General features: G+C 33.7%; 7 protein-coding genes across 15 annotated transcripts; 3 read left to right on the plus strand and 4 right to left on the minus strand.

Annotated features, from left to right (window-relative positions):
* Positions 1-4,128: 4,128 nt before the first annotated feature.
* Positions 4,129-8,701, plus strand: LOC140963092 (uncharacterized). Its single transcript, XM_073422328.1, has 7 exons — positions 4,129-4,361; positions 5,558-5,687; positions 5,811-5,938; positions 6,949-7,087; positions 7,395-7,509; positions 7,989-8,052; positions 8,231-8,701. Exons 1-7 carry the CDS (start codon positions 4,194-4,196, stop codon positions 8,531-8,533), a joined length of 1,047 nt encoding a protein of 348 aa, XP_073278429.1. The 5' UTR covers positions 4,129-4,193; the 3' UTR covers positions 8,534-8,701.
* Positions 8,702-9,710: 1,009 nt separating this feature from the next.
* Positions 9,711-21,792, plus strand: LOC140963104 (alpha-mannosidase I MNS4). Its single transcript, XM_073422338.1, has 17 exons — positions 9,711-9,940; positions 10,816-10,935; positions 11,036-11,128; positions 11,897-11,983; positions 12,395-12,485; positions 12,970-13,025; positions 13,557-13,629; positions 14,995-15,104; positions 15,760-15,810; positions 16,937-17,025; positions 17,162-17,243; positions 17,346-17,459; positions 18,211-18,290; positions 18,640-18,775; positions 19,398-19,468; positions 19,881-20,124; positions 20,882-21,792. The coding sequence occupies exons 1-17, from the start codon at positions 9,824-9,826 to the stop codon at positions 21,176-21,178; spliced, it is 1,911 nt and encodes a 636-aa protein (XP_073278439.1). The 5' UTR covers positions 9,711-9,823; the 3' UTR covers positions 21,179-21,792.
* A 1,133-nt stretch (positions 21,793-22,925) lies between these two features.
* On the minus strand, positions 22,926-24,989 carry LOC140963110 (auxin-responsive protein IAA4). The gene is made up of 4 exons (XM_073422351.1): positions 24,651-24,989; positions 24,236-24,435; positions 23,814-23,913; positions 22,926-23,424 (listed from the first exon to the last, which is right to left on the minus strand). The coding sequence occupies exons 1-4, from the start codon at positions 24,845-24,847 to the stop codon at positions 23,349-23,351; spliced, it is 573 nt and encodes a 190-aa protein (XP_073278452.1). The 5' UTR covers positions 24,848-24,989; the 3' UTR covers positions 22,926-23,348.
* A 10,079-nt stretch (positions 24,990-35,068) lies between these two features.
* LOC140963120 (protein transport protein SEC23 G) lies at positions 35,069-38,861 on the plus strand. The gene is made up of 2 exons (XM_073422362.1): positions 35,069-35,975; positions 36,943-38,861. Exons 1-2 carry the CDS (start codon positions 35,250-35,252, stop codon positions 38,596-38,598), a joined length of 2,382 nt encoding a protein of 793 aa, XP_073278463.1. The 5' UTR covers positions 35,069-35,249; the 3' UTR covers positions 38,599-38,861.
* Positions 38,862-39,450: 589 nt separating this feature from the next.
* LOC140963130 (phosphatidate cytidylyltransferase 1-like) lies at positions 39,451-53,042 on the minus strand. 2 transcript variants are annotated; one of them, XM_073422372.1, is made up of 12 exons: positions 52,918-53,042; positions 52,036-52,231; positions 51,351-51,604; positions 51,059-51,210; positions 50,724-50,865; positions 50,340-50,496; positions 41,626-41,673; positions 41,459-41,545; positions 40,626-40,754; positions 40,445-40,501; positions 40,248-40,331; positions 39,451-39,735 (listed from the first exon to the last, which is right to left on the minus strand). In XM_073422372.1, exons 2-12 carry the CDS (start codon positions 52,117-52,119, stop codon positions 39,643-39,645), a joined length of 1,287 nt encoding a protein of 428 aa, XP_073278473.1. In that variant the 5' UTR covers positions 52,120-52,231; positions 52,918-53,042; the 3' UTR covers positions 39,451-39,642. The 2 variants fall into 2 exon arrangements, with proteins under 2 accessions (XP_073278473.1, XP_073278482.1); XM_073422381.1 differs by having other exon boundaries at positions 52,036-52,180; positions 52,918-53,006.
* A 3,475-nt stretch (positions 53,043-56,517) lies between these two features.
* On the minus strand, positions 56,518-58,899 carry LOC140963139 (small ribosomal subunit protein uS19). The gene is made up of 4 exons (XM_073422394.1): positions 58,764-58,899; positions 58,527-58,672; positions 57,219-57,276; positions 56,518-56,998 (listed from the first exon to the last, which is right to left on the minus strand). The coding sequence occupies exons 1-4, from the start codon at positions 58,764-58,766 to the stop codon at positions 56,750-56,752; spliced, it is 456 nt and encodes a 151-aa protein (XP_073278495.1). The 5' UTR covers positions 58,767-58,899; the 3' UTR covers positions 56,518-56,749.
* Positions 58,900-59,550: 651 nt separating this feature from the next.
* LOC140963148 (uncharacterized) lies at positions 59,551-65,806 on the minus strand. Of its 8 annotated transcripts, none has more exons than XM_073422445.1 (7): positions 65,609-65,806; positions 63,634-63,840; positions 63,436-63,535; positions 61,006-62,944; positions 60,712-60,827; positions 60,503-60,615; positions 59,551-60,007 (listed from the first exon to the last, which is right to left on the minus strand). In XM_073422445.1, exons 3-7 carry the CDS (start codon positions 63,485-63,487, stop codon positions 59,900-59,902), a joined length of 2,328 nt encoding a protein of 775 aa, XP_073278546.1. In that variant the 5' UTR covers positions 63,488-63,535; positions 63,634-63,840; positions 65,609-65,806; the 3' UTR covers positions 59,551-59,899. The 8 variants fall into 8 exon arrangements, with proteins under 8 accessions (XP_073278546.1, XP_073278538.1, XP_073278554.1 ...); XM_073422437.1 differs by adding an exon at positions 64,105-64,226 and having other exon boundaries at positions 63,436-63,840; XM_073422453.1 differs by having other exon boundaries at positions 61,006-62,941; positions 65,609-65,805.
* Between the last annotated feature and the right edge of the window lie 5,685 nt (positions 65,807-71,491).

Here is a 71,491-nt window from a genome sequence, read left to right on the forward strand (position 1 = left end):
TTTAGGATTTTTTAATGTATCATCTATAGTTAAAATTTTAACTTCTTCTTTTAAAGAATTAATTTGAAAAGTTTTTCTATCAATCTTTTCTTGTAATTCATTAAGAATTATATGAACAGGTTTAGTTATAAATTGAAAAGAAATAGGATTATCTTGATAAGTTCTTATTATACCTGTTTCATCAACATGCTTTAAAGGATAAATTTCATAAATAAAAGGTAAACCAAGTATTAATTGGCTAGAAATATCTTTTGCTAATAAAAAACTGGTTTAAATACAGTTTTTATCTTTGCAAATATAAGCTTTAGGTAATTTATAATTTATTTCTAAAGGTTCTCCTCCTGCATGAGAGAGAGAATGAGTAGTTTTTTGGAAATATTTTGTAGGAATTAATCATTCCTGTATAACATTCAAATCTGCACCACTATCTATCATAGCAATGAAATTCTTCTTATAAGAATTATCAATTAACAAAGTAATATTTGTATACCATTTTTGAGATATGATCATACTCAAAACAGATAAATGATTATCATCATTAAATGAAATATTTTGATTATTATCAATAATGTCAGATTCTTCTTTGTTATTTTCAAGAACAGAGATACGATAACTCAAATGAGTATTATTCTGATGTAAAATTTTTATTTGTTCTTTAAGATTATTAATCTCTTTTACCAAGTCTTGTATAGTAACAGGATTCTGTTTACTATATTTTTGTTTTAAAAGATTTTTTACTTCTTGCATTGAATAAGCTTGTTCTTGTTGAACAAGTATACTATTTCCACTACTTGTTGAAGCAGTGTTTTCCACTTGATGTATTATAGTAGATTTTAATATTGAATCCTTAATCATTTTAAGGAATTCTAAAAGATTATTATTAGTTAAAACATTAATATTTAAATATTTAAATTGAGACATAAGTTTATAAAACTCATCATTTTTATTATCAGTATTACTTAAATTATTGATACAAGATTCTCCTTGTATACAATTATCACATTCTTCTTGATCTGAAGAACTGTAATCATTTTCTAAAATTTCTTCTGAATTATAAGATTTTAAACTATTATCAGATTCACTATCTGAATTCTGATTAAAATCCATTATTATTTTATTAATTTTATCTTTAAGATTTTCATCTATATCTAAATTATTAATTTTGTTTTTAGCCCAACATTGATTAGCATAATGTCCTGGCTTTTTACATTTTCTACAAATAATTATTTTATTTTTAGCTTTATAATTTTCATCTTTCCGTAATTCACGGCTTTCTTTTCTTTTCTTCTTCCTATCTTTTTGTCTATCAGACAAATGTCTTTTCTTTCTATAAGGTATTTCGTCTTTATCTATTATTTTCTTTTTACCTTTATTAGGTAGGTTCATACCAAATTGATCACAAAATTTACCTAGTTGTTTTCTCTCAAGTAAATTCTGTCTTTTAATCTGATTATTTAATTTTAATACATTACAGAGAGCTAAACCCTCTTGGATACAAATACTTATTAATTTGCCATAAGTATAACTGTCATAAGAAATATTTATGTCATCCTTTCTTAATACTTTTCTAATTCTTTCTGCAAAGAGAAAGGGTAAACCATCTATAAATTTGGCTTTCCAAAGACTATTATTACAGTCTGGTATCTCATAAATTCGAGATAAAAAAGTATCTTTGTACCATCTAAAATCAGTAATTGTTTTACATTTTAGATTACTTAATAAAGTACGAATTTATTCACTATTATCAGTGTATCTGCCAGTAAAATGTTCAATCATTGTCGTTATTAATGAATAAACAACATTTTCTGCCTGAATATTATCTTCAATTTTTATTGAATTGAAAATATCATTCTTCTGGAATTGATTTAAATAATTATCCTACCAACCTTTAAGTTGGCCAGTGAATCCTGCTATAATCATTCTAGCAATATTCTTTTCAGTATTACCTGAAGTTTTACACACAGTACTATACATAAACATTATGTGAGCTGTATTATAAATTTGTTTATCACTAACTTCATCAATATTCCATTCATATATACTTTTCCCATTATAACTATTAGAGAAAATATATTCTTGTTCTTCAACAAGAACATCCATGGGAGTAGGTCTATCATAATAATATTTAGTTTGAGTAGGTTTATCTGCCCATTTTATTTTATTATTTTCTTCATCAGAAAAAGTATTATGATTAACAATCTTTTCATTAAGAGTATTTAAATTAAGATTTTTAAAATTTTCTTCTAATAATTTTTCTAAATCAGAAACAGAAGATTTAAATTTAAAATCTTTAATTTCTGGAGGGGATTTAATAGAAGAACTAGCAATAGAAACAATATTAGTTTCTGGTTCTTGTATATGAACATCTGGTTTAATTTTATTAATAGCTAAAATAATTTTATCAATACGATCTTTAAGAGAAACTATCTCTTCACCTATTATCGTAAGATATAAATTTGTATAATTCTGTTTTTCAATTATTTGATTAATATGTTTAACAGTTATTTGTAACATATCATTTTCAAATAATTTTGAAAAAGCAGTAAAATTCAAAACTTTATTATTCTTTTCTATAATAAAAGATTGTTGAGGAGGATAAACAGATCTTTGAATCTGTCCAGAAGGAAATTTATAATTTCTTTCAAGAATAGAAATATAATCTATAATAAATGTTTTAAAAAACCAAGGAACAAAATGAATTAATCTATTTTGATTTTCACAGTATTTATAAAATTCTGTGACAATATATTCAAATTCTTCTTCAGAGAAACTTTTAAAATACCAATCTCTGAAAGATTTCCATTTGGGTAAATAAAATTCTGCATTGATCTTTGCTCTAGCAAAAGATCCTTTAGTAAAATCAATTTTTGGTTTACTATCCATTAAATAGTAAAATTCATTTCTGAAACAGTATCAGTTTCTTTAACTTTTTGAAAGTTACATTGATGAACAATATTATTTTGATTAATAATTAAATCTTCTGCTGAAGATTCTACTTCTTCTCTTATTTGAGAAGTTGAAGCTCTAGAAGTTTGTGGAATATCCACCATATAATCTAGAGGTGAAATAAAAGAATGACTAGATCTTGATCTAGTATAAACAGAAGAGGGTAATAATCTTCTTTGTTCATTATTAAACTGTATTTAAACAGATCCTTCACTATTTTGAATAACTTGCTGTAAATCTCTATTTATTATAGGATTTCTAGGAACAGCTTGTTCAATTATCCGGTTTTCTGGAAATTCTATTTCTTCCCATTTTATAGATCTACGGGTTGTAATATTAGATATATTAAAATTAGTTTCTATTAGAATTGTTTCATTTAATTTCTTATCAATTCTTTTACACATAGGATTAAGTGTAAATAATGGTTTATAATAAATACGATAACAGATACATATAACTTCTGTACCAGGAGTATAATTATAACCATGAGTTTTAACATTTAATGTTAAAGAGTCTAAGATATTTATATCAGACAAAGATAAAGATAAATTTGGATAAACATCAAAATATACTGGACCATGAGATAAACTAGATTGAATTATTCTCATAAGGGATTGTTTCCAATTCAAATTTCTATTATCTCTTAAAGCTGCTATAAAGCTTTCTGGTAAACCTTCTAAAGTTAAAGGTCTAAAAGCAATTTGTATTAAACCTATATGAATAAATCTGTAATTTTTCCTATAAGGCAAAATATCTTTATTATTCAATATTCTAATAACCATTTCTTCATTATGAAGAGATACTGATGATTCTGTAGTTTTTACTACCTGTTTAAAACCTATTTTTTCAAATGTTCCTAATTTATAGATCATTTTAGATTCTCTCTTAGGAATAGTCCATTTATTTAATAAATCTAAATTTTCAGGTAAATCATATTCTTCATTTAAACTGTTTTTAACAGTTTTTTTCATACTGAAAATATTCATATGAATAAACAGTATTAAATCATCAACCAAAACTATTTCCATGACTCTGATACCATCTGTGGCTTGGAATACAAATTGAATCTGATACGTGACATTGTTTTACCAAATAATAATAATAATATAATAATAATAATAATAATAATAATAATAATAATAATAATAAATAAATAAGAAGGGCTGGCTTTCAAACGACGTCGCGTGGGTCGTACACATGATGGAAAACTTGGCAAAAGGTTGGGGAGTAATTTCGGTATAAAAAAAATGGCACACGGAGGCTACGGTAAGCGCAGAGCCGCTGCCGTCCGAAACACGGCGGGGAACCGGCGGCCTAAAGCCCTCACGGTGGACAAGAAGTCCAAGCCTAAGGGCAAACCCAAATCCGTCTCTCTCAAAACTCAAATTCGCTCCGTTGAACGCATGCTCCGCAGAGTATCAACTCGTCACCCGCTTTCTTCCCACCACACGAGCACGCACAAATTTTTGTTCTTGAATGTATAAGTTTCGTTTTGATTTAAAATGTTACTGGTTGCTGTTGAATTGGTTGCTGGACAAGCCTGTTAGCATAGCGTAAAGCTAGCCGCGTTTGTATTTATTCTTTCCTCGATGCTCGAAGCGGAGCTATAAATTTAGTGCGGCTCTTGTTTTCGAGGTAGAGTTGAGTTTGTTGTAATAGGAAATGAGAAGGTTTAATCCTTGGGAATTTATTCTTCCTCAATTACATTAGATGCTTACGTCTTTCACTCTTGCAGTTCTGAGCTAAATTAGGTTATTAACTAGTCCTAATTTTTTTTTGATCGAGTTCAATTGGATCGGTGTGCATAAACTGGATTGAGTATTTTTGTTATTTTCAAGTGAGTTGAAATTTGTAGCCTATTTTGGACCCCTTGAAGCATTTTTTGTTTTGAAATTTCACATGATTTTTCGATATCCGTCATCACATTCAACTCCTCTGCATCTGTTCTTCGGACTATAGGTGGCCCTAGTAGCTTCGGGTTTTGATATGCACATTATCTTCCAAAGCACGCTCGATACTTGATGTTATGACGGAACAATATTTCTTGTGCGCAGTGCAGTTGGACATAGTAAATGAATTTATATGCTAGTAAAAGAGTGTTTGAGAAGGATAAACAAGTGCTTCCTGGATTTGCATAGATGTTATAGATGCTGAAACTGAAAAGAAAAAGATTTTCTGTGTATGTGTTTTGCAGGCTAAGCATCAGTAGAGGGTTCTGGAATGAAAATTTGGGGTTGGATCTTTTCCAGAGTCTGTTAATCATACATTATTTTGCTTATTTCTCCACGATGTTCATATGTTTTTATGGATCTTATAAAGTTTATAATCATTATGTCCAAGAGAAAGTGCACTGAAATCCGTCTTTTGTTTTTGCCATCTCAGTTTCCTCTACTAATTCCTCAATCTCGTCAGAGTCTCGAGTTTGAAACCAGTCTTCATTGTATTCTCTTTAGAGCATAATTTTCTCTTTAATTGGATTAATTTTTCCACCCCCACTTTTCAATTTCTTTGAGGTTATTAATGGACCAAATTGAATTTGCTGTATTTTGTCATTGGAATTTTTTTATTTTTTTATCTTGATATGATTAACTGAAGATAAACCATTGTGCAGGATTTGCCTCTTGAAGTTAAAGAGGCCCAAGAGAAGAAGTTGGAGGAGCTCAAGAAACAACAGGAGATTCACAATCGTCTTGCTGTGGAACGAAAGATTTTCTTGCGGGACAGAAAGATCAAATTTTTTGGTATGGAGTAATTATGACTATTCTGCATGTTCCTATCTATGTTCAATGTGCCTGACTGGGTACTATACGTGATACTGTAAAGTGTTTGTTGCAATTGACCTGGTCGTTAATTTGTATGTCTAGAGAGAAGAAAAATTGAACGGAGGATAAGACGGTTGGAAAAGCAGCAGCGTGCTTCAGCTGGTCAGGCACAGGAAGCAGAGATTGCTGGGCAACTTTCTAAATTGAAAGAAGATCTTGAATATGTCAGGGTAAGCTGTGGAATCTCTTGCTTTCTATTATTTATGCTCTTGTTTTTTATGTTATATATGAGTATCTAAGTTGGGCGGTATCTTCTTTCTCAGGCATTTTAATGCTTTGTGTTGATCTAAAGTAGTTCAGGATATTTGGTTTTGGTGGTGAACTCAATGTACTGACCTGATCTTCATGTGGCCTTTTAGAGTCATTATATTATTTTAGGTTTATGATGACAAATGGGTTTATCAGGATTATTTATTTTGAAGAATTTAGTATAATTTATTTCCTTTTGGATTTACACCTCTGACTTATATGAACGCCTGCAGTTTTGTTATTTGCATCAATTGTAAATTTCTCTCATCACTTCTTGTATGGTATTACAGCCTTATCACTCAGAAGAGAGAAAAGAGAAACATGTCGTTTCTTATCTCTGGTGTGGCAGAATCAACCATAAGATACTACGGTGTCAGTCAAAAGTTTAGCCATTTGTTTTAATGGTTTATTTTGCCTAAACAGGAAAGAAGCAGGAGGGAAGAAGAAAATTAGTTGGTTGCTATTCATATCCTCCATCACCAATACAAAAGTAACTATGTGGCTGAGTATTAGAGCATTAGTGTCTAGAGAGATATATTGAAAACATGCAATACCCCACTGTTGACATTCAACGACCCCAGAGGCAGCCAAAAGTTTAGCTAGCTTTCTAGTTTTCAAAATAGTTTAGGTAGTGTTCATAATTTCAACTTGATATGTGGTAAAGGTCGACCTTCAAAACCAAGGCTGAATTTTGTCAAATTTGTAAGCACAATCACAATGTGTTAGATGGGCTTGAAATACGTTCTACTTGGGATCTTAACTTGATCACTCTACTGCAGTAATATATAAGCATGATTCTCATAGTACTTTGTAGGTAATTGGGTTTTTGTAGACAGTTCTTCATTTCCAGATCATGTGCATTTTTAGTTTCTATCACATTGGTATTAACTATTTGTTCTTTTTTTTTTCCTTCTCTGTAATTGAATTCTAGTTCTTCCCAAAAACAGAGAAGTATGTTTCATTATTTATGGGAGGTGATGAGACTGAAATTGTAGAAAAAAGAAATGGTTTACGTCAGCAAATTAAGGCCAATTTGATTGCTGCTGCAGCCAGTGGGAAGGATTTGGAAGGTACATATTTTTCCTAGCTCGCACTAGAAAGTTGCTTATGTTTGTTTTTTTGAATTTTGTCGAAGAACCTTAATTTTTGTACCCTTTACTTTCCTGACAAATGTCTTTACATGTCAATGTTGTGAAGTTCCTTGGTTGAAACTTTATAAGGTTTTCCTTTCATAAATTACTTGTCCTAAACGAGTCGTGAACATAAGAATTTTGTTTGTCAGCACCCATAAACAGTTCAAGATATTCTTGTTTTTGTTTCTTTTTATTTTGTGCTTGATGCTTAGAACTTATATTTTTTGCTTGAACTCGGTAACAGAAACAGGGAGCGAGGATGATGGGCTTTTGGACCCAAGCGATGATGATTTCTTCTTAAATGGGAGCTCTAGTGATGATGCTGATGCAGATGATGAGTGGACAGACAAAAGCACAAGGTATCGGGAGAGATTTCTGTTTTGTTCTTCAAAACCGAATATTCTCGTTTGTTGAATCCTGGCTTTGCCAGCCTCCTTATACCTGTTCAGTGATATATAGAATTTGATGCTGGTCTTAAATCCCAGCATTTGAAGTGTTTTTGTTTTTGAAGTACCATAAACAAAATAGTTAGATGTGTTGTATTCATACCGTTTTGGTGGATCATTACGTGATTAAAGCTTGTTTGATAGAAATATCACAAAACCTTTTTATTGGCATATGTACATGAACTCAACTTAAGAGAACGTTATATTAAACTCTTCCAAGTTTGAAATGGAAAATAAAAACCTGCCCATGATGCCGAGGCTGCAGGTAATAATCAGTAATCCTGGACTACCTATTTAACACACACGTCATATCATATTTTTTGATAATGTAGCACATATTCTCTTTTTTATCTCCAAATGAAATCAGGAAACCGTTCCTGTATTTTCTTCAGGGAGCAAGTCTCGAGTGCCTCAGGTAAAGCAGCATCCGGAATGTCAAGTGATGAAAGAAATCAGGTTAGTATTCGAATTCTAAGCTTGCCAATCGTAGTTATTCCATGATCAAATATTTGTTGATGTGTGCAAAAAGCCGATAAATTTTGTTGAGAATTTGAATCGCAGAATAGTTCTAACCAAAGATGTTTACGATTATAGTGTTTGAAAAGGTCATAACTTCTACTTGTTATTAATGCAGAGGCAGATCTCTGCTCGTGCTCTCATGCCACCACCTAGACCATCAAATAAACCGTTTCCTCGTTCCGTTCATAATAAATCAAGATTTACTGGATCTTCAGGAAAGAAGCCATCACACCAGAGAGCCGAACTATCAACCTCTAGCAACACATCTAGCAGCATCAGCAGGCCTTCCTTCAGAAAACGGGGCGACCTGGATTCAACCACTGGCAACAGTGGTAACCAAAGCTCCAACTCTGATGCTCGAAAACCTCGTCGAAAGAGAAGGCCCAAGAAAAAAAAAGCAACCGGCATCATAGTTTAACCATCTAGTACTCAGAGCCTTTGCAATTTTAACTTGAAAAATGTACCTCGTCATTTTATTTCACACAGTCGAATTTGTCTGCTGACTGAGTAGAATATTCGATTTTACATTTAAAATTTTCGGGCTGTTGTTGAATTTGTTGAATTAATTTGGGTCACATAGGGACAACTATGTGGAGATTGTTGTTGCATTCTATCGGTTGAATAGTGAACTATATATAGGTTCAACACGAAATTCAAAGATCCATGAGAGTGTGTGAGCGTGTGTGTGTGTATATATATATTGTTTTTTGTGAAATATCCATGAGTATATTTTATGATAGTCGATTGGTTTCATGGAAAACATATTAGAATACTGATTGGTTTTTAGTAAAAATATTTGTCCACTTGGTCGCCATGATAAACTAATTAATTGGTTTTCCTTTTTTCAAATTTAAAGTATTTATTTAATGAGTATGTCTTTTGTGAGACGGTCTAACGAATCTTTGTCTGTGAGACGGATCAATCTTACCGAGATTCACAATAAAAAGTAATACTCTTAGTGTAAAAAGTAATACTTTTTCATGGATGATCTAATTAAGAGATCCGTCTCACAAAATACGATCCGTGAGATCGGCTCATACAAGTTTTTGCTTTATTTAATTTAAATATTTCTTGAGTTATATTTCTAAAAAAATTCAAACTTTTATTATGTCTACGCATTTTATTTTTATATTATATAATTAAATATGACAAATTCAATAGGGCAAACACAACAAAATCCAAATTCAAGTCAATTGTCCACTACGAATTCATGTTGACTCTAAAAAATAAAGCTAAATTTTGTAGGTCAGTTAGAAGGATTAACTGACCAAAAACCAAGTTTTTACCTATAAAATTTATTCTTCTTTTCTCTTAATATTCAATAATTATTTTAAATGGTATCATTAATAAATTTAATCCGAAAATATTTTTCTCACTTGGAATTAATTGACCTAAAAAGGTTTTAGCTTTAAGCTTGAGTGTAGAATTGATTAGGAATTGGATTTTTTTTGTGTTTAAAAAATTAGAGTGTTTTAAGAATAATTCTTTTATTTATACTTTTTTAAAAAACGGAAAATTTATTTTTCACTGATATTAAAAACACGCTTATCAGATAATCAATACAAGTGAGAGTCGCTATTGACTTTTTGCACGATTTTAGCTCCGACAGTGATTCGGTTCAGTTTCGAAGTATTCGTCGGGTATATCGATCCCCCCTTCTCTCTCTCACAGCCCCGAACTCAGACAAACAACGCGCACACAGAGATCTATGGAAGTCTCGAAGAAACCCATTTTGTTGGTTTTACTATTGTTTTCTGGGTATTTTGCATTTGAAGTTCTCTCTGAAGGTGTCACCAAGGAGGAGGCGAAGCAGCTCAGAGATGAGGTACACTGCAAGTTTACGTCAATGGTGGAAATTAAGAAATGTTGGATGAATTCCTTTTAATGATGGAGTCACAATCATCCGGTGATCGTATCATGGATCATTTGTTCTTTTCTCTGAGTTTTTTTGGATTTTTTTGTGTTATTGGAGATGTTTCTATGCTTTAAGGCTGTAATGAACTGAATGGCAGATAATTTAGCTGCTGGGGATACCCAAGAATTTAATGGAGAGGCGATTTTATTTTCTTTTTTTAAATGCATCAGTTGTGTTTTCAAGGCCAGCTGGGTTCCTCATTGTTAGGTGGGATGGATCACGATATGTTTATATATCCAGTGCTGCTTTATATCATGCATCGGAATAGAGAAAATCATGGTTCTCTGTTTGGTTCCGAAACTGAGCCCCTTCTTTCTTGGGGATTTGGAGGATGAGAACAGGGATGATAATGTAATTCCTTTAAATTTGCTGGATAACTTTATGGCATTGATATCCTAGTATTTAACTTACAACTTACAAAAACTGTGGGTATCGTCTGATATGTTTATCCTGAGATTAGATGAAGTCAGAATGTGATAGGATATAGTTTCTACTTCACTTTTTGTTCATGAAAACTTAATGATATATTTAAAAAAAAGAAAACTGTGATTGATTTGGATTTCCCCGTCAAGATAAATCTCAGACTCTATTGAGAATCAATAATATATGGTTGTACGGCCGTGATTTTTTCAAGTGAACAAGAATGGATGGAATTATGCAATTTTAATGGTACAATTTTAGTTCTTTCCATTGATTTAAGAGTATTCTAGTATAACTGCTCTTTTCTTTTCGCACAAGTTAAAAGTATGTCCTTTTGATGGTGAACCTTTTTGCGTGTAATTTAGGTGCGTGAAATGTTTTATCATGCATTTGATGGGTACATGAAGCATGCATTTCCTCGTGATGAATTGAAACCTTTATCATGTGGTGGGGAAGATACTCTTGGAGGATATGCTTTAACATTGGTGAGATTCACTGCCATTAATCTGTTTAATGACTGTTATTTTTCTTAGTTACAGTTATCAATCTTTTTTAGTAATTCTGCTGGAATGTTTGCCTGCTCAGATTGATTCACTAGACACACTGGCTTTGCTTGGTGATCAAGAACGCTTCTCAGCATCTGTTGAATGGATTGGTAAAAATCTACGGTTTGATATTGTGAGTATGGACTTCATGTTCGTTTTATGTGGAAATGAACTTCGAAATATCTACCTGGTCTGGTTTCACGTCACTTTATTGTGATAATAAGGTTCAGTGTATTATTGCTAATTATTCTCCTTGCCCTGCTAGAGATAAGACACATGCCTATAATGCACCCATTTCTGGAATACATAAGAATATATATTACTCTGTTGTTCTACTGGTTTGTTATGACGTAAATTGGTTATAACGATGTAATCTTTCTAATCAGCCCGCCAGATTTATTCTTATGTTTTTCGATAGTAAAATGGAAAACAAACTGCACGAACATATTATTCTTTTATTGCTGTGAACTGTTAATTTAATGAGACGTGACTTGACATGGTTCATGCATTTGGCGAAATCAAATGACTGTGAGAAGTAGTAAGTTTATTGTGAAATGGGGCTCTGCTTTTCATTTCTGGCACTTGAATAGTCTGTGACTTCTCAGGTGGAACTAGTTAACTTGAAAACTTAGAACACCTTGGAAGCAAAGAACCACTGTTAAACCTTATTATCAAATGACTATATTCAAGGAAAATGCAACATCTAGAACCAGACCTTAAAGTGGTATAACACTGATAAGATGAACCATTACTTAACTTAGTTTATTCATATATATTACGTATACATTGTCTTCTTGTTGTTCGAAAGTGTCTGGATGGGTGAAGCGTTAAAAAATTGTAGGTGTCATTTTGGTTTAAGTGGTTTATCTCTCCAACTAAATTTTTTTGCTTTGTATTGCAGAATAAGACTGTTTCCATCTTTGAAACTACTATAAGGATACTTGGAGGTTTATTGTCTGCTCATCTCCTTGCAAGTGATTATAATACGGTATAACATAATGCTATCAACACCTTTTGTGCTACTATTTGATGAAAATTTTAAAATTTACCTTTTGCTTTAAATTATTGGTTGTTTATCCTTTTATATCTAATTAGTTTCTGGTGTCATTTAAGCTAGCAAGTGTCTGTTTTCCCATTTTAAGTAGCTAATGCAGTTACCTCAAAGCCTTTAGGAAATCAAGTTATGTAGGTCACATCCAACTTCAAAAGTTTTGTTGTATCTATGCTTTTATTTTTTTGTGAAGCAAGTGTTGATGGGTCTTTGCCAACTGCATTATTTAATCCTAAGCCTGATAAAAATTATTGGAGAACTCTTGTTCATCCCTGGAGATTTTAAAATGACCGTGCTAGTTCAAGCTCAATACTTCAGAATTTATGAATGCTGATTTTGAACTTCTAGGGCATGAGGATACCTTCATATGATGATGAGCTACTTCGCTTAGCAGAGGATTTAGGTCGCAGGATGTTACCTGCTTTTGATACTCCTACAGGTACAATTTGATAGTTTTGCAAATTTTGAGAACCAATTTATTGTTAAAAACTGTATTCACATGAATTTATTGTTCCTCTATAAAACTCTACGCATTTTTTTCTGGTAGCATTCTGAACTTCGGTAAGTTATGAATAAATATACACCTAATTGCTTACTATTTTTTAGGGTATAATTAGAAACTGAAAAAGTTTTGTCGGTCAACTGTTTTGAAAAACCAGTTAAAAAAATAATATTCATCATTTGTCTTATCAATTAAGAACATGCTATCCTTGCTTTTTTCCCATCAGCTTGTTAGAACGATTGCAATTTTGCATATTTTTCATCTTAACGAAACATATCAGTGGTTGAAACAAGTGATTAAATTGGAAAGTTAACACAAACAAACATGTCATTAACTTCATTTATATTTAGTTAATGAATATGCAACCTTTTCTTATAGGTTTTTGTGGTCTTCTGACTATTAATTGTTATTTTTGTGGCAGGGATTCCTTTTGGATCAGTAAACCTATTGCTCGGTGTTGATGAAAACGAAAGCAAGGCAAAGCTTCTTTGTATTCTCTTTTCCCTCTTCAAGTACTATTTACTTCCATTATTAGTAATAAAACTATAAGAAATAATATATAATGATCGATTTGTGGTATTTAAACTTTTGTGGGTATTTTAATACACTTAATTTTGCTCAAAATCAACTTTAACTTGAAAATGAGGAATTTGAAATCCGTGGGAAAATTACCCATACAATTTGAATGTTTCCATGATAAGAATTTGAAACCCAAAAATCCATCAAATGTTGGTCGAATGCAATGTTAAATACCATGGAATTTTTTACGCCGTGTATTCTCAACCAGACAATGGGAAGTTCCAATCGTGATACCATATCTTCCTCTATATTCTGAGATCGTGTGATTATACACAGTGAATAATTGATGATGATCTGACTGCTGGGAGACCAAGTTTGTTGAGTAGAACTGATTCATTTATGATGATTTTATTTTCTCGCTCGTCTCTGCATATCTTTTTTGTATAAAACGAAAATTATTTACTAATTTTGAAGATCATATGTGCGTAGATAACATCAACAGCTGGTGGTGGAACCCTGACATTAGAGTTTGGGGTGCTCAGCCGCCTGACATATGATCCCAGTAAGTATTGAAATGATTTTTGAATATTATTATCAAGTTCTGTTTACTTTTATCAGTATTTCTTACGCATGTGTTGTATTAATTATTATCAAAGAATATCCTGTCATGAAAGTGCAATTTGTCTCATATGAGAGAAGCGAATTCAAATATTCTCCGAGAAGATTACGTAATGAGAACATTTCTAGGGGTTGCTCTTTGACATTGTCTAAAGAGGCAGTGGACTAGAATCTTTTTTGTTATCTAATTATCTTACTTTGTAGTTCATGTTGAGGTTTCTATATTATGCACCATAAAACATTTACAACCTGCGACCTTTGAATAAACAAAAACATGTTTGATGTGGTCACTATAATAAAAAGTTTATCCAACAAGATGATTCAGTTTAATGCCTTTTCACCAGAATTCGATGTGTTTTTTTTTTGATAAGAAACATATCATATTAATTGATTGAAAAATGGTGAGTACAAGCAGCGGATAAGAAATCCGCTAAGCCAAAGTAGTTTTGTCAAAGAAATTAAAAACAATCTACAACACCACCATCAATAGAAAACAAAATTCCAATCCCTGGATAAGTCTGAGACACTGAGATGTTCATATTCCGGCTGTATCTTCGACCAACTCGCAACCCTGAATTTAATTTTATCCCACACTTCGTCGACCGACTTCGACTTCTCTTCAAATATTCGTGTATTCCTTTCCAACCAAATGGACCATAATATGCAATGGACGATGATAAACCAGAACCGCATATGTTTCCTCCCTTTCTGTAAGCTCGGTTCTCCAATATACATATCCTTTGCCTTATCCGGGAAAGCCCATACCAAATCCAAAGCTTTGAAAGCCTTTAGCCAAATCTGTGAAGAGAAAGGGCAATGAAGAAATAAATGATCCTGACTTTCCTCATTCCTATGACACAAACAACACCAATGAGGGCTTAATACACAAGCTGGCCGTCTTCTTTGCACCACGTCACAAGTCTGCAACTTCTCCAACGCCACAATCCACGAAAATACTTGAACCTTCTACGGGACAGGTATTTTCTAGATATTGTAACAATAAATGAATGGAATAGAACTAGGAGAAGGAAAGAAAGAGTTATAAAAAGATTTAACAGAAAACAGCCCTGAAGAATCCCCAACCAAATTCTAAAATCCTCAACACCTCTCTCCAACCGAACATTCTGTAGAACCCCTAAAAGATTGGTGAACTCACTCTCTTCTCTCTCATACAAATTCCTTCTAAACCGGACATCCCAATGATGTGTTTTTATCTCTTTTAGAAAAGCTCAACCTGCTACCATGTAATACTGCAAGGAAATTTTAATATTTTCTTACACTTCCCCGCTGTCCTTCATGGTAAATGCAGTTTTTGAGCAAGTCACAAAAAATGCTGTTCGAGGACTTTGGTCTCGTCGTTCAAGGATTAATTTAGTTGGTGCTCATATAGATGTTTTTTCTGGTGAATGGACTCAGAAGGTTAGTTTTTCAACGTGATAGCTATAAAAAGGAGATGGATGTTTCATTCTGTGGTTCATGTCTTACCATGCTTGGTTATTTATTTCGGACATAATGATTTCATTTTTTGTTCTATTAATTATGCAATTCTTTTCTTCCTTTGCAATTTTTTCTTTATTCATTGTGCTATAAGGGTGTTATCATCTGAGAGATTGTTATGGGCTTGGGCTTTTGGGTAATAGTTTGTTTGGGTTTATGGGCAATAGTGGGCTGGATCCAAATGGATTTAGTTATTTTGTACGTGTCAAGAATAAAATGGGGTAGATTTGAATTTTATGACAGTTTTTGCTAGCCAATGCTAGGGTAGAGGGAAGATGTTCTGTTATGAATATTTTCTGCTCTCAGAGGCCGTTCTTCTCGTGAAGATTGGTCATTTTCTTTATAGATCTTAACAATTAATATTCTCTTTTATTATTGGTTTTGTTGTAGTTTTGTGGATTGAGACGTAATAGAGATGATGCCTTATTCTTTCTTTGATTTATTTATATTGGAGAACCTTCCTTGTTGATATTTAAGTATTTTTGTGTAAGTGAAGTATGTAAGGTATATTAACTTAATTCGGTAACTTTTAAGGGATAGTGGAGTTGGTAAACTGCAATTGTTTGTTGGGTTGCAGGATGCGGGAATCGGGACAAGTATAGACTCTTTCTATGAATATCTATTAAAGGTGAGTCCTGTTAGAATTATGTCGAGAACTTTCTGTATTTCATACGGATCTCTTTTGTTTTCCATTTATTCTTTTTATGTATTATGTCTCCTGGTAATATTGAGGATGACCTTTTAAATGTTACAAAAGTTTTCCTGGAACATTTTTCTTGCATTTCAGATGTTTGATAATATTGATGTTTATTTTTCTACTTGTTCTAACTTCCAATGTATAATGGGCTGTTCAAAGCTTTTGGTGTCGATTTGGTCACCAAATTGCTAAAATCCAACTACTAGCATTCCTTATTATATATGATGTGACCATTGTGGCTGCTTTAGAACGCATATTAATTTCCACTCCCTGTCTTGGCTTATAAAAACGTCATGAGGCCTTACTAAAACTCATTAGATTACGATCGACAACCTGATCTTGTCAAATAGCATATGACCAATATAACATAGGACTTCTCTTGTAACCCTTGAACACCCTCAATCATGTTTACTGTTAAGGCAACTTGAACTTATCTTTCATCAGAGAATCGGACCATAGACTTAGCAGACAACCTGCCTTTATGTGGATTATCCATCCTTTCATTTGAAGATTCATCGAGGAGCATCAGAGAATCGGACCATAGAGTTAGCAGACAACCTGCCTTTATGTGGATTATCCATCCTTTCATTTGAAGATTCATCGAGGAGGCATGTAATTCAAACAAGTCTTCCATACTTTAATTTCACGCTGGAATACCACATCAGCTTTAGAGATTTGACCTAGGTTATGTTAGAATTGATGAATTTTGAAATTATGGAATTCAAATCCATAATTTCAAATTCCTTGACTTGTTTGGATATAATAAATTTAAGTGAATTTCAAATCCTCTCTATGTAAAGTTTTGTATTTTCAGTAGTAATTCTACTAGAATTCAAATACACCCCAGATGAACCTAGATATACATCATTTAAAATCCATTCTTCAAATCATTTCCCAAAACAAATAATTCTTTCAAAGTGCAACTCAAGTTAACGTTCCTTTAATTATGTTCTAGATATTTACTTCATGATATATATATTGTATTTTGGCAAAACTTATTTTGTGGGATATGCAAATTGTTTTACCACCCCTTTAATCATCGTTGAGTTGGCTTCAGGCTTATTTGTTGTTTGGTGATGAAGAGTATCTTTTCATCTTCCAAGAAGCTTATAGGGCTGCAATGCACTATCTTTATAATGATCCATGGTATGTAAATTCATGTACCAACTGCCTCTAGTTACTTATTATTCCAGATGTATTCAAACATTTGCCTTTTTTCTTTTAATTTTTGCTGCTTTTTTCACATTACAAATGTTCTGGTGATGTTTTTTATTGTATGTAGGTATGTAGAGGTCAACATGAATTCCGCAGCCCTTGTCTGGCCCTTATTTAATAGCCTTCAGGCATTTTGGCCTGGACTTCAGGTGTTTTTTTATTGTTAAACTTTATATCTTGTCGTTTTATCATGGAGTCATGCAAGTTCTACTTTTATGAGTAAGTTGAACAGTTCACAATGCTTCTTGAAGGTTCTAGCTGGGGATATTGAGCCTGCAATTAAAACACATGCTGCCTTTTTCAGTGTCTGGAAACGTTATGGTTTCACTCCAGAAGGTTTCAATCTGGCCACTTTCAATGTTCAGGTTGGCTGATTATTGTTATCATTTTGTTCGTCTGTGTTAATCCAAGGATTTGCGCTTCCCCATTTCCATTTTATTTGCTCGAATTTTGTTAATTTGTCATTTTACCAGAGTGAAACACCTACAGACCGTTGAACTTGCAAATCCTTATTTATGTCAGTTGACATTTAGTTTGGACCGTGGAGACAGGAGTTTGTGAACATATAACTTTGTGACACCGGTTGCTAAGATGAATAGCTACCGTGCTAAAATAACATAAAAAATAATGAAATTCTTGCACTGACCCCAGATGAGTTAGAGGATTCTTCCTGTTGCTGGCCACCTCTACCCCTTAACAGCAGTCCACCCCAGCCCTCAAATTGAGAAAGAAAGAAAGAGATTATTAGGCATGGAAAGCTCTATGTTTGACTTAGATCTAAAAACTTGTCTTTGTGTCAACACTCATCTACGTTTCATATTCATTAGACGACAAGTTAATTGAGAACTTTTTCAATAAAATGCATCTTCAATTGCTTGTAAATTTGATTGCTACCCACAGGAATTACCTGCGTAGGTTGTTTGGCTGATGAATTATTAATAAGGGCATCTAATAAATGTGGTGCATTGATGTCTGTCACGTAGCAAGATAAGGTTTAGTGAATTTTGAAATGACCAAAGTGCTCCTGTAGAGCACTTAGCTGTAAATGGTAACAATTGTTTTTCAGTTTTGTTCCTCTATTATGATTTTTCATCATTTGTTATTCTTTCATCTCAGCAAGGTCAGAAAAGCTATCCACTGCGCCCGGAACTTATAGAAAGCACATATTGGCTGTATAAAGCTACCCGAAATCCCAGGTTGTATTCGATTTTATGAAGAATCCACTAATGTCACTCACCCACGCACAAAACATCTTTTGCTGAAACATTTTCTTGTTTTTGAGTGAAACAGAACCTACAAGGATGGTTTCACCATATTTGGGTCTCCTTTTTGCATATTCTTTGTATCCTATAGAATTTTTTTGTGGGCCATCGGCCACATAAGTACAAACCACATATCTTGGAACATAGACACTAAATAAGTGGTTTTTGCATTTGCCTCTGGTGCTCTGAGGTTGTATGTTCCCATTTTTTAGCTCAATTCTCCTCGTGTTTCATTTTAATTTCCCAATGTGTTTAAGATATGACTTTTGTCAAAACTGCTCAGTTTTCTTGACGCGGGACGTGACATACTAGCAAGCTTGCAGTATGGGGCTCGATGCACTTGTGGATATTGTCATATATCGGATGTAGAATTTCACCAGCAGGAAGATCACATGGAAAGCTTCTTTTTGGCTGAGACTGTAAGTTCTTTGAGTCTCCTTTACAAGTCTGACATTCTTTAACATGTTCATCTATCACCTCTAATACCTTCGCCTTGACTCCTTGCTTAGTTGAGACTCTATAGGCTCCTTTTGATATTATATAGAACCATATTTGTTAATTTTCAAATCTGATAGTTGGAAATAATACTGCAAAGGAAAATTGGTATCGGTATGTAGTTTCTGCAACTGGCATGAATATTTTAGGAAAACATCAACGACTACTGGCTTCTTCATTGGAAACTAATATGAGGCATTATAAAGAATTAACTGGTGAGTTGGACGTTCAAGATATAAAAACTCGATGATTTGAAGTATGATACCATTTGGACCTATTCATCTTGTCAACAGACCACTCAGTGGCTGTATACATACTCTTTTTGTATGATCTTGTGGAGTCTTGTCCTCTAACTACTTAGACTTTCAAAGATACATGCATTTGGTTCTGCACCGCTTTCAGTTTTGTTACTTTTTAATTTTATTGAGTTCCTCTTCTAAGTCACATGATTTTATTTCTCTCTCTCTTTCTCTCTCTTCTTTCCTCTCTGGCTGACTTGTGCATTTGATCGTGATATCTCACTCAATTTTGTATGAACTAATTCAGGTAAAATATTTGTGGCTGCTATTTGATCTAGCAGCTGGTCCAAATAACTTGGTTGAAACTGGCCCATACAAGTGAGTTGCTTTTGTTATCTGTTATGTTTCATCAAATAAGTTAATTGAATAGAAATTTGTGTGAAGCATAAAATTAAAGGTTAAGTATGCTAACATAGTAGCAAATGTTAAACCTTCCCGTGCTTTTACTCTTAGACCATAGATAATTGATGAAACAAAAAAAAAGATTTTAGCCTGCTTCAAGCCAATAACTCGGTGATAATCATATGAGTGGACAGAGTTATTGGCTTAAAGCAGGCTAAAATCTTCTTTTGTTTCATCAATTATAGCTCCTTCGTGGAATATGTTTATATTTCTCGGCACTTGTACTGTGTTATTCTTTTTCTTTTTTTATCCCAATTAGTATAACTTTGTATTAATTTCTCTGCCTCCCTATCTCAACCATAATTGCCCGGAATCTCAACATTTACAGATACATCTTTAGCACGGAAGGCCACTTACTTCCTGCAACTCCTCAAATTTCATTGGTGACTGAACATTGTTCATACATTGGAGCATACTGCAGAAGCGGAAACCCGAGGCAGGAAACATACCCTTCACACATTTCCAAGGACTCTAGGGATAGAAATCAAAGCGAATCCTACACAGTCTTGGACTCCCCCGATTTTTTACCACATGCCAATTTACAAAGATCACACTTCTCCGGATTGATGAAGGTTAGGATGAAGTATCATATGCTAAATATCCAGAGTATGTATGGCTCGTGCTCTGGCTTAACCTCACTTTCATGAGAACTCTGTATGATATGTTTAGTTGTATTCAGTTAGACATGCCTAAGAAGGCTGTCCGGTATCCTTGGAGAAGTTATGTGTTTCCTGTTAGGGGCTTAAATGTATTGGGCCAAAGTCAACTTACAGTCATGGAGAGAATTCTAGAAGCAATAACTTGGGGAAGGGGGAAGGGTAATATAAGACCAGGGAGTTGTTTTGAGTTAGCCATTCAGTTATTTTATTTGTTGGTTGTTGTGACTAGCTTAGCTAGGGAATACTAGCTCTTGCTAGGATTTTTGTGTACAAGTTTAACTCTGGGAAAACATATCAGTTCTATTTGCATATAATTTCAGTTTCTGATATTGTGGTTGCAACGTTTTCATACTTGGTTTATTAATTATACATTTCTTCATTTTAGATACAGACCTTTTGAGCATAGAGTTTCCCTGGAATGCTTCACAAATCATAATGATGTAGCATGTTGCCAATTTTGTCTTATGTTGGTCCTTCTGCTGTAATCCAAAAATGTTGTTTCATCAAACGTATAGAGTAATGATGCAAAAATCCTTGTAATCAGGGAAACCAAGTGCTTTGTTTCAAACATTATTTATGTAGATTGGAGAATTCTTTTGCTAACTTGCTAAAAAAATTAAAGTTTTTTTCCTGGACTGGAGATTTTTTTACCAAGTCTTGTCATTTGCAGGGGTATTGTCCAGGACTAACTCATGGGCAGAGATTTGGCATATCGTACTTTACTTCTGATACCAATATTGAGAATGAGCCAGCAAGCTCAACACAGACTTCATTGATTCTGAATTCAACCATTATAGTGGTTTCAGATCCCATTACTGTGTCCCCAGATTCTGAAGTTAACAAGGATCCTGGCATTCTCCAGGACCTGGAGGATGATCCAAACCAAGAACTGAAGGAGGATCCCAGAGTTCCTCAACTGGACGATGATACGGCAGAAGAGAGTAATGAAGAACGTGTAAAAGAGTGAGATTCGCTGAAGGTAAATTTTATAATCCTGAGAGCTGTTCATTTTCTCACAAGGATTGAAAGTGCTTTGGAAGTCAATTTGAAGCTTCAGGCCATCAGCCAGGGTCGAGTTTGGAGACACCTCGGAAGGCTCAAGTTATTTGACCTCCTTAATATTTCTCTTCATGCACTTGGGAGGAAAGGTTTGCATAGCTGAATACGAACTACACGATTCCTGTTAGATATGGATTACTGACTGAATTTTAATCTCTGGTTAAGGTTATACATAACTTGTTCCATAGCAATTTTTAGAGATGTTTTTAGAGGACTCGTTCAGTGCTTCTAGCGTTGACATGCTCATGGAGTATGAATAGGATGTTACAAGGTGAGGCAATCTTACCAATTTATCCCGTCTAACATTTAGCATCAAGTGAAGGACTAGCTCTATTTAATTTTTGAGGAATCATGGAGCTGCAAGCTCAGACAGTTTCGTACAAATATTTGCGGGTATGGAACTGCAAGTTTAAATGGCTTGCAGTGTTCTTCCTTATATGGCAATTGATTCATATGGGACTTGTTACTTTGTTTGAAAACGTTGCATTTCATGCAGTATATGAAAAACTTATTTTTCCGTTACTTTCTAAACTGAGCGTCTATTCAATCTTATTTGTCTCTTGGATTGTTTGTTTTGAAATACGAGTCAGATATGCATTTATGCGAGCCAGGGTTGGAGCTGCCTTGAGTTCTCAGGTCAAGTTTGAGTTTTCTTTACAGTGAAAGCATATTCTGGTCTGGTGGTTAAACGATCGAGGTAAATAGGTTTAGTCATTTCGAGCATTCTTTATAAACGCTTCGGAAATGTAGAATTGAAGGCAGGGAAAAGAAAAGAAACAAAAATGTCGCTCTTGATGGAGTATTTGAAGGAATGATTTCAAGTGACTCGAAATTAAGATGGATTTGAAATCTACTACAATGATCTAAAAAATAATACATTGTTACGTGGATTGACCCAAAGAAAACGATGAATATATTGCATGTATTTGTAAGTTCGATGAATGTATTCAAAATATGTTTCTTCCATAACATTAACAGGAACTAAGAATATACTCAAAAACATACAAAACAACAGAACATTACAAATATATAATATATTTCGATTCTGGCAAAATCATAAATATTTTTGCGGAGTCTGTGTCTGGATGATAAGTATATAAAATTGGCACTGAGGTTCATTGAATCTACATGATAATATATAAAAATGTAACATTGGCTTTCGTTAAACGTTCTAGTAATTCGTTGAAAATTCAACATCCACGAGGCAACCAGACAAAAACTTGTTTGAGATGGTCTCACGGATCGTATTTTGTGAGACGGATCTCTTATTTATGTCATCCATGAAAAAATATTATTTTTTATGCTAAGAGTATTACTTTTTATTGTGAATATCGGTAGGTTGATCCGTCTCACATATAAAGATTCGTGAGACCGTCTCACAAGAGACCTACTCAAAGAACAAATATTAATTCGTCGCCACAAAAGATTCCTACATACACGAGATATTGGACTTATCGACTGAATAATTTATTTTGCCTATTTGAATATCATCATACCTTGATAGATATCATTACAAAATTATCGACGCACTTCCCGAAATCCAACAATGGAGCTCATCATATTCACATGTGCCCAACACAATGCAAATATGCAATGAAAATTTTAGCCATCTTGCTTTCGATCAAGTAGAATGCAAAAAAAATTATGAGAACAAATATTCTTGAACATATGTAATTCCTTGAAAAGCAAATAAGTCTCCAAATGGATTTATTATTACAAGTAAAATGTCCATACACTGGATACTACTAAAAACCACCGTAGTTTCTTTTACAGTTTTCGTGTAGCCCACATATACATAAACCTAGTGAATTCATGGGGGGAAAAACAGAAAAAAACATGAAGGAATTATATCTTCCTCGGATACATTTCGATCACTTCCTATTTTCGCAGTCCAGATCTTCTATTACAAATGATATTTCCATCTAGGATTTCACGTATGCATATGCACGATTGTCAAAAACATCTTCAGAACCGATTCACCAGGCATGACGAGTATATATATAGAACAGGAGATGGGAGTATAATCATCTAACAGATGATCCCAAGATCCTTAATAACCCATGGAAACAGTGTTTAGCTCACGCACCGCAACCCAAACCTCGAGCTTCTGATCCCTTCATGATTCTCAGTCTCTTACAAGATGAGATGAACATCCTGCAAAAAATCCATCCAAACAAGTTATATAGGTATAGTTATTGATAATGGATGTAATGTACATGTTCAACAAACGCATGCTATGCTGGGGTGCGTATCCAAGGTTTTAGACGAGCATGTGGGAGAAGGATTTCATGTGTCAGGGGAGGACGAAAGCTCAGATCATATTTGAAAAGATCATAGAAAAAAAAAGACATAAATTATTTGCAGTAATCCATGTATTGTTTTCACCCGCCTCTCATAAAAAAGCTACGTCACCACTATATAACATAGTTTAACATCCGGATTCCATATAATACATCTCTTCGAAATTGTAAGTTTTGGTCCAAACCATCCCTCTATCCGTCTTTAAGTAAATAAAGAGGTCGAAATTAGAGCAGAGGACTTACTCCCATGGAACATCTCCAACAAGCATCAAGTCACCATCTTTATCTTCATAAGCAGGTGCATATTCAGATCCATTATAACCTTCTCTCTCTGAGTATTCACCTGATGATCACCAAAAGTATAGACAGATCCCTCGTTACAAATTTCCCCAAGAATCAAGAAACTTAAAAAATACTCGAACTTGCAAACAGTATGTATACAACAAATAACTACAGCCGCTCACCTTAAAAGATTTTAACTTTTTCTACAAATACATTAGATTAGCATCTTTAACTAACCAAAATTTCAAAGATCATATCTAATCTAACATAATAAAAAGAATAAGCTTACTTTCATTTATCATCATCAACTAAATTCCCTACTTCCCAGAGCCACTATTCTATGTAAAAAAAACGAAAACTCTTAAACAAATGTAAATCCCTACCTATGGTGAACTTGAACATGCTTTCCAGGGCTTTAAGCAGCTCAGAATATCCATTGTAAACCTTCAAATCAATCTTTCTAAGAAAAGGAGCTCCATCCATGCTAACTTTCACATAAATCCCAGTTTCAGATTCCGTCTTATTTGGCCGGAGATTATTCTTCTGGTAGGATCTCACCGGCGGCCACCCCACAATCTGTGCCCTGTCATCAAATACCAGTTAATTCACAAGCCATTTGCAGATTTTATGTGCTTGAGCGATTTTTTTCCCTTAAAACATATAAGAATTACTGTCAAAATATCAATTATCTTCCCATCATCTAATTCTTAAGCATTAAAAAATTTGTGCTTAATATCTAAAATTTCCAAGCCATTCGATGAACACGAAAAGAAAGAGGAAGTTGAGTGAGTTTCTTACTTGGGTGGCTGCACAGTAACAGGGTCGCCGGACTTTGCCGCGGAATCGCCGTTGAATCCAATCTTCTCGACAGATTCAGGCGAGGCTCGCTTGTTGTTCTTAGCAGTGTAAGATTCATCTGTTCCAGGTAACCCCAATCTCAGCTCAGTTGCCTCCAAATTTAGATCATTTACATCGCCCTTTAAAACACCTTCCATTCCCGCAGATTTTGCTCAAAATTCAAGAAATTTGGATCCCTTTTCGTCTCAAGATCCGTAATACGCTCTGAGTAATGTTTCTTTGGAGATTCCGAAAGAAAACGTGTCGCGCCGAGTTAGGAAAATGAATGGTGTTTTTATAGGTCAAGAAAGCTAAGACATCTCCGATTTCAACTCTTTTCTTTACAGTAATTTTATTATTAGTTTTGCAAATAAAAAATTCCACAAAGATTATTTATTTTTCTGGGAGAATGGGTTATTTAAAATGAGGGGTACTCTTGTGAGACGATCTCACGAATATTTATTAGTGAAATAGATCAATCCTACCGATATTCACAATAAAAAATAATACTTTTAGCATAAAAAGTAATATTTTTTCATGGATGACTAAAATAAGAGATCTGTCTCACAAAATACGATCCGTGAGACTGTCTCACACAAGTTCTTGCCATTTAAATTTTCAAACCAACAACAATTTAAGGCTTTCTAGCATAATTTTTCGAGCGAAACACATTAAAAGATCGACACTTTGTTAAAAGTTAAAAAAATACAACTCGAATTTTTTAAACTGGTCAACATATTTAAGTTGATCTCTGCAAATAAGTAGTAACTTATCAACACATAAGTGCGGTGTTATTTACTTGATTAACGTGAATTTTAAACTATTACGTTAGTTCAGAGATTTACCGCATTCATTAAAAAAATTGATTGTTGATTTTCATGTCATAAATATATATATATATATATATATATATATATACACACACATGTATGTATAATAGCAATAATCTTTAAATAATAATAATAATAATATAAAAAATTGATGTGAAAAAAATATAAATAATGGCATCGTTTGTGGGAATCTTTGTGAAAAAATGTCTGCAGCATGGAGGCATGAAGGGGACATGATAGGGACAAGCCTACACTTTCTTTAGAGAAATCAAAGATGTGCACGATCAAGATTTTTACCATCTAAAAACAATATAGGGCATTTTTTATTTCTTTTTTAAATTAATTTCTTTTTTTTAATAAAAAAAAGGTTTTAAAATTAATTTCAACTATTATTATTTTCTTAGTTTTATTTTTTTCTATAAATTCTTATTCTACTAAAAAATATTATATTATTAAAAAAAATTAAATAATTATTATTTCATATATACTTTGTAAATTATCTCATTTATGTTTAAAGTTTAGTATTGTTGCTTTGATAACTTTCATAAAAGACTTGAAGAAGGTAAATCTGTGACTGATTATTATATCTGATTGTGCTTGTTTTTAACAACATCGCCTTTAATTTTGTTTAATCCTTTTTCAGCAATCTATCTTTATTTATTCCTTAAAATATATAATCAAATAAGTAGATATATCTTGAAACGATCTTACAAATTTATTTCCGTGAGTGAGATCAAATTGATCATTCTTTAAAGTGAAAAATAATATTTTAACTTAAAAATTAATATTTATTCTTGAATCAGGTCGTGTTGGAGATCTGTATCACAAATTGATCTATAAGACAGCCACACGCGAATTTTTGTTCTATTATATTATATTCTATATAATATTTTTGTCAAATTTTTTATTGACCATATAATAATTTTAAAAATCAAATAATCCAATATATTATGATATGACGTGATATTTTTAAATAATTAATTAATCATATAACTGTGGTATTTTTTTAAAGTTTTTTTTTCTCATGTTATATTAACGGTTAATTGGTTAAAAATCTATCTGTCAAGATTTTGACTAGAATTCAGTACTCATGAGTTTTTTTTTTTTTTTTTTTTTTTTTTTTTTTTTTTTTTTTNTTATGTTGTGTTTTAACTCTCTACAAATGGTCATCAACTTATGTTGTGTTTTAACTCTCTACAAATGGTTATTTTACTATTTTAGCCTTAAATACTTGACAATTTTCTTATATACTCATTTCTTAACTCAATATACACATTATTTTCTTATGTGTTTTTTTTTTTACTACTAATCCAACTAAAGTTAATAGTAAAATAATTTTCTTAATGGTATTGAATGTTGAAAAATTTGTGTTTTATCTCGATGACTGTCGGGAAAATATATTTAAAAAATGTAAGTATGTAGTTGATTGGATGGTACCAGCATAGTATGATCACTTAATTGTTTTGACATTTATATGTTAGTATAATTAATGTACTATTTAGATAACATTAATATGATACTTGGTATTAATAATCTGTTATCTTATATAATTGATATGATGTTAATATAATTAATTTTTTTAGGAATGATGATATCATTATTTTGATATTTGGTATTGATGATCTGTTACTTGGTATTGTTAAAATATTTTAATTCATAATTATAACACAATAGAGCCTTTTTAAGATAATGGAATAAGGGTATTTACGAGACCAAATCAAATACATAATGACTCGATTTACGTATCTCTGAGGCTAAATCAAGTATCCATTGACTCAAATTAGGTTTTTTTAAGTATCAATTTAGGTATCATATTTTGAATTCACGATACCATCAACGAAAGTCACTCAACATCAACTGTGTAATATATTTTTTACATCAACAAATAATGGAATAAAGATATTTACGAGGCCAAATCAAGTACATATTGACTAAAATTAGGTATTTCTGAGGATAAATCAAGTACCCGCTGACTCGAATTAAGTACTCTAAGTACCAATTTAGGTATCTTATTTTAACTTCACGATGATACCAATAAAAGCCACTCAACATCAACTTCGTAATATATTTGTTTACATCCTCAAATAATGGAATAAATGTATTTACGAGGCCAAATCAAATATCTATTGACTCGAACTAGGTATTTATGAGGCCAAATCTAGCACCCACTTACTCAAATTAAGTACTTTAGTACTAATTTATGTATCATATTTTGACTTTACTGATACCACCAACAAAGCCACTCAATATTAACTCCGTAATAAATATTTTACATATTCAAATAATAAAATAAGGTATTTACGATGCCAAATAAAGTATCTATTGGAACGAATTAGGTACTTTTTAGGCCAAATTGAGTACCCGCTAACTCAATTTTAAGTATTCAAGAGGCCACATCAAATATCTCATGACAAAAATTGTGTATTTTTTATATTAACAGTATTGTGAATGAGTACTAATAAGTATGATATCAAATTACGTATATTCTTGGTGTTTTATTAATACCAATAAATATTTTGGATAAAAATTAATAAGTTAGTGATTGCAAACACTACTTAAATATTATGGGTGAATACTAATAAGGTATTGATTGCAAACACTACTTAATGCATTTTCCAAAAGAATACCAACAATGATTGAATTCATGGTGATCGCTCGAGATCCAGTATTTTCTTACACATTTGGAGTATTAAAAGAACCAAATCATATATCTGGATCCTCAAAATATGTACTTTGTAAGTTAAAATAAATACTTACTCTTATTTCACGATGATTGATGAATTCTGTTTTTTTTTAAAATTAAATGACATAACTAAGTATCCTAATGTATTTTTCATGAAAAGTTCAACAATTACTGAATTTATGGTGATCGCTCGAAAATCCAATATTTTTTTAGATATTTGGAGTATTCAAATAGTCAAATCGAGTATCTGAAACACTATAATAGGTACATCATAGCTCCAAATAAGTACTTATTCTTATTCCATTATGAGTGATGACCTATATTTTTTTTTAAAAAAAAATCAAATGACATAAAAAAGTCATCTTAATATTTTTTTCATGAAAAGATCAACAATGATTGAATTTATGGTGATCGTTCGAAGATTGATTATTTTCTTAAACATTTGGATATTCAAATAGCCAATCAGATATTGAAATCCCAAAATATGTACTTTTTAGGTCAAAATATGTACTTTTTTCTTATTCCATGATAAGGGATGAAATATATATATATTTTTTTTAAAAAAAAAACATTAATAAGACATCTTAATGCATTTTTAATGAAAAGACCAAAAATGGTTGAATTTATGATAATTCTCAAAGATCCATTATTTTTTACTCGTTTGAAGTATTCAAATATCCAAATCAATTATCTGGAACTCCAAAATAAGTATTTTGCGAGTCAAAATAAGTACTTAATTTTATTCCATTGTAAATAACAAAAAAGGCAAAAATGTAAACTTGAATTTGTGGAGAGTTAAAACTAAAATTATGACATTGTCAGTACTGATTTATAAAAAATTATACCTAGATATTGAATCTAATTTACCTTTATATTAATTTACAAATAAAGAAATGATACATCGCTTTCAAATAAAAGTGTCCTCGAAACTTATGACAAAATACTTTTTCAATTTTATATATATATATATATATATATAAATCATGATAGATACTCAACATGATATATGGCTAATAATATAGAGTAATACGTTTTGCGTTCTTATAAAATATATTGATATCAAAATTTTGTTGTATTTCTAAAAAAAATATGTTATCAAATTTTAAAACGAATCTGTTAAAATAATAATCCATAATATACATATAAGGAAATTTAGTGGAACAATTTGTATCTTTCTTATATAAAATAATAGAGTCTCATAGTAAAAGACATTCCCTCGTAAACATTTATAATCGATATATATTTTTCAAATTTAATCTAAATTTTCAACCTTAAAAGTTAATTGATAGAGACAAAATTTATAGTTATTCACAAATACGCAACTTTGTTTCTTTATATTTTGTCACAGTGCAGAGTCTTATATTAAACGACAGATAGATATGAAAGTCTGCACATACTTGTTTTGGATCATTGTAGTTTGCATACACTTATTTTTCAAAAAATCATCTATGGCATATCAATTTGTAAATAATTTTAGAACTCTAAACGTCTAAGTTAAAAAATTAAATCAAATTCAATCGAAAGTGATATAAAATACAGTTTTGAAAATCATTAATCATACGATGAAGATATCAATTTTAACATAAAGTTATTATCCCCATAATTTATTTTTATATTCTTTTAATTTTTTTTTTACATAAATACAGAAAAATAAAAAAAATTTAATTTGAAAAAAGAAACAAATAAGTATATAATTTTGGCGTGGTACTCTTATTTTCATTTTCATCTAAAAAAAATTTCTTTTTTCACATCTTCCGATATAATCGGGTTATGGATTTGAACAATATATGTCATAAATAATCCGATCGTCATATATACTTTTGTGATCGATAAATTTTGTTAAACTAGTACATGTTTGTCCAAATAGGTCTCTTCTGAGACAGTCTCATTGATCTTTATTCGTCTGATGAATCAATTTTCCTTATACTTGCAATAAAAAAATAATATTTTTGATATAAAATTAATATTTTTTCACGAGTAACTCGAATAGAACATCTGTCTCGTAAAATTGACTTGTGAGACCGTCTCATATAAATTTTTGTGATTTTTAAATTTTGTTTGAATATTCATATGATGAAGATGAAGAATATTTGTGTTATCAAATTGAAATTAGAATTTAATAAACATAAAATTTATTGAATTAATATGGGGTCAGATGTTTCTTGGATTAAATCCGTGTGTATTCCCTCGTAAAGCTATTATATGCAAAAAGGACCCAATGTTTGTCATAATTCCCACCAAGTCCATGTGTCTTGAGATATGCTCAAACAAGTCAAATTTTCATTTAAGATGCGGATGTACATGGGAATGATATTTTTTGTTTTCTATTTATTTATTCATGCCAGCACTTCTACGCCATGCTCTATGTATATAATCTACGTCTCAATAATTGCATTTTTTGCCATCTATGATTTTAGGATCAATGAAAATGTTTATAAAAGAAGTGGATAAATATCGCACAAAATTTTCTTATGTTAAACTTTGGGGATCACAACTGTTGTTAGCTATCAAGATCAAATCTTGAACTTCTGAGTGCAGTAGACAACTTAATGAATAATAGTGCGGCAATATTCCGACCGAACTCAGTGAAACACGAGCTTATCAAAACAGCCATGCCAAAAATAGTATACAAATTCGGTAAATTAAATTCTAAAAAAAAACTGATGATTGTTTATGGAAGTTTGAAAGACAAACCCCTTCTATATCTCTCCTTATTATATTTCCATAATGATTTCAATAAAAGACTTCAATAATTACAAGAATTACAACTACCCATTTCAGCAGGACTTACCAGTTGTCTCACTGAAAATCTTAGTATACAAATTTCACAATTTAGACAAATCTGAACAAAAAGACTATTTATGTAAGTTACAAACGCTCACACTTTAAATGATTTAAGAATAAATACACATGTGAGATAGAAAAAAGACATAATATCCTTCAAATAGATCAGATAAAATTTTATGCGTGTGTTTGAAAATATATTAGTAGAGCTTGACTTTACTTGAAAATCTAAGATAGATGAAAAATATATGTAGTTCGTAGAGATGTATCCGAGTCTTGAATTGGCCTTTTCCAGAGAGATTGTAACGTTCAAATTTAAACGACTATAAATTAGTTGTACTTAGACCATAACAAAAATAGTATACGGGACCACGTGTCTTTTTTGCTTTTACTCGATATGAAATACAATAATAAATGTGTGGAGCACTAATATGGAAAGATCACAATAAAATTTTCTTTCACAAAAACTCTTGTGAGATAGTTTCATGCGTCAATTTTATGATACATATGTTTTGTATGAGCCACTAATTGAAAAATATTATTTTTTATGTTGAAAATATTACTTTTTATTGTAAATATAAGTAGGGTTAACACGTCTCGAGAATAATATTGCGTGAGGCCATCTCACAAGAGACTTACTCATTTTTTTGTGTTCAAAACATTACCTGAATCATATGATTTGTTGATTGTATTTGTTCAAATAAAGAAATATTCAAAGTTCAACCTAGGGATGTCAATGGGTCCGGATTTTACCCAGACCCACAATGGTCCCGTCCCGTCTGGGACAGGTTTGGGCATACTAAATGGGTCATGGGGCGGGTCTCGGGTCCAATTGTTCAGACCCGTCTAGGTAATGACGCGGGTTATGGATCTTATAATATCCGCCTCATACCCGCCACATATATGTTGATATAAATATTCTAGGATTTTAGTTTTATTAATTTTCAATTTTTAGCAGCCCATCTCAAGGATCAACCATACTTGTCCCACCATTCTTAATGTAGAGGAAGATGATCCTGAAGAATGTATCTGAAATATTGCTTACTCGTTGATTTTATATTGATCTGTTTAAGTTATGTATGACTTATTTTTGGGGATGTCGAAACTTTTTTTTTGGAGAGCCAGTAACTCTTTTTTTATGTAATTCATTATGCCGTGAAAATATTTTCTTTGTTATTATTAAGAGTTATCGAAAACATGAATTAGTTTTATATTGTGTTATATTTAGAGGCTTGTTTGTTTCATAATTCAGTCATGTGATAAGAAGATTACTGTTTTCATTAAAAAAAATCGGGTTTCACGGATCTCGTGGGTCTACCCAGCCCCATTTCGTATTCGGGGTGGGACGGGTTCGAAGAATATTTAACCGGAGTGGGACGGGTAATTGGTCAAAGTTTTTTTCATGGGACAGGTCTTGAGTTTAGCCATACCCGCCCCATTGACATCTCTAGTTCAACCAACACCACTATATAACTTGTATGAGGTCTTCTGAATCCGCGTGGAAACATCTTCTAATTATAATATACTTATGTCGAATTCACTTGTTTGCTGAATTTTATTATTAAGTATTTTTCTGTTAGCAGCACATCACCAAAACTTATAATTACAACACATGATAATCGAATAAATAACATCGACTCTGATATCAATAGTAGGATCAACACTTGTTGTTTTACAAAAATTTATAACTAATGATAGCAATGCTACTCTAATATTTTTTAAACAATATAGTAAAACAAACGTCAAGTTCTGATCGTTCTCTCAATTGTATAATTATTTTACGGACTAAAATATTTATATTTCTTGTATTAGATCCATGTTTTCCCCAAAAAAAGGTAATCATACTCAAAGGGTCCAATTTTATTTGACTTATTTCCCATCAAGCCCATGTGTTTTGAGATATACTCAAACAAATTCTTGTGTTCTATGTAAAATCACACCCCACATACCAATCTATATTCCAACCCCCTCAATTTCCAATCAATGTTTTCAACTACAATTTATATCCAACCGGCATTTACTACTATTCATCTATAGAATATTGTCTCAAATTATTATAGTAGGTAACCTATGGTTTTCAATGAATATGAATTGTATGTAAAAAAAAAATTCAATAAATTAGAGGGAGGGAATATAATGCTTAAATATCGTTTAAATACTTTTATAAAAGTAAAAATGTATTTGAGTTCTTGATTAACTCTCTTGGTCTTTGTCATATCCTCCTCCGAGTAGGTTTATATATATTTTTACCCTACAAAAGATAACGCGATTTTAGATCACCCTTCAATTTGAATTATCAAAAGCAATGTCTACTTGCATAATATGGATTCCAAACTTTCATGATCTGGGTGTGAATGACTCGAATTACTTACCCCTCGGTCTATTAGTGAACTTCGATACATCGTATATCTAATGTATATGCGTCAAATGTGTACGCATATTTCATGTGCTGGTTATTTCTCATGTCAAATTTATCGATGTTAGCAAATTTTTTACTATAATCAGAAAAAATTCTCTTGGTCTTTGTCAAATCCTAATCCGAGTAGGTCTATATATATTTTTACCCTACAAAAGATAACGCGATCTTAGATCACCTTTCGATTTGAATTAGCAAAAGCAATGTTTACTTGCATAATATAGATTCCAAACCTTCAGGATCTGGATGTGAATGAGTCGAATTACTTACCTCTCAATCTATTAGTGGACTTCGATACATCGTATATCTAATGTATATGCGTCAAACGTGTACGCATATTTCATGTACTGGTTATTTCTCATGTCGAATTTATTGATGTTAGCAAATTTTTTTTTATAACCTGAAAAAATTCTAAAATGTATATATTCAGAAGTTCGATCGAGTTGGAGAATTTAATTTGAGAAATAAAATTTTACTTGCGAGGTTTTTATGATTCCTATTGCGAATATGACTGAAATAGTAAAAAAAAAAAAAGATAGCAAATACTTTAAATTTTAGAGAATCACAAAATTAACAAGTAAATATTTTGTCCAGTATGACTTTAGAATTCTTACTATTTTCGAATTTGGAGGCAACGATTTTGGTGGAGATTTTTCGATTTACCTAAACAGACAGTGACAATCACACGAGTGGTGATGTCTTAATGGATTTACCTCTGAGTCTTAGGTTATGGGCCATCTACTCATGTGTTGGCACTTTTTTGCTAATTTTTTGTTTTTGTTTTTTGAAATGGCACTTTTTTGCTCATTGGTTGTACATTTGCCTATCTAGGGGTCAGCAATATTTCGGTTAAACCGAATTAATCGACCGAATCAAACTAATTCGGTTCGGTTATTTCGAAAATTCGGTTTTCAATTAAAAAAATTCGGTTATAACGGTTAATTCGGTTCGATTACGGTTTTCAAAATTTTGAAATCGGTTAACCGATATAATAAATATTATTATTTAACAAATTTTTATTTTTATTTTTATCAATTTTTATATATTTTTAATTTTTTTATTTTAAATCAACCCTAATTCTAATTAACCCTCAAATTTAAAATCAACCCTATCAATTTTTATATATATTTTAATTTTTATTTTTTTAATTCATATATAATTAAAATTAAATCGTAATTTTTTTAAAAAACTAATCGGTTAATTCGGTCGGTAATTCGGTTCGGTTTCATCGGTTATGAAAATTAATTCGGTCGATTCGGTTATGACTAAATATTTCGATTCGGTTCGATTATTGCTAATTCGGTTCGGTTCCCCTGGGCCTATCCCTAATAAAAATAATAATAAAATTTTGTATTTTTTTTAAACATAAAAAATGTGATACGGATCTTTGGGTCATTCGTAAAAATGTATTATTTTTATGTCAAAAATATTATTTTTTATTGTAAATATATACATGATTTACACGTCTAACGAATAAAAATCTACTTTTTTTGAAACATGTACATTGTTTATCGTATAGTTAAATTTCAGGGGAAAACAAATATAAATTTAATTTATCTATGTAAAGTTAATTCGTAAAATAGAATTTAAAAAATGTAAAAAATTTAAATAAGATTAATTTTCTTTTTTGCGAATGAAATATCAAATGGTGACGTGCCTTGCAACGTCACTACTCCGCTTTCGGCAATTGCCGGCTTCAACTTCAACTTCAGAACCCATAAATTAAACCCCCGTTAATCCCCAAATTTAAAAAAAAAAAAAAAAAACCCCTAATCCCGATCTGGATCAGTTGCGTAGGACAATCGAGACCCGATGAAATTCGCCTGATTACGCCACCTGGGTTGCCAATGGATTACTCTGAACTGGAAGCAATCGAGGGTTTGCGTTGGTCATGGCATTCGTGGCCCGTTTCCAAGTCTGAGGTTGCGTCTCTGGTAGTCCCACTATCAGTGATGTTCACACCATTAATGCCATTCAGCGAGCTTCCAATCCTCCCTTACGAACCCTTGAATTGCTCCCAATGCGCAGCCGTTTTGAACCCCTACTCTCGCGTCGACTACGTCTCCAGAATCTGGACCTGCCCTTTTTGCTACCGTAAAAACCCGTTCCCGAAATCGTATGCCCATATCCACGAAAACAATATTCCCGCGGAGCTTTTTCCCACTTACAGCACAGTGGAGTATCATTTCAGCAAAGGGGGTTCTGGCCCTGGTTTGGGTTTGGGTTCGAGTTCGGGACCAGTCCTGGGTAGGAGGGAAAATGGGCAGTTGGGTTTGAGGTCTAACAGCAGTTCTTTCTCGAGTGCAACTCCGTACTCCGGCTCGGGTTTGGGTTCTGAGCGGGTGGGAAGTGTGGTTGGGCCAGCTTTTGTGTTTGTTGTGGATGCTTGCACATCAGATGAGGAGTTAGGGGTGCTAAAAAGGGAGTTGTTGCATGTCATCTCACTATTGCCAGAGAATGTTTCTGTAGGTTTGGTGGTTTTTGACTCGATGGTGAGGGTGTATGATTTGGGATTTGCAGATTGTTTTAAGGTCGTGGTTTTTCACGGTGAACGGGAGGTTTCATCCGAGAAGGTATATTGCATATAAAGATTGGGAATTTATAGTGTTGATTTACATTTGATGGTAAAGGATGATGCTCATTTTCAATATATTGCTCCAAATGGTATGAAATTTGACACGATCATACTGTTAGTGGGAGATGTTGACTTCTCCTGAGTGAACATAACCAACCTTTTTCAGTTGCCATGTAATGTTTGTTGATTCTTCGTATGCACGTCTTTTGTGAAAACTGAATGTATCTACGTTGCTGGGGGAGCTTCTGAAAATGAAGATGTAATTTATTTTCATACGGCTTTGTTGGCTTTGGTTAGTTTCTAAGGTGTCGTGTATTATATGATATATATTGTGTGAGCAATTAAACACAAACTTGACCTTTTTAATCTGTTGTCCAATCAGAGGAATTTTTGTTCCTGTGTACAACAATGCTTGTTTTCATTGCTGCATCTGATTATTAAAAATAAGACGTCAATGTGTATAAATCAAGTGACTCTTAAAAGAACATGCATGGGATACTAGCAATTTTAGGCTTTGATAGATAGTCTACTCATACAACAGTACTCAACTTAATTGTGTTGAAGCCTTTGCTCTATCTCGCCCTTTTCTTAATCATGTTCTAAACCTCACTGGTATTCGTGCTTTTGCTTAGATCTAATCGTGCTAGTTATGGGGCAAAAATTTTTGCTTAACAAAGATTTGGAATTTTTTTCTCTGCATTTTCCCTTCTCTTGCATGAATGTTATTAGTCCGTAAAGTAATTACTTTAGTCCTGTTGTTTTTGGTGAAATTGAACTTATCGATGGTAGTGAGAGTAGTATTCAATAAAATGTCCTCACTTAGAGTAGTAGCTATGGAATATGAGATCCAGGACAAAAGCTTCACTGTTCTGGTGGCTTTCTGTAACAGATTCTTGGTTGCTCAACGAAGTTAGTGGGAGTTTATTTTTATTGAATCATGCAAGTTTATTGCCTTTTTTTGACAGGTCAAATCGTTTCTGGGGCTTCATCACATGACACGGACTCTTGGAAAGCTATCGGCTGCACAAAGTCGAGGCTTTTTATTGCCAATATCTGAATGTGAGTTCAACTTCACAACAGCAATTGAAGATTTGCATTCTTCAACCGAGGCCAGGCCAGGCCATCGGCCTCTACGATCTATGGGGGTTGCTATATCGGTTGCTGTTGGGCTCTTAGAGGGGCTTCTGATAAACACTGGATCTCGTGTTATGGTCTTCACCTCAGGACCTGCAACAGTTGGCCCTGGAATCATTGTTAACTCAGATTTTGGTGATGCCATCAGAACTCACCGAGACCTCAATAATGGTTATGCTTCCTACCATAGAAAATCTACCAAATTTTACAAGAAAATGTCTCAGAGATTGTCTGATTCATCTATCATTCTTGACCTGTTCGCATGCTCTCTGGATCAGGTTGGAGCAGCTGAGTTAAAAATCCCAGTTGAAAGTTCTGGTGGTTTCATGATGTTAGGGGAGTCATTTGATTCGGAGCAATTTAGAAACTGCTTGCGCCACCTCTTTACTCATGATGATGATGGAAATTTGAAGATGTTCTTTGATGCAACAATTGAGCTAGTAACAACCAATGATGTCAAGATTTGTGGAGCACTTGGCCCCTGTGTTTCGATGAGGAGGAAGAATAATTCCGTGGATGACAAAGAGATTGGTGAGGGTGGCACTTACATTTGGAAACTTGGTACCCTGACCAGCAAAACATGCATTGTTTTCTTATTCGAAGTTGCCAATGAACAGAATGTTCAGCCTAGTTCAGCATTTTTCTTACAGTTCGTCACACGCTATAGATATAGTAACATGGGACTTCGGAAGAGGGTGACAACTGCTGCAAGAAGGTGGGTTGGTAAGAATTCGCCCGAAATTGCATCTGGGTTTGATCAAGAAGCAGCTGCTTCGGTTATGGCTAAACTAGCCATTCACCGAACAGAAAATAGTTTTGCTGAAGATGTTATCAGATGGCTCGATAAAATGCTGATACGTTTCTCAGCCAAGTTTGGGGATTATGTGCCGGAAGATCCATCCACCTTCCGTCTCTCAACCAACTTTTCCTTGTATCCTCAGTTTATGTATTACTTGAGAAGATCCCAATTTATCGACGTCTTTAACAGCACACCAGATGAGACGGCTTATTTTCGTCTCATGTTAAACCGTGAGGGTGTTGTAAATTCTCTGATCATGGTTCAACCAACTCTTTTCCAATATTCTTTCGACGGCCCCCCTATCCCTGTAATCCTGGACATATGCTCCATCTCCCCAGATGTAATTTTACTATTTGATTCCTTCTTCTACGTTGTCATTCACTATGGCTCCAAGATTGCACAATGGAGGAAGCTCCGTTACGATAGAGACCCGAGCCATGAAAGTTTCAAGAAACTGTTGGAAGCACCCGAGCTTGATGCCGAGCAATTGGTAACAGAAAGGATTCCTGTTCCAAAACTTGTTAAATGTGATCAACACAGTAGCCAGGCAAGATTTCTTCTTGCCAAATTGAATCCATCCGTTACTCAGAAATCAGAATATACAGATGGTACCGATATTATATTTACCGATGATGTAAGCTTGCAAGTATTTATCGAGCACTTGCAAGCTTTGGCGGTACAAGGTTAATCGAGCTGAATCGAGCATGAGCACTGAGGTGGGCTGTTTTATGGCATCATTAAACGAGTATGAACAGGTCACAATGGAAGACTATTGGTATTATCATTATTTTCTGATTAAAACTGTAATGGTATTATTCAGTATAGGGAAAGGAGAAGAGGTTTAATGTACACATATGTATTCAGTGTTGTGATATTATGTATCAATCATTTCGGTGTTGCTTGGACTATTTATGTGCTATCGAGGGTTTTGTTTGATATTGTTTTAACTCACTTTCTGTAGCCTGTTGTAAATGAATTTATCTAACAGTTTCAAATTATAATATTGAATCATTTTTAAATTATTAAAGTGATAAATAATGAAAATGATGAAAAGTAGAACAAAAGGTAATGACCTTGATGATTAATTTAAAATAAGTTGAAAAAATTTTTAAAAAGGAAAAGAAAATAAAAGGATAATATTTTTTATTTTGAGATTAGATGATATTTGCTATAAAATTGTGTGGTATGAAAATCAGGCATAAAACCCCTTCGTATCGGCTGAATGTATAACTCAAAAACCTAAGGGTCTCAAATATCATTGATTTTCTAAAACCCGATGGTTTTTTGTTTTTTAACTTTTCAATTTTCAAAGCGTGCTAAATGTAATTCAGCTCAATTTTTGTTCAAAAGAAAAGGCAATTTGTAGCACCTCAGTTATGACACAATGACATAAACTTCTTCCAAAACAGGATAAACCTGAGTAATCCCAACCCATTCAATAAAAAAGGCAGAAATCACACTTTGAGTGGCAATGTAATTTACCAAAACTTTATGAAGAGAGATCAACTTCAAGAAAATACAGTAAACAAAACTCAAAAGAGTATCTCAAAGAAAATAAACAGGCTTGGCAATACAAACTTAATTGGGGCAGGCAATATCCCATGAACAAAAAAGGGCAGGATACCTGCAGCTAAACATTACCGAAAGCTAGTAAAAAAGAAACACAAGACATAAAATGTACATGAAATTCAGAGGCAAAACCTACATCGTTTACGGTATTACATAGGTCAGATTATAAAGATTCCCCAAACTTCCTCTCTAAAATGATCTGACCAAGTTTCGTGTACAAAACCCGTTGCTCTTCGAATGAGAGGTTCATCAGTATCTACAAAGATCACACAATATCAATATGCAAAGCCGATGTATTTGAATAAATATGACGACGCTCAAGTTGGGTTAGTTCAGGAGTTTAAATTGTAGAAGTAAAAAATGCCACTAGTTTCAACTCAAATTTGGGTTTTGATCCTGATAAGTTAGGTTATGATTTGTCTTCATCTTTTTCCTAAGAGTGCTGACGTGACACCATAAAATGCTAATGCAGCACCGGGAAACATCGACGTGTCCAAGCCACTTCAGCACTCTCAAAAAAAAGACCAAAAGCTAAAATATAACTTAACTTACGTGACTAAAACAAAATTTGAATACTTACATGACCAAAACACTAAGTAGACAAATTTAAATACCATTTTGTCTATCACCCCCATATACGCAACCAGAGAAAACATTAGGAACAATGAATGCTTCCAATAAAAAGTAAAGGATACCAGAACTTTTAAGGCGCGGTGAAATTGTTATTCAAACTTTAAAGAGTCTCCATGAAATTGACAGTTTTATTACCTGGTCCATAATCATCTCGATCGATAGGCTTTGAGGACCAATAAAGGACTGGTGATAGATATATGAAAAAACAGCCATAACCATCTGCATGGAAGAGAAAAGTTATCAAAACAATGGTATAGACATCTTCGTTGCACACAAGAATGAAAGACATACACATATCCCTGTATCAAAATCTCGTATTTTCTCAAACTCACCTGGCAATCCATTCTATCAGTGATCCCACCATGTCCAGGAATGCTATCGCCAAAATCCTGCAATAGCAGAAAATGTTGAGAAATTCATGGCAAGACTATAAAAAATATGCATAAGTTGACAAATGGCATCACTTAAACTAGAGATCTCAAGCTTGGATTAGTGGAGGAAATTATACAAAACCTTGATCTTGAAAGCTCTTTTAAAACCACTGGCAAAAAAGCCTCCAAAAGGGGCTATAATTGATGCGAATAGTCCAAGACACAGTGCATGCCATTGCACAGGAAAAACAGGAATCTCCTTCCAAAGAAACTGCAAAATAATAATAATAATAAAGAAAGAAAGAAAGAAAGAAGAAAGAAAACGAATCGGCGTTGCAGCACATAAGTAATCTCAAAATCTGAAATACGTTGGCTAGAGTGCAAAAAAGATGCAGATAAGGGTAAAATAGCTGAAATATTCAAGCACAGTGACAGCAGAATTTGACACAAACATCTCTTCCAAATTTTAATTTTTGGCAAAGATGACACGACAGAACTTTCTCATCTCCGTATTAAACATTTTTTTTTGAAAAGAAACAATATTTTATTAATATAATATTAATGTTTACAACAGCGGATAAGCAATCCGCATTAAATTAAAGAGCCTACACTATTACACCACCATTTTCACGACCAAACATATTTCCAATCCCTGACTAAGTCGGAGATACAATGATGCTTATACTCAGGCATTAGTATCGACCATCTTGCTCCGTATTAAACATACATAGAGCTTTTAGTCCAACAAATGGTTTTTTCCCATAAAATGACAATTTGACACCATCTAAATGCTTTTCCATTGGAACAATGCATAGACAAAACTCGATTTGTCGCATCTGTAAACAAAGGTGGAAACGTAGGCATGCGATTTCGAGGCTAAAACTAAACTTTCAAGAAAGAACCTTTTCTATGATTATTGAATTGTTTTGGAGAAAAGATCAATGTATAAAAGGATAAAGCAGCTAAATCAATTACCCATTTAGGAAACCACTCTGGTACATTGAAGTATTCGGGAGTGAAGAGGGGACCAGGATCACAATTAAGCCAACCGGTAGATAAATCCTGCTTACATATTACAAAGTCAGAAAAAACTCCATGTTTCTCGAAACATATGTATAAAATTCGAATTATCCAGTAATTACCTTCCTTGGGCATGCTAACCACTTAAAGCGAGCAAATACATTGGCAAGCTACAAAACGAGTTGAATAAATTCATCAGAACAGACTTTAAATTGGATTAGGGGAACATAACTCTAGATTAATTTTGTTACCATCTAATGTTTTTCTTTATCCACGTCATGTTTTTGTTCAATGACAAGGACAATAAAAATTAAATACTAAAACATACTACAACTCTGGTCAGATATTGGCTATTGTTTCAATTTTTTATCAAACAAATGGATAAAATATGTAGAGAAATGGAAATAAAATCAATTATTTGCCCATAATTATTAGGAAATATTTTATGCCTTATGTATTGAGTTATTTTAGGATAGCTAACATTCTGTAACTAAAGTTAGTCCAGCTAGTCGTGTATATAATGAGACACCTTGTAACATAATTGACAAGAAAAAAGTATTATTGTTTACACAGCTAATACAATGCTTTTATGTGTTCTTATTTCTTTGATATGGTCTGTCTACCTGGTATCAGAGCCGTAAAGCTTTGATAACACTATTAGGGGCCTGGTGAAGAAACAATCCCTCATTGGGGTCAAAACCAATGCTTTGTGTACCTTTGAAGAGGCGATCACACATGGGTATCAAATTTGAAGCACCCGCAGGCCTGAGAAGACGCGAAAATGTCTGGTTCAAAGGAAGAGAAGGGCTCAGAGGGCGCTAGCTAGGTTACGGGCCTAAAAATACAAGAGATGTATGCAGTAAACCCTAATGAGCTTGAAAACTTATCGGTCCATCTTACCATTCAATTTTTCTAGAAAGGGTCCAGTCGATAAAATTAGTTACTGATGGTAAAGGCAGCTGACTTATTTGACGGGAGAGACAAAAGAACCACATTAAACATATCCAAAGTGGAATTCATAGAAGTTCGAGAATTACATGGTGATTGTGTGGTTAATATACTCCATGGAACCGCCAATCAGGAAAACCTACCTATTTCTGTCGACTGCGAAAGACATCCGGAAGCTGTGAGGGAGAAGTACTCAGATTTAGAGAATTCTTACCAGATTCTTGAGCTTAAAACCAGGCTGTGGAATTCAAAACAAAGGGAAAAAAGTGTGATTGATTACTTACTACAAGGAGATGAGAACGCTATGGCAAGAGTTAGATTTGTGTTATGAAGATACTTGGGAATACAAGAATGACAACGTAAAATACCAGAAGCGCATGGAGAATGATCGAGTATAAGTTTTTCTTCCTGGATTAAATCGAGAACTAGATGATGTTCGTGGCAGAATTCTGGGGAGGGCGCCTCTGTCGTCGCTTAGTAAAGTCTTTGCAGAAATAAGGAGAGAAGAGAGCAGCCGTAGGGTAATGTTAAGCGACAGGTCTTTGTCTGCAACAGAAGTGTCGGCCTTGGTGTCCAAAAATACTAACAGGTTTCCTACCAACTAGCAGCTTCGACCAGGCCACAAAGGAGAGGGAATCAGGTGCGAACACTGTGGCAAACCAAACCATACAAAGGAAACTTGTTGGGGTTTGCATGGTAAACCACCAAACTGGAAGCCAAAATTTCTCAAGCCAAAGGGCCTTGAGTCAAGAGCCAACCAATCTGGAACCGAGGATGAAGTTGCTGCCACCGCAGGGACACCTTCTTTCAGTGAGGAACAACTAGACCAATTGTATAAACTTTTCCAATCTACACAGTTTTCTAAATCCACCTCAGCGCCACCCTTTAGTTCCCTAGCTCAACAAGGTAATATGTTTCAGCATATAGCCTTTTGTACATCCACTTTATTTGAGGATCCATGGATTATAGATTCCGGAGCTACTAATCACATGACAAGTTCATCTAGGTTGTTTTTCTTACACCCCATGTGCTGGAAACAAAAAAATACAAATAGCTGATGGCTCTTTATCCCCAATAACTGGAAAAGGGTCAATCATTATTTCTAAAACCTTGAATCTTCACAATGTTCCCCATGTCCCGAATTTGTCTTGTAATTTATTGTCGATTAGTCAGTTAACTCAAGAACTTAATTGTTGTGCTAAATTTTCTCAAAATTCATGAGAATTTCAGGATACGACTCGGAGATGATGATTGGCAGTGCTAGGGAGAATGGGGTGACTTTACTACTTTGAGAAGTCCTACTCACATGGACAAGCACAACAATCTAGCATGGAACCAAGTTCAAGTACTGATGGACATCCAAACTTGCCATATTTGAAACTGTAGAATATTGGATTATCATCAGCTTATCAAGATTGATAGGATCTTGTTTGCATTATATTTTATATCTGAAATTTTAGGATTAGATTTATTAGTATCTAGTTATCCCATAGATTTAGGAATTTAGTTAACTTAGGAGTTTATAAATTCATTGTATCTAACAATTATTTTTTGCAGCAATAATAAAAGTGAAGCATTTTCTTTCTCTGTTATTCTCTCAAACTACATGGTATCATAGCCACCGAGAAGGGCAAAATACGACATGGCTTCACCATCCGTTTCTTCCACTTCCAAGGCCACACCGATTCGCAATCCTACCTTATGCTCATTCGAGGAAAAGGGAAAGAGGAGTTCATCTCTAGCGCAGCGATATGCTCTGCTGCAACAGATCCGAAATTCAAGGTGTGGAATTCAGAGAATAATATGATTATGTTGTGGCTAATCAACTCTATGACGACAGAAATCGGTGCAAACTTTCTCTTATACCGAACTGGGAAAGAGATATGGGATGCGGCTCACGACACCTATTCTTCCAAAGACAACACATATGAACTATTCGGCATTGAAAGCACCCTTCATGACCTCCGACAGGGAGATTCCTCTGTCACGACTTATTTCACTGTCCTTACTCGACATTGGCAGCAACTCGACCTCTTTGAAGTCTACGAGTGGAAATGCCCAGACGATGAAAAATGTTATTGGGCCATAGTTGAACAAAAACGAGTCTTCAAATTCTTACTGGACCTTCATAGCACACTTGATGATGCGCGTGGTCGTATATTGGGGACCAAACCACTACCTTCTCTCCGTGCAGTGTTATCGGAAGTACGCCATGAAGAAAGTCGCAGAAAAGTCATGCTAGGATCTCAACAACCTATTTCTACCACAGACGCTTCAGCTCTTACTGTGCATAGGCATTCATTTCCACATAATGATCACTCGGGTGCTGCACAGTCTTCACAGCTCTTTAACAACAGCGGGAAATTCAAACAGGGACGCTCATGGTGTGAAAAATGCCGAAAACCCAACCACACAGTGGATACTTGTTGGAAAATCCATTGGAAATCCGCTGACTGGAAACCGGATAGAGAAAGACGAGCAAATGCGGCTGTAACAGAGAATCAACCCCATGAACCCCAACCTTTCACAAAAAAACAACTCGACATTCTCCAGCAAATGCTCAGCCAAACTAATTCAACACAAATTTCATCACTTGTTAGCACTGGTAATCTGGTACATCGAGGTATATCTTCAATTGCTTTACTTACACAACATGAGTTAACAGATTGTTAGATTGTTGATTCTGGAGCCTCGGACCATATGGTGGGAAATTTGAAATCCTTTATACATTTTAGTTCTTGAAAGGATTTTCATTCAGTACGCATTGCAAATGGCTCTTGCTCCCAAGTTACTGGTTACGGTTCAGTTCAGCTAACTCCGGATATTTTCTTGAAATCTGTGTTATTTGTACCTGATCTAAAATGCAATCTCTTATCCGTGAGTAAGCTCAACAACGATCTCAAATGCACAACTAAATTCCTTGCTGATTCTTGTGTTTTTCAGGATTTGGCATCGGGGAAAATGATTGGTAGTGCTGACCTTTGTGGTGGATTGTATCTCCTAAAGATGAATGTTTTCAAGAGCAGCTTGAACAACACCACCACCAATCCGCCACCACCTATTCCTTCATGTTCTGTTTCGACTTTCAATTTAAATAAATATAGTGAGATCTTGTTATGGCACTATCATATAAGACACCCGAATCTTTTGTACCTGGTCAAATTATTTCCATCCTTGTTCAATAATAAGAATTCTAATTCTTTCCAATGTGATATTTGTCAATTGTCAAAACATACACTGTCCACCTTCACACCACAAAGTTACCAACCATCAAAACCGTATTCACTCATTCACAGTGATATTTGGGGTCCCTCCAATGTGACTAACATTAGGGGTGCACGCTGGTTCTTATTGTTTGTCGATGATCACACACGTTTGTCGTGGGTTTTTCTAATGAACTGAAACCTCCATTCTGAACCAGAAACATTGCCTCCAGTGACCAGCAACCCCTCTACCTCTAATGACCAAAATCTCATCCAACCGATTCAGGTGTACTCTCGACGAAAACAATGCCATCAAAAAAGTCAAGATCCAACACAAACTCAGCCTGCTCATGATTCTTCCACGATACCAGATTCAGGTAACCTTGAGAACGATATTCATACATTGGAAAATGATTTGGATGATAGACCTATTGCTTTAAGAAAAGGAGTGAGAACATGCACACAACACCCCATTGGGAAGTTTGTCTCACTTGAACGGTTTTCTCATAATTATCATGCATTTCTATCACACCTAGAGCAGGTACAGATTCCATCAACTATTGATGAAAGCCTCGAAGAACCAAAATGGAAAGCTGCAGTTTTTTATGAGATCAAGGCACTTGAAAAGAACAAAACGTGGCAGATTACAGATCTTCCACTAGGAAAGGAAACAATTGGTTGTACATGGATCTTCACTGTCAAACACTTGTATGATGGAAGCATAGATCGGTTCAAAGCACGACTTGTAGCCAAAAGGTATACACGGTTGTATGGTATTGACTATCAAGAAACATTTGCTTCAGTAGCCAGACTCAACACCGTCAGAGTCCTGTTATCACTTTCTGCCAACATGGATTGGCCGTTATACCAACTTGATGTGAAAAATGCATTCCTTAATGGTGATCTCGAAGAAAAAGTGTACATGGACATTCCTCCTGTTTTTGCATCAGCGACTACAAAGAATAAGGTATGCAAATTACAGAAGTCGTTGTATAGCCTCAAACAATCACCTAGGGCATGGTTTTTCTGGTTTACCAATGTTGTAAAGAGGGATGGCTACAGCCTACACCTAATGTCAAGCTGACTACACGCTATTTGTTAAACATTTGGAGGGAGACAAGATTCCAATACTCATTGTCGGTGTAGACGACATTGACCTCACAGGGAATCACGAAGAAGAAATGACCCGTGTGATCGAAAGAATTTGAAATGAAAGTCCTCGGCCAACTTAGATACTTTCTGGGAATGGAAGTAGCAAGATTATCTGTAGGTATCTCAATCTCTCAACAAAAATATGTTCTAGACCTTCTGAAAGAAACTGGCATGCTAGATTGCAAACCGGTTGATCACCCATGGATCCAAACGTAAAAATAGGAACTAAAAAAGATAGTTCCCCAGTGGACAAGGGAAGATATCAAAGGTTAGTTGGGAAACTAATATACCTGTCACATACACGACCAGATATCGGCTTTGCTGTGAGTGTCATTAGCCAGTTCATGTATAACCCGAGGGAAGAACAAATGAATGCAGCCTACCGAGTACTAAGATACCTAAAGGGGACTTCTGGACAAGGACTGCTGTTTAGAAAGACTTCCAACAGAACAATCAAAGTTTATAGCGATGTTGATTGGGCAGGATCTCCCACAGATAGACGGTCCACGTCTGGATATTGTTCATATGTATGGGGAAATTTGGTGACATGGCGAAGCAAGAAACAAACAGTAGTTGCTAGGAGTAGTGCAGAAGCTGAATTCCGATCGCTAGCACATGGGATTTGTGAAGGAATGTGGCTCAAGAGACTACTGTATGAACTAAAGATATAAGAAAATCACCTCGTGGAGCTTATGTGTGACAATCAATCAGCCATCAGTATATTCAAGAATCCGGTCCATCATGATCGAACCAAGCATATTGAAGTAGATCTACACTTGATCAGTGAAAAGATTGAAAACAGGATAGTTGTGGTGAATTATGTCCCTACTCAATTACAAGTGGCAGATATTCTAACAAAAGCACTTCATAGACCAAGTTTTCAAGATTTGTGTGTCAAGCAATGATGAACCAATATGACCCAGCTTGAGGGGGAGTGTAGAATATTGGATTATCATCAGCTTATCAAGATTGATAGGATCTTGTTTGCATTATCTTTTATATTTGAAATTTTAGGATTAGATTTATTGGTATCTAGTTATCCCTCAGATTTAGGAATTTAGTTAACTTAGGAGTCTATAAATTCATTGTATCTAACCATTATTTTTTGCCGCAATAATAAAAGTGAAGCATTTTCTTTCTTTGCTATTCTCTCAAACTACAGAAACATGTGTTTCCAGCTTTATTTAAGAATAAAGTTTTTCTGAATTTCAAAGTGAAGCGTGTCAATATGCCAAACATCATCGTACCACCTTCCCAACATGATCATATCAAGCATCTATACCATTTTCCCTTGTTCATAGTGATGTTTGGGGACCATTTAAAACTCCAACAATTTCTCCGAAAAAATGGTTTATCACATTTATTGACGATCAGACAAGAATGACGTGGGTTTACTTACTTTCTGAAAAAGCAGAAGCTGAACAAGTTTTTAAAAAATTTAACACTACGGTTCAAACACAATTTCAGAAAAATATCGAAGTATTTTGAAACGATAATGGGAAAGAGTACTTTAATCAAATTCTGGGGGCATTTTTTCACGAAAATGGGATAATTCATCAAAGTTCATTTGATCGGACTCCCCGACAAAATGGTACAACTGAAAGAAAAATAGACATCCCCTGGAAGTAGCTAGGTGTCTCATGTTCACTATTGGAGTACCCAAATATTTATGAGGAAAGTGTATTCTTACTGCCACCTATCTAATTAATCGAATGCCATCTAGAATCTTAAATTTTAAATCACCTTTATCAATGTTTAAAGATTGATTTCCCACTTCACACTTGGCTTCTGATTTCTAGCTTCGGGTGTTTGGATGTATAGCCTTTGTTCACCTGCACGATTGAGAAAATTGGATTGGCACTACAATGTGTTTTTGTAGGGTACTCCCCTACAAACCCTACAAAGAAAGGATATAAATGTGATCCTCGAACAAAAAGGTTCTTTGTGACCATGGATGTCACATTCTTAAGAGTCACAAGCCTATTTTACTTCTCTTCAGGGGGAGAATATACTTGAAGATTCGTTTCCTAGCTTTGTTAATATACACATGAGTCTACACACACCAGCACCAGTACCAAAGTTAGGGTCCACTCGTAAAGAAAATGAAATTGGGAAAATGTTTGACCACGTCTATGCGAGAAGGAAACCTCAAAGGAAAGAGGGTCCCATGATTCCACACGGCCATGAGTCTGAACCGAGAAAAAAATCTGACGCCTCAGTCTCTCCTAATCCAAGTAAGAACTCTGATCTATCCCATAATAGCAGAGTCCCATGTGCCCCTAGATATTCCCATCGCACTTGGGAAAGGCACTAGAGCATGTACCAACATCCTTTGTCTAACCACATGTCCTACTAGAATATCTCTAATCTTATTCCAGCTTTATCTCTCAGTTGCATTGTGTAGAGGTTTCTAAGTCTGTACACGAGGCTCTATTTGTTCACATCGAAAGGAGGTTGTGCTTGAGAAGATGAAAGCTTCGAAAAAGAATGAAACCTAGGAGCTAATGCTTTCACCGAAAGGAAAACAAACAGTGGGTTGTAAATGGGTGTTCAATATGAAACTTAACTCTGATGAATCATTGGAGCGGTATAAAGCCAGGCTGGTTGCCAAAGGATTTACTCAAACATATGGAATTGATTATCACGAGATGTTTGCTTCTGTACCAAAATTGAACGCGATCAGAATTTTACTATCTGCAGTTGTGAATCTAGATTGGCCATTGCACCAGTTGGATGCAAAAAATGCTTTTCTCAATGGAGAATTGGAAGAGGAAGTGTATATGGACGTTCCCCTTGACTTTGAAGATCAGTTTGAAGAAAGAATATGCAAGCTAAAAACGTCCCACTATGGACAAAAACAATCGCCACGAGCATGCTTTGAAAAATTCTCCAGATCAGTCAAGAAACATGGCTATACCTCAGGACAGTCAGATCACATAATGTTTGTGAAGCATACCAGTGGTGGAAAGTTGGAGATTCTGATCTTGTACGTAGATGACATAATCTTAACAGGAAGTGATGACATTGAAATAACGAGACTAAAAGAAATGTCTTGCGTTAATATTGCAAATAATCCAGTCTAGCAAGATAGAACTAAACATATTGAAAATTTGAAATTGACCGGCATTTCATCAAGGAAAAGTTGGAAAGTGGTGTAATATGTGTGCCATTTGTTCCTACTGATCAGCATATTGCAAATGGCTTAACTAAAGGTCACTTTTGACCTAAGTTTGAAGATTTCACGAGCAAGTTGGGCATGCTGAATATCTTTGCACCAACTTAAGGGAGATTGTAGCGTAATGGAAATAAAACCAATTATTTGTACAGAATTATTAGGAAATATTTTATACCTTATGTGTTGAGTTATTTTAGGATAGCTAATATTCTGTCACTAAAGTTAGTCCCGCTAGTCGTGTGTATAATGAGGTACTTTGTAACACAATTGACAAGAAAAAACTGTTATTTTACACAACTGATACAATGTTTTTATGTGTTCATATTTCTTTGATACGGTCTGTCTACAGAATGCATACCAAAAATGCAGAGACGACCGTAGTAACAGATGCTCCAATGAAGCCTTCCCATGTTTTCTTCGGTGATAGCTTGATTAAAGGAGTTCTCCCAAAGAAAAACCCGAAAAAGTAAGCGGCAATATCATTGATGACAATAAGTGAAGCTGGAAGAAGGAACCTACAAAGTCATCAATCTATATTTATTACTGCTTAACAAAGAATCGAGCAAAAAACAGATACACAGCCAGTAACTTTGAAAAACAACTGACCTACCATGAAAAAGAGATTAATTAAGATTTGATAAAAAGTTTTCCAAGAATTTTATGTAAGAAGATGGTATTATAACAGCAACAACTATGCATTGCAATTATATTTAATCAAATGAGAATTTTGATCTTGTTTTACCAGAAAATTCCTTCGAATATATTAGCCACAGTAAACGATGACTGTGCAAACACCACCATTAAAATCATGTGTGTCCATGCATATTGGCCAAATTGATACTTGTACATCTTTTTCTTCAACGTAAGTATGAACCACATAAAACCTGAATACAAAACAAGAAGAAATATCATCTAAACAGTTAACTATTCCATAAAACCACATGAATTATAAGTATGCAGTATGTCTTCCTGACTGAAACAACAGAACAAGCTCAAAATAGAGTTGACCACAACAACTCCACAGAACCAGTACGAATTATTGCAAGACAAAAGTACAATATAACAGATAGAACCAACCTAAAATGTAGAAGAAATAGCAGGTAACCATGTGATACTTGATAAATCTACTAACAATCTTATAGAGGAATTTGTCTGTCGTCACGGTGTTCACAAGTCTCTGATTGAGAAATCTACCATAAACAAATAACATTGCGGTGAAGAAAATTTGCCTGAAAAACAAAGTACAAATTGTTACACACAGAAATTGCATTATTGGCTTGGGATACTTTTCCAGCCAATTGCGTAATGTTAATAGAACTGCAGATAATTTAAAACTACACAGAGGCGGATAAGAATCTGTTCCACTAACCAGTTTAAGAGTCTGAAGCCCGGAAGGCTTTTATCCTCATGTGTTCTCCTAAGCAAATTGAACAGCTCCTTTGCCATAAAAATTTGGATAACAACGATCATGGCCCATATGTATAGATGACCCATATAGATTATTAAAGCAAACCCTCCAATCATCCAAACAGATGAATATATCCGTATTAACATGGATTTATACTTGCTACGATCATTAACGAGCAAATGACCGCCATTTGCTGCGTCAACTCCAGATGGGCTCTAAGGATTCATAAGTGAAACATAAATTAAATCAGAACACTGACAACCATGTATACAATCAAGAAGTAAAAATGTAAAATAATTTAAATCTTATTAGATCAACTAAGTTAGGGAAAAGAAACAACACCGAACAAAGAGTTCACTTCCAAATATTATTAGCCGAAGGAGGGTAGGCAGGGGTGGCCAAAATTCACCCATTTGCTAATATATTTTTATGTATCATAAGTTCGCAAAAATGTATTATTTTAACCACCGCCCCNAGTTTGATTTCCCCATTACGCAAAACTTGTAGCTTCGAGCGTAAAAAATGTCCTAACAGAGTTGCTAATTGGTCAGTCTTTTCAACATTCTCTTTTGAGGCAGAACTTTCACTTAAAAATTAGAAATGTGGGAATTGTCATGAAAGAAATTAACTCCAAAAGATAACTAACCTCATTTGAACCTTTGCGTCTTCTTAACCTCGCAATGGGCCCACTGGTTGTTAATGGGCTGCCAGAACCACTATCCTTTTGCATGCTTCTCTTTGACTCACACCACACAAAAGATATATGGATTGAATATATGAGCACCAATAAGCTACAAGACGATCCAAAAGCAAACAGCAGAAAGTTTAGCTCCACTTGAACTCTGTTCAGTTGGAATAAAAAAAAAACAAAGTTGCATAAGCTGCCAAACATAACCCTTAAATCTAATGTTCCACTGGCTAGGCTAAATAAAACAACAAAAAATGAAAGTCAATTACAAATATAAGTGTTTCTCGATTTTAACTCAGATTTTCCTTGTCAATAATCTTTCCTTTTGTCAATAACTTCTTAACAAATTCAAGTTCTACTCCTCTGATTGACAATAAAATTAAATTCGATACACTTGCAGAACACATCAACAACAAAGCCTAAAATTCCAAATATAAAAACAACTTGGTTCCATAGTTTTCTCAACTCCAAAAACTATAAAAGTCGGCATTTTTCATCAAGACGCATACATAAAAATAGTAAAAGCAGCAGAATCGAGAAAAACTGAATTGCTTGAGCGCAATTAATAATTACAAATTTACAACATAAAAGGTCGCATCTTTACTTGAAAAAAGAAAACAAGAAACTCAAGCCAAAACCCGTATAAAAATAGAATAATACATCAATTTGTAAACTCTTTAGCTAAACAATCACACCCCGAAAATAGGCTTTCATATTGCATTATTATTATCTTAGTACATAAACAGATAGTTCAATCAAAATCCCTCAACCCAACAATAGCTTGGTACGTATAAGATCAGATGCAATATCAGAACAAGAAAAGGGGATATAGATACAAACTTTTGCTGAGTTTGCGTTTGAAGAGAGGCTCTCAAGTCTCAACGAAGTACTTTGTTTGGAGGCATGATTCGAGGGGACAGTTTGGGGTGCTCAATTATAGTTTAGTTCCTTCAATTTTATTAATTACGAAAAGGTCCGTTTTTGTCACACGGAATTGTGATTAAAGAAATCCTGTAAAATATTCAAATCTTTTTTTTGTAATTATTACTTACATTTTGTTTTATACTAAATATATTCTATTAAATTAAAGAAAATCCTGTAAAATATTCAATTTTACCTGATATCAATATTACACTTTTATTTTTATTTTTTTTAATTTCAACAAAAAATTTTGTTTTTTTTTTTTTAATTACAACAATTCAAACTTTAGTCATTCGATAATTTGTCAAATTTCACTTTAGTCCCTTGATAATTATAAAAAAAAACAGTACACACGCACCGCGTGTGCCAAGTAGCTAGTATGTTTTATTACACATCATTCCTTATCAACCACATATCATGAGACGGATCTCGTCATGATCGAGTAGGAGATCCGTCTCATAAAATCGATACATGAGCTTAGGGGTGGGCAATTGGATCGGGTGCATTTTTTCGGGTAAATCGGATAATTCTTCGGGTTCGAGTAGAAAATGTTTACCCGAACAACATGAATTATTTATTTCTAAAAAAATATATAGATTTTGTCTTGAATGACACAGAAAGATAGCATATCTATTTTTTTTATATCATAATTGACTTTGCAAGCCTATTAAACATATATGACAAATGTCTCATGCCTCCCCACCAACTATAATCGAATTGAAACACTGATCAAATATACAAAATCTACAAAGCTAAACGTAGTTTAAATAGGGATTCAAACGAAACGGGGTCGGAGAAAGTATATATACGTTTATAATTAGTCTGCTTGATGCCTCGATTTACATATTTTTTCTGAAAAATATTCGTTAAGTATTGCTACTTATTTTAAATAGTTTGAAATATAGAATTTTTTTTGTTTAATTTGGTGTGGAAATTAGACATGTTTATTTTAATAAGCCTATTTTTTCTTGATAGATTTTTTAGTAGCCACAAAATGAGAAAAACTAAGTTTTTTTTTTTAAAAAAAATACTTGAACCCAAACCCGATACTATCAGGTACTCAACTAGTCAGATAGTTACGAGAGTCGAGTCGGATTCGGATAGCAAAAGCACTACCCGAAAAATTCGGATACCCGACTTTCTAACAATGATCGAATTTTTTCTTAATTATCCCATGTTATATCTTTTTCTATTCATTTCTACCACAAAAATTTGTCAAATTTCATGACCCCTGATATAGCTGATAATTCATTTAGTAATTCAAGTCATAATCAGGGTACAATATATTGTTTCAATAATTAATGTAATATTTTCAACTACAATAAGGGACCATTTGGTATGTAGGATGCGATAATTAAATGATTAAAAATTTGATTGATATGTGGTTGATAAGGAATGATGTGTAATATTGTGTGATTAATTATTTCATGTGTGGTAGAATTTTTATTAGTGTGATGAATTTTGTTTTAACCAAAATACCCCACAGTACTCAATCAAATTCCCACAAAGCACAAAAAATACCCTGCAATACTCCATCAAATTCCCACAATCGAATTTCACTCCACAAAATACCATATTCTTTCCACAAAGCACAAAAAATATCTTCTTCCAAGCGTTCCTCCCAAAATGTCTTCCACGCCGATTTCTTCTTTTACAGTGATTCCAAGGAAAGGAAGCCCGAAAACACCAAGCAGTAATCAACAACAAATTGTGATTATGATTGTCTATGAGTATTTTCGCATCTACAAATATTGCGAAAAATTTTTTGTTTTGAAGTTTTACACAGAGCACACAACTACTTAGATCTGAAGATGAGTTGCAATATGTGGGAGAAGGCTGGTTGTTGTAAGTAATTTTTTGAATATTATGATTTAATTTTTTTGTACAGAGAAGAAATCATAGATCAGTTCGGAAGCTCTCATGCAAACCCAGTTGAAGTTAACATCGGAACTTAGGAACAAGATTTTCTGTCGGCAATGAAGAGAGAGAGTTTGAATGAGAAGCTAAGTTTAGCAACTGTGAAATTTTTTTGATTTAAAATGAAGGGACAATTTTGTATTTTGCTACCAATAATCCTTGGTACTGGGGATGGATTGCAATAATATGTGGCATTGTCGTGGACTTCTTTTCCAATATTAACAGCAGAAATAATCTATCACAATGGCAGTCAAGACCCTTTAAATCAAGTCAAACACGGGCTAGAAAATCTATCCAGCCTTAATCAACCCTACCAAACAGACCCTAAAACAATATCATTTCGGTCTCCTTTGGCATTTTAAATTGCATCTACGGCCTCTATTATTTAGATAATTAAGATCATAAATCTTAAATCCACATCTTACATTTTTATATAGTTATGATGAATTTCAAGTTCACTCAATTATGGTGTCATTTAAAATTCATTCTACTTTATACTAATAATATATAAACAAATAAATACATATTTAAATTTGTATCTATTGTTTCATTTTAAACAATAAAACTATAATCGAAATCTGTTGATTTCAAATACATCTCCCCAAACACAACTTTATATAATAGATGAGTTCGTCATATTTATCTTTGGACCAAGACGACTAGATTCTCCGACTCTCCCCACTCATCAAGCTGGTCATTATGATACCAGATGAGCGAGAATGTGACTCTGGTATTCTCGGCAGGCTGCTTCTCGGTCAGCCTCCCGTTTTTCTAATGTCTCTTTGGAGGTTAATTGTGAACTTATTAGTTCTCCAGACCTTGTTGTACCTTGGGCCTCGATGATATGGAAACTCTGTACTTTACGAAAGCATGTTTTTTATTCTAATGTTGGGATTTGAGGATCACTTTCCTTGTGTTATTTGACAAGGGATGTGTGCTTTGTTATGCATGTACACAGAGTTTAAATCACATATTATTTACTTGTCTTTTCAGTAGAGATTTTGTGGGATAGGTTCATCAATGGCTTAGCATTCGGTTCTCTGTGACGAGTATTCGGAGTGTCTTGAAGTGGTTCAAGAAAGCTCATCGCGATAAATCCCGAATAATGAAGGCTCGTGCTTTGGCACTCTCTGTCACTGTTTACCCTGCCTAGACAGGCCGGAACTCGAGATGTTTGAGGATTCTCCTGCAGATTTGGATAAAAATTTCATTCGTATCAAATTATAAGTTTTTTTGTTGTATGAGCAATCGATATCCTTTTTACTTAGGCTTGGGAGATACAGTGATATGAGATACTTTGACATTTGATGATTATATTCTCGCTTGGATATGTCAAGGCATTTTATAATTTTGATTTGAGTGATGTACGTTGATTTATCAATATAAAAAAAATAATGGGTTTTTATTGTATTTTAGTTCCATGAATTTTCATAAATTTGAAAACTTTATCAGAAAATTCCACTCATAAAATCTAATATTGAAAAACTTATTAAATGAAATTTTTATCTAAAAAAATACAATTGCCAAATCTGAATGCCAAATCACTCAATTTAAAATCTAATTTTTAAAATTACACTTGTGTCACGTGTTTAAAAATTGATATATTTTTATAAGCATCAACATTATCAATAAATCATGTATTTTCCAACAAAACTTAATGTAGTTATACATAAACCAAGAGAAGCTGTCTAAACTCTGTATGGGAAAAAATAATTACTAGCGGGAACCAAATTGTCAAAAAAAAGTACTAAGAAGATCAAATAAGAACAAACTTCAGAAATAGAACATTTTCTATGGTCATTGTGCTTCCCGAATTGATGGGATGGAAGAAAACTCATTTAAGAGGAATGAACCTCGAGGAGTGGGTGGCACCGATACCCGGTCTACCGTGCTTGACAGGCTTGTATGAAATTGAAAACTCAGCTAGATAATGTCCAATCATTTCAGGCTTGATTTCGACTGGGTTGAAGGTCTTGCCATTGTACACTCCAAGGACACTTCCAATCATCTCGGGGACAATGATCATGTTTCGCAGGTGGGTTCTAACCAGGGTGGGCTTCTCGCCTTGTGGGGCCTCTAGTTTCTGATATGAAGTATTATGTGAGCGTATAAATTTAACAAAAGATACTGGAAAAACATAAACTGGTGATGTACACGGCAATTACTTGCACCACAATGGGCAATTTTATATTAGTGGGTCCAAAAGACTACAATTCAACAAGCGATGAAACAAGGTAACTACGATAACAAAACATATTTGTTGGAACATCTATATCCAGTGATCGAAAGTTTTGATGACTCACAGCCTTGCGAAGCTTCTTAATCAAAGCCATAGGTTTCCTTTTCAAACCCCTCTGGAACCTGACAACATAATTATGTAAGCAACAATAAGTACAAAACCAAAGTGGAGAAAGGCAGGCAAGTAGGATAAACTTGCCGAACACAACAGCACAAACACACTTAACGTGGTAGGCCATAGATGATAATAATAGATCAATCCAGTTCAATTTATTAAACGTAGCTAAGACAGATGGTACATATAAAAGTTACAAACAATGTTCAATACCACATGAAATGGGTTGAATCACAAAAATTAAAAGTTATGCCTAGATCAATAAATAATGGCCGGAAAAGACGAACCAATTTACACAGGAGCAAATCAAGTAAGATTAAAAAACTGCACTTTCCACCCTCTTCTACATATTTACACCAAAAAAAAAAAAAAAAACTCGCAGGCACCAAGCAGAAAATCCCCGACGATATAAAGCAAACACCACAAAGTGAAAATATTGGTTGGATTTCTCTCATGTGCTAGGATTGTCTAAATATAAAAAAGAAGATTCAAAGCCCATACAGACAATCTTATTAGTAAAACAATAAATTAATAGAACCTGATGCGCCAAGTAGAAAACCATCAGCTATAAAAGGGCAAAAGTAACCGGTAATACAAGGTTGGGTTGCGTTTTCCTTGCGTGCTAATGCACTATGAAGTGGGAGAGCCAGGCTATAATTTTAAAGTCTAAAATCTTTTAATATTTTAAATTGATCAACCCGAGTTAATATGATATTACTCCAAAATTATACAAAATTTACATATAAATTTTTTTTAAAAAAATTGGGTCCCGGGTATACATGCATGTGGCTCCGCCACTGATTGTGTAACTAAATTGCCTAACTAAAAACAAAAAGATTCAAAGCCCACATGGACAAACAAAGTTCATCTTGTTAAATATTTTCTAAAAAAAGAAGTTGAAAGGCAAGGGTCAAATACAAACAGTTGCTGCACACCAGCGAATAAGAACGATAGAAACACTTGATCAGGCTTGCGATTAGCTCTTACCCACTGCTTTGATCAATCATATTTCAATCAATAAGAAATTTTAGGTACACGTTTATCACTCATTTTCAAGACCATGATCAGACTCGACATTGCACACGAGAAAGGCTAATTTTTTGCTTTGATGAGAAATTCTCCAGAAAAAGTTTTTCGATTGGGATCGCGACTACTTCTAATCAACTGTCCCGATAAAATTCAATTCATATTTCGATCAAGATGAAGCAGATTTCTCCACAACAAGACACATGAAATCATCAAAAACAAAAAAACGTACCTTCTACGTGCACGTGCATTGAAAAGCTTGACGATCTCATCAGTGGACATATCGAGGAGTGCATCGAGGTCGACGCCTCTGTAACTGAACTTCCTAAACGCTCTCTTCTTCGGCTGTCCCGCCACCACCTCGGTGTCCACATCCGCCTGCAAATATGCATAAAAATCATCAAAATTTCACATGACCCGAGTGTGCTGTGTGTGCGATCGAAACAGAAAAAAAAATTGAGAATTTTACCATGATTACTTGTGGGGATTGCTCGTAAATCCACGCGCCAAGGGTTTTCGACTGAGGTCAAGTGAGAGGGTGGATTCTGCTGTTCATTTGTATATTTTGGGAAACAATGGGCTGACATTAACAGAAATTCAACCTTAATCGGCCCAATTGATTTTATAATTAATCTCTTAATTAATTAATTAAACTTCGATGAATTATATATAATATAAAGATGATAAATATATTTGAATAAGATAATAATCTTTTGTAAATTTGAGTTAAACATCGTATAAAATAAGAATGAATCAGCATCCACATAAAATGAGAACCGTCAAATTAGATTTACGATTTCATGCTTCATATTCAGTTATAACAAAATTCTCTCAAAATCTCGGATCAAAATGTTGGATAAATGAAGAATAAATGAAGAGTGGTAAATGGGAAAAAAGAGTGGGAGTTGTCCCACATTGAAATATTAGACAAACATGATCTCTTATAAGCTCCAAGTTGTGCTAAAAGTTTGGGTCTCAAGAGTACCAGAAGTTTTTAGAAGAAAGAAGACGTTAGTATACGGTATCTCAGTGAAACACACGCACGTTGGTGCGCGACAAGATGTGTTCTGAAATATTGATACCATGTTCAAACCGATATGTAATGAAATCTTGAATTTTTACGAGATAGTTGAAATATCTATTAAGAATTTGATTTATAATTTGATTTTATTTTTTGTCATATTTTAACTGTACATCACGGTGAAGTAGATATAAAAAGAGATGACAAACTGGAAATATTGACAATCAAGCGCATAGTTACAATTTCGAACTGAAAAATATAGCTATTAAATGTAAAATCTGAATTGATTTTCAAAATTTCATATACAAATCATCAAGGGGAATAGAAAACAAGACGATCCAAACCAGAGGCGCATCAAGGATTTCTTTCTGAGGGGGTGTGCGAGACGAAACGGGACGACTCAATAGAACCCGAGTAACAAGAACTTGTGTCTTCTGGAAAAAATACACATTACATTTTATTTTCTGTTCGAACTCGGAGAGGACTTCTTCTTGTCGCCCCGATTAGTACCGCCATCGAGCCCACCAAATTTACAACAAATGCTTAAGCTACCCAATGTGCGACGAGAAGAAGCAAAATGAAAACTAAAATCCAAAGCTCATTCTGTGTTTGAATTTTGAGTTCAACTCATCCAAAGATGGAAGCTGGCAGCCAGTTTTCAGGATTCTGCACCACCAAGCCTTGATCTCATCCTGCTCAGAGAGTGAGTGCCATCCAGTTTAGAATGAAGAACAGATACACAGATGCATGCGTGATGAGTAAGGGGCAAGACGAGCTAAGATAATGGAAAACATGAAGGTGCAGAGCATGGAGAATCGTGGTGTTTGGGTGAGGAAGCTCTGACACGGTCATTACAGTTCATCGTGGAAAATATTGCTAGGAAGGGAAACATATTAAATTAGGACTTCATTTAGCTAAAAGGCACAAACAACCAATTTCGAAACGGTATCTATATATCTGTATATGATCCTCAAAAAACCAACTCATGGATGGACTTAACGGCTAACGCCATAGGTACTTGAATGCTACAAACTATCCAGCCACCAGCTAGTACTGATATCACTTTTTCCATAAAAACACTAACCTTTCAGCTACACACAGTTATAATGAGATTGGTAAGCTAATAGAGGAGACAACAAGAAGAAGACATAGCCCTTTCATTACATATTTAAAGAAACCACACATACCTCTAGAAATTCATCATTGGAGATATACTGACTCCCAATGGAGGATATGATCCCTCCAACATCTACTAAGACAGACTTCTTTGACCTGCAAGGGATGTTTTCTCGAGTATCCCCTATGATCATAAACATAGAAACAAAAGAATCAATGAGCACATTTAAGACCATACATCAAGTTATTTTATTCCCGTCCAGAAATGTTGGTAGCATACCTATAATGCAAGCAACACAATACCCTGTTCCACCTAATCCAGATTCCAACTTTGCAAGCCTCAAACGCAAGAAAAAACCGTTCAAATGGGTTAAAGAGACGTGGGAATCCATCCATCTGAAATCATGTAAAAAAAAAAACCTCTCTTTAAAGTGGTGATAATTTAGCCAAAATGTTATACCAAAAAAAAAAGGTCATCGTGTGCTGATAGTTTCATATATTATCCTTTCCAAGTGGTATTTTTTATCAAATAAATCATCAAGAAAATATAGTCATCAAGTGCATATGCTTTTACCTCAGAAAGTCCACACGAGACAGACGTAATTTCCTTATAGCGTGAAAGATCTCTGCAGGCGCATCATTATTCTTTGAAGTTACCAAGCTAAGAAAAGGAAAACTACGACCTCTATTTTCTTTAAATTCACTCTCCGAATGGGATGTAGTAATAATTTCTTTAGGATTAATACCCGACGCATGCTTTTCTGATCGACAATGCTTATTTTCCAATCCCGAGGGGCATGAAATTGCCCAATGATCGAATTGAAAACATCTAATGCACAAAGAATTAGATTCTTCTATCATGTCATGTGAACTGGTCTTAACCAACAGTTCCTCGATTTCGGTTTCTGCTACCTCAGGGCATTCGCGCAAATTGTGACTACTTTTGCCACAGAAGAAACACATAGACGAACTAGTTAAATTTTTTTCTCGTTCAGTCGATACATTGCGCTTCAGGGCATCCAACCGCCTTGCAAATACAGATGCCATTGCCTCTGAACTTCCACTAAATTCTGAAGTAGGATGTGTAGGTCTTAGTTTATGTGCACAATTACCATCAGAAAAGACATCGGGCTTAGAAGCAAGCCTTTGAATCTCTTTTGAGGAACCATAAACACGTTCTTCGCGAGAATGGGCCAGAGACTTTGAATGATTCTGATCATTACTGTCAGGAATTACATTCTGATACTTGGTGTGGCGTTCAATTGCCACTTGATTAGTCTCATTGCCGTTTCCCAGCTGAGGAGTTTTGGTAGAAAGGCGAGTAATCCACAAACTGGTAAGATAATTACTTTTTCCAGGTAAGTTACTCGTTGCCAATGGAGAACTTGGAGCTATATTCCCTGCAGTTCCATCACATGTTGGGATTTCTCCTGCATCTTTATTTTCTGCCAAATTAGTCTCGTAAGCAAATGGAGAACCAGCCATATCTGCAGAGAATACCCATGGTTGACTTGGCTGACCAACAATATTTCTTGATATACAAGGATTTTCTTGTACATTCGATACAACAATCTGCTTGCAAGTGTCACCACTGTGAAATGATCTTGGAGGATGTTTGGTTGATGTATTGTCAGCCACTACAAATTCTTCAGATTCTTGTATAGAATAATTCGGAGTAACTGTATCAGGTGTCTTGGTGTCTTGGCAATACAAGGACTGAAACATAGTTTGGAATCCCATAGTTAGGTTTGGAGAACCACGTTTTTTGGTACATGCAAAATTTTCTCGATCATCCTTGGCTTGAACATCATTCAAGCAAGAGAGGGTTAGACCTAGAGCAGAAGACTCTTCTTTACAGGAATCTGAGAAACCTTTCACCATGTTCGATATCCAGTTCATAAAAGAGCTATGAGGTTTTACGTTGGACGTTGAACCATGACTTCCCTGTATTTTCATCCTTTTGTTACTATGAATAGAATCTTGATCACAGGACAATCTCTTTATACCCGTTGATAAAAACCCAACACTGTTACAACTTTCCACACTCTCATTGCTGTCATCACCATCACCATTATCCAATCTTCGATGAATATCTCGTTCGGATAATGCTTTCTCCTTGCCTTTTTCTTGATACAAACAAACCTCGTTGTTCGGTGGAGAGGGAAGTCTCATTTCTCCTAAAATCTGAGCCTCTTTCACAATGGGATTACACAATTCATTTTCAGCTGAGGCCTCCAACTTAGAACAAAGTATGTCAGCCTCATTCTGCTTTGACTCTCCGCTAGATGATGTTTCTTTATCATGTGGCTCTATCGGGGATTGTACATTGCTATTTTTGGATAACTTTGTTGCATTAGGTTTGGAACAAGATGCAACTTCTAATTCTGTAATAATGTTGCCTCTAGCATTATATGTGACATCCTCTTCCACATATTTATTTTTCTTGAAAGAATCCTCCATATGAATAAAACTTGGATTGCGAGCTCTCTCCTCTACTACATCATCGGTTTCTGCTAAATGACGGTTCATAAGCATCTAATCAAAAACATTTTCATTGACAGTAGAGACATTATTGAATTAACTTCATAGTAGAATCATAGAACAAAATTATGTAAAACACGTACCATGTAGAGCAGAGAAAATTTCTCTTTAACCAAACTAACCAATTGAACAGAATTAGTCCGGTTTCCGTTACTCGAAATCGGTTTCTAATCTTTCATCATATTGATTTAGTTCATCCTGGTTTCAGTTATTTTTCCCTCTAAATCAAATTTAGGGGGGATTATTTTGGTATATATATTTCAGTTTGGTTAGTTCGAAACTTTTGGCTATCCCGAATCAGGTAGTTTGGTTTTTTGTGAAAGATCAGCCCACTCGGTTATTTTATAAATACATTTGGCTTGTTCAATTTTTGAAAATTCTATTTAGTAGGTAACTGATGCGACTGATTTCCAAATACCAACCCCTCATCATGTTTCACTGAAAAAGAACAAAAGTGACTTACTTTCTCCGAGTTTGGTCTCCAAATTTGGCATCGATGATGATAACATCAACATTCCATCATCAATAGCTACTTTATCTCCCGCCCCCACAGACCGGATACTCTGAGATGGAGAAGAAACTTTACTGCTAGGTCTCACATTCCACAGGAGAAACGGTTTTTTATCTGCTAACTTGGAATCGGCACATTTAAGACTCAAACCTTTGTGTGGCGACCAAACTAATTCTGCTAGGGGATCAGATGCTGCAAATGCCATGTCCACCTTTAATTTTGCATTTACACCTGCACCGGACACATTGTTCAACTCTGTTTGGACCCGGTAATTTGCAGAACCTAAAGCAAGTGCCAAGTCCAAGTCTTCATCATTTTTATTCATTATCAGCAGCGTGTCATTTGTGAACATAAATCCTAAAAATAGCAAATAAATGAGTAATTTTATAAACTTTCATGTATATAAAAAGGAACAAAATCGAAGTAGCACAGATAATTCCATATATATAAAAAGGAACAAACTCGAAGTGTCCACTAAACTCGAAAGAACTTGAATAAATAAAACCAGTTCCCATGTCACAATAATTTAAATTTTTTTAAAAAAATTGATACTAATCAGAAGGACCGCATCTAAACTAAGTACAACGCTGGAATACATCTATTTTTCAACTGATTACCCACCATTATTGAAAGCACTAATGCATGCGTAGGCTAAAGGCACAATTTTTGGGCCTAAGAACAGGCCAAGGCATTGCCATCCAGTTAAGTGGGCACCACAACCATGAAGATCGTATCTTGCGCCCCTTAAAAAATTCAAGGCATGGGTTAGGCATGCCTCGGATGAAAGGATTGTGAATCCAAGAAGAAATATAATGTACAAGCCATACTTATTTATTTGTATAATAATGAATAACTGTTCAAAGTATCGGTATTAAAATATAAATTAGACATTTGGCATACCTTGTTCATGCATCTAGATTCTAATATATAACTCGTCAGTTCATCTCACTTCCATAAGTCCACGACTCATCTCTTGCCTTTTCCATTAGGCACCAGCGCACAGGTGAACTTCACATGCCTTTTACCTTAAATAACTATGTGATAACCATGGTTCCTCTTCCAAATCCAAGTACAACATTCAGGAAAAACCTAATCAAGGGAATGCCTCACCCTCACTTCCTACTCTCTTTTTATCCCCATTAATTCTTTTGTTATATCATTTATTCGAACTGAGTAACCTAACCTTTCACTTTAATATTCTATAGAGTAGCCCTTTATCATAAAAATCTACAACCATTCTCATATTCCAATTATTTAGCCATTTTCTATATATTTTACCCCCCAACAACTAATCTTCTAGATCAATCCCTGAAGCAACATCGTACATGCATATAATTACCATAGAATCAACTCAAGAGATGGATCAAAACACGAGTGGCGAAGCGAGAGGGTGACCAGCATGGGGAGGTCGACTTCTTTCTTGTTAAACCTAACTATCCATAAAAGACATGACAATTACTGTAGCTTGTTCCTTTGCTATCTTTCTTCTAGACAATATTACCTCTTACACAGGCAGGCCAGTTTCCTCTAGCAATTAGAGAAAGCAAAAACTTTCACGAGCGGTCTCAACCCTAATGGCACGTTTAATGATTTTAAAAAAAATCAAGGAAAATTCGGAGAATTATCAATTCCAGTAAAAATTCAAGCAATTAAACATTAAATATACAATTTTTCGGCCATAAGATGTACATAGAAGTTTAACTTGTGAGTGCACGTACTTCGAAGATGATTCAACGATCTTCAAGAAAAAACTAAACTTATATACGTACAAGCCACAGAAAACCAAAAACCACAAGATCCAGTAATCGAAAACCCAAAACAAATAAATCACAAAAAAACCAGTTATCCATCTATGCTTCTAGTTTCAAGAAATTGCATGTCATCGTTTTCAAATCTAGATTAATCAGAATCTATATGATCCAAACCCGAAAGTTGCTTTCTTGGTGTCCATTCAACAAAAACCCACAATCCCTAAAAGTCTTGTTCAATCAAGAAATCTTCAGATCTTTCACCCCAAGAAAAACAAAAACCCCAAGATTAAACAGTCAATACTTAAATGCATACAGCAAGAAAACCATCCTCAAAAACCCATTACAGATAAACCAAATCCAAGGAGACCTGATACCTTTTTCATCCCTTTAAAAAATCCATTCCAGCTGAACCAAACCATTTTTTGTCGTCACCCATTTTCCCCCACAGAAAATATTTTTGTTTATTTGTTTCTCAAAGAAGAAAAGCTCCAAAACAGTGGAGATATCAGGAAGAACATGAAAGAATTGTACGAAAACTAGACTACTAATCCGAAAGGAATGAGCCCAGAGAGTTTAGGAGCAGCAGTTCAAAGGTGACAAAGTTGACGCAGATGTGGTCGAGAGGCCGCCACGTGGACCGTTGCATGCCAACCCCACAAACTCCAGTATTAATTATTTTTGTTCGCTTTCGTACTTTGCTTTCGTTATTTAATTAATGTTTTTTTTTTACTATTCTGGTTTGCAAGATTTATATTTAATTAAACTAATCGATCAAATTTTATTCGATTTAAATAAATAGAGATCGCGATAGATTTAAGTATCGTTTAGCTCGTGAAATGAGATAATACGTTAATAATAATTTAAAATATATGAACAATTAATTATTTTTTTTTACTCTTTTATGTTATAGATTTCGAGCCAAATGAAATTCGAGTTGGATCAAATTCAAATAAAGTGCTAGTTAAGATTAATTAAATTATTAAATTCTAATATTATATAGACAAAAATTTATGAGAGACGGTCTCACAGGTTGTATTTTGTGAGGCGGATCTCTTATTTGAGTCATCCATGAAAAAATATTACTTTTTATACTAAGAGTGTTACTTTTTATTATGAATATCGGTAGGATTGACCTGTCTCACAGATAAAGATTCGTGAGACTGTCTCACAAGAGACCTACTCTATTATATATATGATGATTTTTTAAATATTTTTTTAAAAGAAAAAAACATTCAAATCCTCGTGATGAAGAGATTTTACTAATTTAGTTTTCCTGTTGCTCTTCAAATTTGCAATTTATATATTTTGTTTGCATTTAATTAATTAGGACCAAAAAGCAAATTAAGTTCATGTTGAATTTAGTATAGAGCTATATTATGAGTAAATTTCTTGTGAGACAAATCGACATTGTACATATTTGAATGAATGTAATACTTTTAACATAAAAATTTAATATTTTTTATTACACAAGTCGATATAAGATATTGAGATCTGTATCACAAAATTGAGTCACGAGACAATCTCATAGTTATGGTAATTTTATTATTAAATATTATATTTGTGTCATTTTCAGATGCTTTAATTTATTTTTTAGATTTTTTCTTCTATTTATAGAAAAATTGTAACCTTTGAATCTTTGACCTCATGCACAAGTTAAAACGTTATATATTTTTAATTTTTGCACTTATCTTTGGAAGAAATGTAGTAAATCTTTGACATTTTAAACAATATATTCTGGTCACGTTGTCTCAAACTATGAAACATCTTTACTGTCTAATTCACAATAAATAATCGGACAATTCAATATTGTTTTAATAAATGTATAATTCGCTCGATGAAAAATCGACAACTGCTAAATTCTTGTAATTTATTTTATTACGGTAATAATAATGACTTTTTTATTATTTTTTTTAAAAAAAGAAGAAGCTAATGAAGTAGAAGCCCAAAAATCATTCCTTTTAGCTTCCGGATAAGTGTTTATTTTGAACAATCGAAATATAATGTTGGGTGTAATAATTGTTCATGTATAGTAGAACAATCGAAACGTAGTAATTGAGCTGGTGTATGGTTTGAAATATTCGAGTTGCATTATTACCACCAGCTATAAATTTTTTGTAAAACGTTAATAGTTCGGTCTTCCAATTGATATCAGAGCTAAAATCACGAGTTCGATTCACATTGATTGCAAGAAATGTAACTATTGGGAGGGAGTTTGTTGAGTGAAAAAATAGTCTATATTGAGTAGAACAATCGAAACGTGGTGTTTTAATTGTTGTACGGTTTAAAAGATTTGAGTAGCAATGTTATCGTCAAATATAACTTTTGATAAAACAACAAGTGTTCGATCTTCTATATATTTTTTATTAATATTTAATCTATCCAAATTCATTCAAAACTGAGTTTTTTTTCTTTTAACAAATTACGTCAAACCTCTCAAATGTTTGATAAAATGAAAAGAACAAGGAATCGAATAGACATTTTCAACCCAATTATCATTCCTATGGAATAACTATTCCCAATTTCATAGGAATACTAATTCCTTTACTGATATAAAAAAAGATTAAGTCTTTCATAAGACGGTCGCACAGATATTTAATCGTGAGACGGATCACTTCTGTCCATATTTATATTAAAAATTAATATATTTCACATAAAAACTAATACTTTTTTGTATTAAAAAAAATATGATATGGACATGTATAATAAAGACGAATATAATATTCCCACATTCAGTCTATTCCATCTCTCGAGCATTTATAAGTACAAGTAATTGAAGCATTTTATTATTATAATAATCGTAAAAATATAATATAATAATAATATATTTATTTTTCCCAAAAAAAATATATTTACTCACTAAAAAAATTAAAATATGATTTGAATAAAATTTGGCAGAATATTGTTTGTCTCATATATTATATATTGACTTGATGTTTGTATATATTATACTTTGTAATTTCAAAATGAAAAAAATCTTATATATGTAACCTAAATCGCATAATTAAATGGTGAAAATATTCAAAGTCTCCCCCTTTATTTTTCGAAGATTTAAATTATATATTTAATAATTTATTTTTTTAGTAATATTTTTTTATATATAATATTGTATAATTAAATTAATCATTGATGTGAAATTCATTTGTCCAAGTTGGCACATCAAAACAAAATGGACAACTCATCAATGACAATAATAGAGTTCATGCATGAATCCCTAGAACATGTGAGAAACAAGGCATTTAATGTGATAAATTAATATATATATATATATATTTATACCCAATTTCAAATTTTAACTCATATGATTGATTTCACAAATGACGTCATTATTTGTGATATGATTAACTTTGTAAATCTTGAAACTTTATCTTGATATTTCATCATTTTTCGCATATTTTCAAATCTCGAGTACGAGTTAAAATATGTCATTATTATCATACATATATATATTCACTTATATTTCTCTATACAAAACATACACGTCCTGAAAAAAATTCCGAGTCCCCTCATATCTTGGGGTTTTTTTTTTAAAAATAATTTAATTTTTAAAATCAATTTTAAAAATAATTTTTTTAAAAAAAAGATTGTGCAAAAATACTTCAATCCACGCTTACGAAGCCCGGACGTCACGTGACGGAATATTTAGCGACAAAATATATATCAAAACCATCGCTACAATCAACCGTCGCTAAAATGAATCAGCGACGGTTAAAAAAACCGTCGCTATTCCGAAATTTTGGTATATTCTTTAAAAACGTACATTGCACGCTATGGATAATTGTATTAACGGCGTGCATATAATAGTATTAACAGTGTGCACATGAACGTCGCGGATAATCTCGAACTTTCAACGGCTTGCATCTTTGCAGAATGCAATGTGCGCCGCAGAAAAGGAATTTGCTAGCTTCGAAAAACTATTTTTGTTGTAGTAAAGACAGAAAAAATTAAATTATTTTTGAAATTGATTTTAAAAATTAAATTATTTTTTAAAAAAAAAAAAACCCATATCTTGTTTTTGGTTTTCAGATGATACTAGATTAGCAAAAGTGGTTGGATTGTCGCAAATGACATCATTATTTGTTATATGATTACATTTATTAATCTTCAAAATTGATCTTGATATTTCATCATTTTTCGTACAAGTAAAAATATGTCATTATTATTAGTATACATATATTCACTTATGGTTCTCCAGACAAAACATATACGTCATGAAAAACTTCCGACGTCCCCTCTTATCTTGTTATAATTGGTTTTCAGATGATGCCAGATTAGCAAAAACACTTGGATTGTCGCAAATCATAATCATCATTGTTATTATTATTATTAATAATGAGTGGCCAATAATTAGAAGGGATAACGCTATATTTTCATAAATATATATAATATAATAAGTGAATCTCATGTGAGACCGTCTCACGGATCTTAATCTGTGAGACGGGTCAGCCCTACCCATATTCACAATATAAAGTAGTACTCTTAGCATAAAAAGTAATACTTTTTCATAGATGACCCAAATAAGAGATCCGTCTCACAAATACGACCCGTGAGACCGTCTCACACAAGTTTTTGCCTAATATAATTATAAAAATTTATGAACCTCTAGAAATACTTTTTGAAAAAATCATCTCTATTAGTTTCGCTTTATTTCCACCACTCGCCGAAGCCCTACTTTTTTGCATGGGGACTTTCTTATCTTGAACTTAAATTGCAACAATATTTGTTTATTAAGATTTGTATTGAAATTGACATAGAGAAATTTTATAGAAAAAAAATTAGGACCAAATATGCTCCAAATCTTGTAGTAGATGGTTACCACAACATATGTCAACTTGGTCGACTGTCGACAAATATATGAATTAAATACAAAATTCATTATCTTCAAGAATTATCATGAATATATATTATGGTCCACTGCAGCAATAAAATATCATCCACCAATAATCAATTCTTTTTGCAGGTTAGGGAGGGCCGCAAAAATAATAGCCAAAATCAAATTTTTTTTTTTTTTACGAATTTGGTGTTCTGTGTTGTCATATTTTAATTTTATTACTACTATCAAATGCTCAAAAAAATGCATACTCTAAAAGTTGAGTATGTCTCTTGTGAGATGATCTTACAAATTTTTATCTGTGAGACGGGTCAACCTTACCGATATTCACAATAAAAAGTAATATTCTTAGCATAAAAAGTAATACTTTTTCATGGATGACCCAAATAAGAGATCCGTCTCACAAAATACGATCCGTGAGACCGTCTCACACAAGTTTTTTTCCGCTAAAAGTTAGTGTCTTGATGCAACAATTCACAAAAATTTAATGAAAAATTAGAAATTTTAATTTCCTAGAAGAACTAGCGCGTCGACTCGCCTGCCCTCATTCACAACCAACACTGGTTGTCCCGTTTCGACCCGTCTTCAAACATGTCACTAAAATCGTAACCCATCCCGTTTATTTTCTATAACGGGACGGATTACGTACCCTGATTAGCTTAGCTTGTTTTGACTGTTCTAACTCATACGTTACGTACATTATGAAATTAGAGACGGTCAGATTATTATTATTATTATTTTTTTCGATTTTAAACCAAAACCAGAACAAGGTTTTAATTTAATCTTGGAACATTGTGATTGTTATGGTTCATGATTCAAAAGGATGTGGTTGAGTTTATACAAAAACTTTAGATGGAAAACTGACTTGACATAATTATGGGGTATGATTAAATTTGATTTTTATTTTTTAAAAAAAAACGACTATTTCTGATATAATTATCCCTCCTTTTCAAGCTTTTCAATCCATGGAGACATCCCACGAGGGATGATCAATCTCCACAACTTTTGTTTCTTTCACCATAAAGGGATTGATAACGATGGTCCTTTAATTTACAAGTGATTATGACTCCATAAGTATTTGTTTTATGACCACTTGAAGACTTAATTAGTTTGTGGGTTCTTTCCGTGCAAACAAATCGAGTGGATTCGAAAAAATATTTAATTCTTTTTAGGTTAATATAAGAGTAAAAGAAAGATAAAGATATATACACAAAAAATATATTATATATGTCTCAAATATATAGATTGTATTTTTGTTTTCTGTTGTTTCCAAATATATAGTTAATTTCTTCATTTAATAGTATATCTTCTTCTTCTTTTTTTTTTACTAGTATACTCCAATTAATTAAGTATTGAAAATATGTTTAAATATTTATTTGAATAAAAAGTAAGGATAAAATAGAAAATTTTGTTTTTTCCAATATATTTC

The sequence above is a fragment of the Primulina huaijiensis genome, chromosome 2, assembly GCF_012295235.1.
Source record: "Primulina huaijiensis isolate GDHJ02 chromosome 2, ASM1229523v2, whole genome shotgun sequence".
Classification (NCBI taxonomy): domain Eukaryota; kingdom Viridiplantae; phylum Streptophyta; class Magnoliopsida; order Lamiales; family Gesneriaceae; genus Primulina; species Primulina huaijiensis.

Bases quoted from the DNA above. Each gene is read 5' to 3' on its own strand.
- LOC140963092 (XM_073422328.1), top strand. From the start codon at position 4,194: ATGGCACACGGAGGCTACGGTAAGCGCAGAGCCGCTGCCGTCCGAAAC. The intron at 4,362-5,557 runs GTATCAACTCGT...ACCATTGTGCAG, and splicing joins TTGAACGCATGCTCCGCAGA to GATTTGCCTCTTGAAGTTAA. The intron at 7,510-7,988 runs GTATCGGGAGAG...TATTTTCTTCAG, and splicing joins TGGACAGACAAAAGCACAAG to GGAGCAAGTCTCGAGTGCCT.
- LOC140963104 (XM_073422338.1), top strand. From the start codon at position 9,824: ATGGAAGTCTCGAAGAAACCCATTTTGTTGGTTTTACTATTGTTTTCT. The intron at 13,026-13,556 runs GCAAAGCTTCTT...ATATGTGCGTAG, and splicing joins TTGATGAAAACGAAAGCAAG to ATAACATCAACAGCTGGTGG. The intron at 17,026-17,161 runs GTATGTAAATTC...TATTGTATGTAG, and splicing joins TATCTTTATAATGATCCATG to GTATGTAGAGGTCAACATGA.
- LOC140963110 (XM_073422351.1), bottom strand. From the start codon at position 24,847: ATGGAAGGTGTTTTAAAGGGCGATGTAAATGATCTAAATTTGGAGGCA. The intron at 23,914-24,235 runs GTAGGGATTTAC...GGTGATCATCAG, and splicing joins CATGTTCAAGTTCACCATAG to GTGAATACTCAGAGAGAGAA. The intron at 23,425-23,813 runs GTAAGTCCTCTG...GATTTTTTGCAG, and splicing joins GTTGGAGATGTTCCATGGGA to GATGTTCATCTCATCTTGTA.
- LOC140963120 (XM_073422362.1), top strand. From the start codon at position 35,250: ATGGATTACTCTGAACTGGAAGCAATCGAGGGTTTGCGTTGGTCATGG. The intron at 35,976-36,942 runs GTATATTGCATA...TTTTTTTGACAG, and splicing joins GGGAGGTTTCATCCGAGAAG to GTCAAATCGTTTCTGGGGCT.
- LOC140963130 (XM_073422372.1), bottom strand. From the start codon at position 52,119: ATGCAAAAGGATAGTGGTTCTGGCAGCCCATTAACAACCAGTGGGCCC. The intron at 50,866-51,058 runs GTTGGTTCTATC...TTTTGTATTCAG, and splicing joins CTATTTCTTCTACATTTTAG to GTTTTATGTGGTTCATACTT. The intron at 50,497-50,723 runs GTAAAACAAGAT...ATGACTTTGTAG, and splicing joins ATATTCGAAGGAATTTTCTG to GTTCCTTCTTCCAGCTTCAC.
- LOC140963139 (XM_073422394.1), bottom strand. The intron at 57,277-58,526 runs GTACGTTTTTTT...TTATGTTGTCAG, and splicing joins AATGCACGTGCACGTAGAAG to GTTCCAGAGGGGTTTGAAAA. The intron at 56,999-57,218 runs GTGAGTCATCAA...ACTTCATATCAG, and splicing joins TTAAGAAGCTTCGCAAGGCT to AAACTAGAGGCCCCACAAGG.
- LOC140963148 (XM_073422405.1), bottom strand. The intron at 60,616-60,711 runs GTATGCTACCAA...TTATGATCATAG, and splicing joins TTGTGTTGCTTGCATTATAG to GGGATACTCGAGAAAACATC. The intron at 60,008-60,502 runs GTATGTGTGGTT...CTCTCTGAGCAG, and splicing joins CCAATGATGAATTTCTAGAG to GATGAGATCAAGGCTTGGTG.